This window comes from Lygodium microphyllum, chromosome 20 (genome assembly GCF_053477565.2).
Source record: "Lygodium microphyllum isolate KBCC chromosome 20, Lygodium_microphyllum_v1.1.10, whole genome shotgun sequence".
NCBI classification, from domain to species: domain Eukaryota; kingdom Viridiplantae; phylum Streptophyta; class Polypodiopsida; order Schizaeales; family Lygodiaceae; genus Lygodium; species Lygodium microphyllum.
The window spans coordinates 36,533,943-36,606,031 of NC_141154.1; positions in this window are offsets into that span (position 1 = coordinate 36,533,943).

Genomic DNA, 72,089 nt, shown 5'->3' on the forward strand with positions numbered 1-72,089 from the left:
ATTGGTTAGTAAGCGATCATGGAATTCATTAGAAGGATAGTTAGCATGGGAAATCTTGGATGTTGGTACGAATTCATTGATCAAACTTCTTGGGAGTTGTTCTACCAAGTTATCGAAATATGCTGCTTTCATCCTCATTCGTATCTCTCTATTTACCATGAAGGAATTTGTGATTGTGTAAAGATGGCTATTAATCTTTTGTTGAAAAATGCTTCATGGAAAAAGAAAATGCTTACAGCAATTGCTACTTGGTGCATTGACCTCAAGGATCGTGTTCCGCCTACTCTACTACATGTGATTCTTTCTTTTGAATACTTTGATGTTGCTTTTACATCTGCAGAAGTAAATCATGGACAACAAGTACACTTTGTACAAAGCCAGCATGAAGAGCATTATTCCATAGATCTTGGACAGCAAATCAATGGGAATCAACCAATTGCAGTGTTGAACTCTTTGTCTCCTCAAGGTCAACCATATGAAGAAGACCAAGCTGATCAACAAGTTGATGTTGTAGTTGAAGCCAATGTATATGAAGATCACTTGCTAAGTAATCAGCCTTTTGGACCATCTAAGGAGGAATATGCGCCTGCTGAAAATGAAGACTTTACAGTTCTTGATCATGCTTATGATGGATTAGTTGAGGATATGCATCAGTTCACACTCAATCAAGAACTACCTCAACTAGAAGAGGAGTTAGATGCATATGACCATGGTTATGACAACTTGGATAATGATTTTGATGATTGGTATGCTGATAACGAGGATGTACATGAGATTCATGATGGTTATAATATGACAGATGATGAATATGCTTATGGTGATGATTATGGGGATATTTCTTCCTACCCATTTGACCTGGGTGGTCAAGATTATGAGTTTGATGACAAATATTCTCATCTTGATCATTATTATGATGGTATACCTTTTGATCCAGGAGGTTCTGAGTAGGATTTTGCACCTTCATTAGGCCAACATCCATATTGGGATTTAAAATCTTCATCTTTCAAAGGTTTATTTGGCTGAAAATTAGTCCATTTATCTCTTGTTCTATTATCGACAGTTTCTGGACAGCTTATTGTTTTGGCTTAGCTTCAATTCTGATCTGATTACAAAAGAAGGATACCTATATGGGCTACAAGTATGTCTGAGGAGTTTTCTTTTGACTCATAGCACACTTGATTTGGATATGCCCATCACAAGATATCTCTACTTTACTACAGCAGGTTCTGTAGTAGACAGCAAGCTATCTATTGCTTGCAGGTGTCTTTTCTTGGAGTTATGATGGTTTAGCTTTCAGTTTTATCATTTCAAAATGGATGTTCATATGGCCTATTCACTTTTCCACTTTTGATCCTATCCATTACTTAGTACAAATTAGTGCTTTTCCTATTTTTGTAGCCCTTGTATCAAAGTAGTACTCTATTTCATCTCCTTTTCCAGCCTTTATAATTTGTTTTTTAGGGCAAAAACCTTTGGGATGGGATGGATTGTAAGAAGCTGGGAGGAGTAGGGATTTAGTGTGTATTGCCATGTCACACTGACATTGGTATAAAAGGAGAGGACATGTAATTTTTCCAATTATCTTTTTGACACATTAATACAATTCCTGTCCTTCTCTCCTATCTTGCTCACAGCTTCCATGGCTTTTCTCTCTTTCCTGTCTTTCTCTCTCCAAATCTAGTCTTTCTCTCTCCTCGTCACTCTTCTTCTCTCTCTTCCTGCAATATTTTTCTCTCTCTTCTGCAGTCTTCTCTCTCCTCTTTTTCTCTCTCTAGTTCACTCTCTGACAAAGGATTCCTTTAGTTGGCATTAGAATTTGTTCATTATCAAGGATATGGCTAGGATTGGGAACATAAGATCTTAATAGGCTTACATGAAATATATATGAATATTTAGATGAGGAGGTAGTGCTAACTTGTAAGATTATGTCCCAATGCATTTTATAACTTTGTACTCCTGCAATATCTATGATTAAGCTTTTTGAATTTTCCAAGAGATAATGAACTCTTCTTGGACCAAAACCTTATGAAAACCATATCTTCTTCATTGAAGATTTGGTTTGTCCTCTTAGCATTCGTATAGGCCTTTTATCGATCATGTCCTAAAAGATTGCCTTGACCTATTCTTGCATGTCATCTAGTATCCATTGGAGGCTTCAACCTTCACAGTAGGGTTGAAAAATTTGAATAGTGGTAAGAACTCTTGTCCATATAATTCTTAGAATGGTGTCATCCTGATGCTTTACTAGTATGAAGGATTATAGTCATATTCCACCAATGGAAGATATTCAATCTACCTTCTTGGCTCTCTGCTATAGTAGGCTCTTAAAATATCCTCCAAGACTTGATTGACTCTTTCTGTTTGCCCATCAATTTGTGGATGATATAGTGTGTTGAAACATAGTTATATTCTAATGGCTTAGGAGAGACTAGTCTAAATTTTGGAGGTGAAAAGCACGTTATGATCACTAATGATTCTTTTTGGAAGTCTACCTAATCAAAATATATCCTTGATGAATATCTTGGTGACATCTGAAGCCTTATGAGTTATTTTGATAGGGACAACATGAACTACTTTACTCCTACTTTGGTTAGCTTACCCGCAATCGCTAGGATGGAATCATACCCTCCTTGCACAATGGCTAGTCCCACTATAAAATCCATGCTGATATATTCTCATTTCATTTGGGAAATATCAAGAGGTGTAAGTTTCTAGGTATTTTTACCCTTTTAGCCTTGATCATTTGGCAACTCAAGCATTTGGTCGTATATCTAAGTATGCCAGCTTTCACTCCTAACCAAAAGAAACTAGGCTTACTGCATTCATAGTCTTTGCATAGTTGGAATGTTTGGCCACCGACCTATCATGTGCTTTCCATATTATCTTTTTTAACTCTCCATTTTTATGTACATAGATCCTTTTTTGATAGTACAAAAATTTATTCGGAAGGAGATAATTCTTGAACTTGATTTCATCCCTTAGGGTCTTCTTTTCTAGTTGGATGAGCTTCTTAATCTCAAGTACTCTAAATCATTAGGAGCTTCAATGGCCATCATATCAAAAATGGGATTGGTGGGCATGGAAATAAGGTTTGCAAGGATTATTTGCCTTGAAGGATCTTTGAATATTGGAGCATTTAGAAAGGCTTTGTGACTGAGAGTATTGGCACACATTTTCCTTGATAGGGTAGTACTTGATCTTAGAATCAAATTCTTGCAAGAATTTGATCCACCTTATTTGTCTCATTGTGAGATTTGGCCGAGTGAAAATCCACTTGAGGGTCCTATGATCATTGATGACAGTAAACCTTCGACCACAACTAGATCATGGCACTAGAGTTTGAGATCGTGAATGACTGATAGTAGCTTCAAATCATGTGTATCATAGTTCTTCTCGTATGGTTTGAGTTTCTAAGAAGAGTAGGGTATAGATCAACTCTCTTGTGAAAGTACACATCCCAATGCTACTATGTTAGCATCCATGAATGACTTCAAATTCTTGGGAGAAGTCAGGGAGCTTTAGTACTAGAGTTGTGGTGATACATATATTTGCTTATTAAAGTTCTCTTACTCCTTAGAAGTCCACAGTACCATCTTGTGAGTCGTACAAATCCCTTGATTTCTTGGACACTTCATGGTGGTTTTGGCCAGTCTTGAACATCCTTCACCTTGGTTGGGTCTAAAAATATACCTTCAATTGAGATAATGAAGCCTAGGTACTTGATCTTCTTCTTGAAGGATGCACATTTACTCCTTTCTGCATAGAGCTTGTTCATCGTTAAGATTTCAAGGACAATTTGGAGGTGGTCAAGATGTTCTTTTTCTTATTTGGAGTAAGCTAGAAGCCATCCAATAATATAGGAATAAATTTATTGAGATAAGGCATGAAAATTCCCTAAACTAACTTGTTAAAAGTAGTTGGGGCATTATTTAGACCAAAGGACATTAGCATGAAATCAAAATGGCTGTACCTAGTATTGAAGGTAGTTTCTGGGATTGTTTCATCTTTTATATAAATTTGATAGTATCTCGAGAAACTTATCAATTTGCAAGATGGGACACTTATTCTTGATGGTTAGCTAATTCAACCTGTGATAGTCACACAATACAAAGCTTTAGAGTTATATCTTTCTTATTCTAAAGGAGTACATGGATACCCCAAGATGAGTTACTGGATTTGATTAACCCTTGATCCATTAGCTACTTCAGTTGTTCTTTTAATTCAATGGCTTCAAGAATGGAAATCTTGTAGGGTCTTTTTGCAACGAGTTTTGCATCTTATGAACCGCCTCAGAGCTAGGGGGTAACTTGGTTAGGTCCTCCAAGAAAACATCAATATATTCACTAAGCCGTTAAGATTCCACTGGGTTCGCATGTGGTTCCATTTTATTTAGCTTGATTAGATATATGGGTAGTCCTTCCTTAGCCCCTTGATTAAAGGGTTCACCTAAGTTGATTGTATTCTAGGCTTTCTCATTTTTTAATGGGCTTTGACTAAGGTTCCTTCAAGGTTATTAAAATTAATCTTCCCTTCCTTGCAATAAATGCTTGCTTGATTAGGATCTAGCCAATCCATACCTAGGAGGTGATCATGTTGAGATATCGAGCTCCACTCATGATATGCCAGGATGACCGTTGTGCATTTATGTCACCGACTTGTCAGTTGCAGATGCGGTTGGTACACCACCCATGAATAATAGCTAGATGACAGCTATCCTTATCTACTCTAGTTCGTTGCTCAGTTAGTATGCCACCTTAGTTAGTTGAGTTTGGTTTTGAGACCCATATATAGGGTTCTTCTATTTCTATGTACTTGAGTTCTTTTTGGCTTACACAACTAAGAAGAGGAAAACTGTTTTCAGCCTCCACCTGTGTGTGTATTCCCCCATTGTGCCAGCAAGAAAGCTACAAGTGAGACTCCTTCCTTCTCTCCCACAATCTTGACATGGTATCAGAGCCTTGTTTGCAGTAAGGAGCTCGCGGTGTTCTGGTAAGAGGACCAGTGTTGCTTTCATTTTTCTGTTTTGGGAGCAAGTCTCTGCAGGTAGCACAGTTGGAAAGTGCAAGAGTGCATTGTCTCAGGTTGAGACACCCTTCGCCGTGAAGCAAGAGGGTAGTATATGCTGCGGGAGGGGCTTTAGCCCTTGGTGACCCTGTTTTTTTAATTTGAGGCCATTTCGGGGCCTGTTTTGGAGGCGGAAGTTTTCTGCACGCACTCAGGAAAAGGCCCAGTTTTATGCTGTGCGACCACTGTTCTACAGGTTGGTGAAAAGTTACTGTAAAAATTGCATTGTATGCCTGTGCGCAGAGACATTGGGAGTTACAGGAATCATCTTTGTTGCCTGTTGATGCAAAATCGTCACTAGGAAGTGACTGTGTGGTCAAATACCACTTTTGTTAGTTTTGTAGATTTGCCCTTCTGAGGCTGAAGCTGTGTTCTTTGCAGTGACAGAATTTTTTGCAGTGTTCTGTAATGGCGTCTGATTCTCTTTCACAAATTGTCACTGAAAAGCTTGATAAGAACAACTTCCAAGCATGGAAGTTTAGAATGACAAATTTCCTTATGGGAAAAGGATATTGGGAATTCGTTGCAGGAAATGAAGAAGAACCAGTTCTTCCTGATGTTCCCAATCAGCAACAAATGCAGGCATTTAAAGCATGGCATGAGAGAGCCAGGAAAGTTATGTACTGGCTGTCTATCAGCATTTCAGACTCTATGATTGTGCATATTCAAGATGCAAGTACGCCAAAGGAGGCATGGGATGCTTTGTCGAAAATATATAGCACAAATACGCAAGCCAGGAAAATGCAGCTCAAGCAAGAGTTGCATAATGTGCAAAGAGAAAATATGAGCATCAATGACTACCACATGAAGGTGAAGAAGATTGCAGATGCACTTGCTTCCATTGGGTCGCCAATGGAAGATGATGATTTAGTTTCTGTGACCTTGAATGGTCTAGGAAAGGATTATGCACAGTTCCGAACATCCATTTCCGTCCGTGAAAGATTTCCTGATTTTGAGGAGTTGATTTCTCTTCTAATTTCTGAGGAGCAGAGAAATGGTGGTGCATCTTCTTCAGGAGGAACTTCAAAAGAAGCTGTCTTCTACTCAAATACTGGAAGAGGTAGAGGCAGAGGTAGAGGAGGCCGATCTGGAGGCCGTGGTAGAAATCAGAATATGCAACAAACTCAAGAAAACCAGTCCTATGGAGGAGGACATGGTAACTCTAGAAGCAGGGGGAGCCAAAGAGGTCGTGGTGGATGGCAAAGAGGCCAAAATGCAAACAGTAATGTTGAATGCTACTACTGTGGTAAAATGGGTCATATGGCTAAAGACTGCTATAAAAAGCAGAATGACATCATGAATGGAAAATTACAACAAGGGAATTATGCATCTTCTAGTAGACAGGGTGATGACAGAAATGAGCATTTGTTTATGGTACAGCACATGAACAATTCTGTGACAAGTGCAGAAGAAAGCAACGATGTATGGTATGTTGACTCAGGTGCATCAAACCACATGACAGGTCATGCAGAATGGATGGAGGATGCAAGGAAAATGGAAAAACCAGGATTTGTGGAGACTGGTGATGATACTGCACATCCTATTATGCGGATTGGAAAAATTCCTTTGTCTATGCAGGATGGGAAAAAGAAATATCTGTCCGATGTATTTCATGTCCCAAATATCACCAAGAATTTGGTTTCTGTTGGTCAAATGGTTGAGCAGGGCTTGCAGGTCAGATTTAATCCTCATGGATGCTTTGTTGAGGATATGAAAAATAAAGGTCGCTTGATAGCAAAAGGAAAGAAGAAGGGCAGAATGTTTACGTTGGATACAGACATGCCTGAATTGAGTGTAGCAATGTTTGCACATGGGTGTAGTTGTTGCAGATATTGATATCTGGCATAAACGCATTGGTCATGTTAATGTACAACAACTTAAATCAATGCAGGCCCAAAATATTGTTGCAAGATTGCCTAAATTCAAGGTTGCAGAAATGCATAAGGTATGTGAAGCCTGTCAATTTGGAAAACACGCAAGGAAACCATTTCCTAGACATGTTCAAGAGAGTAAGAAGCCATTGGAATTAATCCACTCTGATGTGTGGACTACTAAAGCTGCATCTCTTGGAGGCTGTCATTATTTTATCACTTTTATTGATGACTATAGCAGAAAAGTTTGGGTATACTTTATGAAAAAGAAAAGTGAAGTTTTTGGGCATTTCAAAACTTTTAAATCTATGGTTGAAAAAGAAACAGGCCTGCAAATAAAATGCCTAAGGTCAGATGGAGGGGGAGAGTACCTCTCAAATGAGTTTGCAAGGTTCATGCAGGAGCATGGCATAAAGCAGCAATATTCATGCAGTCATATCCCACAACAAAATGGAATTGCAGAAAGGAAAAATAGGCATATTGGAGAGGTATCTCGTGCCATGCTCAACGAAAAAGACTTGCCAGATTTTTACTGGACTGAAGCAGTTGCTACAGCAGTCTACATAATGAATAGGACACCCACTACAGCAATACATGGGATGACTCCAGAGGAGAGGTATACTAGTAGGAAACCAGATATTTCTCATTTGAAGATTTTTGGTTGCATTGCCTATGTTCATGTGCCAGATGAGTTGAGATCCAAGTTGGATCCAAAAGCTGAGAAGTGCATCTTTATTGGTTACTCTCTGCAACAGAAAGGGTATAGATGCTATAACCCTTCTACTCGTAAGTTTACAGTGAGCAGAGATGTTGTTTTTGATGAGATGAGTAGCTGGTATAAATCAGTAAATGTGATTGATAATGTAGATGCACAAAATGGTAATGCTACACAGAATTCATAGCAGCAGTCACAAGATATTAGTGGACCCGAAGCATCCTCTAGCAGTGGTTCACATTCTTCGCCATGGACAGGTAGATTGAGATCAGGAGAATCTTCTCAAAGCAATGCAGATAGTGGTATGCAAGTATCACGAAAAGGAAAAGAGAAGGTAGATCAGCCCATGTTTGATGTGAATGCAGGTCGCTCTTATGTGGATGGTGAATCCAGTGGCTCAGAACAGAGCATTGATGATGAGTTGGGTATTCCTTCTATTGTTACACCTGGAGTAAGGAAGACCAGGGATGTTTTGAGAGCACCTGGGAGTGAACCTACTTTGCGCAGGTCTACCAGAGCTAGGTATCCTGTGGATAGGCTGAAATATGATGGATTTACAGTCATTCACTATGCATATATGGTCAAAGTGATACAGGAACCAGAACCCACTTCTTTTAAGAAAGCCATGGGAAAAGAAAAATGGGAGAAAGCCATGGATGAAGAAATGGAGGCCTTGGAAGCAAATGCTACATGGGATTTGGTACCTTTGCCTAAAGATAAGAATGCAATTGGTTGTAAGTGGGTTTATAAGGTGAAACACAATGCAGATGGTTCTATGAATAGATACAAGGCAAGATTAGTAGTCAAGGGGTATGCACAAAAATATGGCATTGATTATGAAGAAACATTCAGTCCGGTTGCAAGGATGGCAACCATAAGAGCAGTCATTGCTATGGCTGCATCAAAGGGATGGTCTTTACATCAGATGGATGTAAAGAATGCCTTCTTGCATGGTGATTTGCAAGAAGAGGTCTATATGGAGCAGCCACCAGGTTATGTGCATGCTGTTCATCCTGAGTTTGTTTGCAGGTTGAAGAAAGCCTTGTATGGCTTGAAGCAAGCACCTAGAGCATGGTCTGACAAGATAGGACAGTATCTTGTCACTATTGGCTTTCAGATTTCCAATGCAGATTTCTCACTTTATGTGAGAAAAACAGAGAAATGTATTATGCTACTTGTCATTTATGTTGATGATTTGATTATGACAGGTGACAGTGATGAAGATATCCTTCATGTGAAAATACTATTGAAGCAGAAGTTTGAGATGAAGGATTTGGGAGAGCTGCGTTATTTCTTGGGCATTGAGGTGATTAGATCACCAAGCGGGATACGGCTCTTGCAGAGGTAGTATGGATTGGACATGCTGTCCAAATATGGGATGACAGGCTGTAAGCCTATTTCAGTTCCTTTGGAGCAGAATGTGAAGCTGAGCGCAGATGCAGGTGAGCTTCTGGAAGACCCTACTATGTAGAGACGCATAGTAGGAAGTTTGATTTATATGACTATTACCAGGCCAAATTTGAGCTATGCTGTTGGATTGGTAAGTCAGTTTATGCAGGCTCCAAGGAAACTGCATTTGGATGCGGCTAGACGCATACTCAGATATGTGAAGTCCACATTGCAGTATGGACTATTTTATGAGATTGGGGTTCAGATACAATTGCATGGATACACTGATGCTGATTGGGCTGGTATTATTTCTGATAGACGATCTACCAGTGGATATGTGTTCTCTTTTGGGAGTGCTGCAGTCACTTGGAGCAGCAAGAAACAGCCTACAGTTGCCTTGTCGAGTACAGAGGCTGAGTACAGGGGTGCAACAATGGCTGCATGTGAGGTAGCTTGGTTGCATAAGCTACTTTATGATATGCATCAACCTACAGATGGGCCAATTGTCATTTATTGTGACAACATGAGTAGTATACACTTGGCAAATAACCTAGTCTATCATGCTAGAACAAAGCACATTGAGGTGCATTATCACTGTGTGTGGGAGAGGGTTTTACTAGGTCTTATTGATCTAGTTTATGTCAGCACAGAGGATCAGGTAGCTGACATATTCACGAAGGCATTGGGCACAGAGAAGCTGCGCAAGTTCAGAGACCTTCTTGGTGTGCAGGAATCGGGATTGAGCTCGAGGGGGAGTGTTGAGATATCGAGCTCCACTCGTGATATGCTAGGGTGACCGTTGTGCATTTATGTCACCGACTTGTCAGTTTGCAAATGCGGTTGGTACACCGCCCATGAATAATAGCTAGATGAGCTATCCTTATCTACTCTAGTTCGTGGCTCAGTTAGTATGCCACCTTAGTTAGTTGAGTTTGGTTTGAGACCCATATATAGGGTTCTTCTATTTCTTTGTACAAGATTTCTTTTTGGCTTACACAACTAAGAGAGAAAAACTATTTTCAGCCTCCATCTTTGTGTGTATTCCCCCATTGTGCAAGCAAGAAAGCTACAAGTGAGACTCCTTCCTTCTCTCCCACAATCTTGACACAAAGTATGTAAACAAAAATGCAAAAGCCAATTTATAGTATGTTAATCTTTGAGGATTTTGAAGATGGCTTATGCATTTGTACCTATGGCTGAAAATGAAGATCTTGAGAAAGAAGTTAGACAAGAATATTTTTATGATCCTTTCAACTCTTTTCCTTTTGATCCAGGTGGGAGTGTTCCTTTCAACCCATGAGGGATTTATGTATGATGAGCCACTTGCTGCCACTAGTTGTTCCATTTGTATGGATGCTTGGACAGGTTCTAAGATCCCTAATACACTTCGTATAAAGGGTATTATTCATGGGAAGGGCGTGTTCATCCTGATAGATAGTGGTAGTACACATATTTTTATGAATAAGTCCATTATGGACAAGTTGAACAACAATCCATAAGAGTTCAGGTGGCCAATGGTGAAGAAGAAATCAGCACTCAAATATGCCCACATGTTTCTTTATAGCTAGCTGAAAATCATGAAGCAAAAGTAGACCTGATAACCTTGGAAATGGGGCCCATAAATATTGTACTCGATTGTTATTGGTTGATGACATTAGGCAAAATCACTATGGATTTCTCACAGTTGTATATGGAGTTTATCTTTGATGGACAGCTCATCCATTTATAGGGAATTTCTAGTAAATCAAATTTCAGCTTATCACCATCTAAGAACTCAAAAGGGAGTACAAGAGGTGCTCACAGGTATTTGTCTTGCACTTGAATAAAGAGGTTGAAGATCAATCCACAAATTTGGCAAGTCACCCAGCCTTGAAAGCTCTTCTTGAGGAGGAGTACATGGATTTGTTTGAAGTGTCTACATCGCCTTCCAAGAGAGCGGTAGATCACCCCATTGATTTGGAGCCCAACTCAAAGCCAATGAATAAGCCACCCTACAAATTGTCCAAGTGTGAGTGGAAAGAAGTAGCCAAGAAAATCAAGGAGCTTCTTGAAATGGGATTCATTGAACCTAGTTTTTCACCTTATGCATCTCCGGTCTTGTTAGTTAAAAAGAAGATGGATCTTTCAGGATGTGTATTGACTATATAGATCTTAACAGATCACAAAGTGAAGAACAAGTACCCAATACCCAAGATTGATGATTTACCTAATGAGCTCAAGGGGGCTAGATTCTTTACGAAGATTTATTTGAGGTCACGGTATCATCAAATCTGTATATGAGAGGGTGATAAAAACAAGGCTGCTTTTAGGACTATCAAGGGCTCTACCATTTTCCAATGATGCCATTTGGTCTTACAAATGCTCCAATTACCTTCCAGAGTCTAATGAACAAGATTTTGGAGCCTTTCCCCTTTTAGTTTGTCTTGGTCTTCTTTAATGACATTTTTATTTACAATAGGACCCTTCATGACCATCTATCACACATAATGAAGGTTTTTGATATATTGAGATATCACAGACACTTTGCTAAGGAGAATAATTGCTCTTTCATACAAAGACCAAAGTGAAATACTTGGGACATATTTTCAATGAAAAAGGAATTTAGGCTAACTCCAAGAAGGTGCAGTGCATTAAAGATTGGCCAACACCTACTACCACTACTTCACTTAGAGGATTTCTTGGTCTATCTTCATTTTATCACCGATTCATCAAGCATTATGAGGCTATTACAACTCCTTTGACTAATAGGTTGAAGAAGGAAGTTTTCTTTTGGGATGCTCTTGCAGATAATAGCTTCAACCAATTAATGGAACTCCTTACTTTTGCTCCTATGTAGTATGCCCGGATTTTTTGAAGGAGTTCACCATACAATGTTATGCTAGTGACCGAGGCATTGGGGATGTTTTGTTACAGAAGCATGGAGTGATTTCCATTGAAAGTCGTGAGCTTACAAATAGGAAAATAGCTATGAATATTTATGACCAAGAGATGTTGGTTATTTTGCATTCAATAAAGAAATGGCACCATTATTTGTTTGGCAACCATTTCAGAGTTCAGAATGATCACAAGGTCCTTAAGTATATTCTCACTTAGTCCAATCTTACTCCTAAGTAGCATAGGTGGGGAGCTACACTACAAAATTATGATTTTGACATCACTTATACAAGGGGCAAAGATAATGTAATGGCTGATTCTCTTTCTCGTATGTGGCCTTGCAAAGTTTCAGCAATGACTAAGCTATATATTGACTAGATTGAAGAATTACATGAGGCTTATTTTTTGGATTAAGAGCTTAGTCATATTTTTCAGAAATTACAGCAACGTCTCATAGAAGATAACTCGCATTATCAGCTTCAAAATGTCCTAATCTGGTTAAATGGCAAGATTCTCATTCCCTCTACTTATTTTACACTAAAAATTATGGAGGAGTTGCTTTCTTCACCTTTAACTAGACACCTTGGAGTTTTGAAAACCTATGATAGGATTGGCAAAAGCTTCTCTTGGAAAGGACTATGCAAAGATGTTAAAGATTTCATCATGAAATGCATGGCTTGTCAATAGAATAAGGACGGCACCCATAAGCCAGGTGGTTTGTTGTAGCCATTAGCCATTCCTACAGGCAAATGGGCGCACATTACCATGGACTTTATTATTGGCTTGCCTACTACCGAAAGGGATGGAATAGTATATATGTGGTGGTGGATAGACTTGCCAAGGTAGCCCATTTTATTCCAACCAAGACCCAATTTACTACTTCTCAGGTGGCCAGTTAGTTTATGGAGTAGATTTTTAGATTACATGGATTACCACAGGTAATTGTTCATGACAGAGATTCAAAGTTCATGAGTAACTTTTAGTAGGCGGTATTCACATCCATGGGCACTAAATTAGCTCCCTATATGGTCTATCATCCACAAACAAATGGATAGGCAGAAAGGGTAAATAAGTTGTTGGAGACTTATCTTCACCATTTCTGTAATGATATCTGGAATTCATGGGATTCTTGGTTACACTTGGCTGAGTTTGCCTACAATAACTTCACTCATGCTAGTATTGGAGTTTCACCCTTTGAGGCTATGCATGGTTATAAGGTGCCCTTGCCCACATTCATCTTTAATGAAAGAATCAATCCTCGTGAGAAAGAAGAATTGGAAAGAATGCAGACTCTTCTTCAACAGTGTAAGATGAATCTTAGGAAAGCCCAAGACCAAATGAAGATGTATGCAGATGAGAAGACGTGACCTTTAGAGTTCCAAGAAGGAGAACTATTTTTATTGAAGGTGCCCAAGTCTTAGTATTCTAATTTGAAAGATGGATCCAGTAACAAGCATGCTCATAGATTTTATGGCCCCTACCGGATCCTGAAGCGCATTGGAGACTTGGCATTTAGACTGGAGCTAGCCTCTTCCACTAAGATTCATAATATATTCCATATTAGTTATCTCAAGCATTTTTGTGGTGATTCTGTTGATACAATTGATGAGCTACCACCTATTGATGAAGAAGATCTTATTCAGTACATCCCAAAGGTTGTCATAGGTTAAGCTTTAATACAATATTAGTGAGTTTGGGAATCTCCCAATTCCCATTTTTTTAATACTAAAAAGGTGGCACCCGGATAACATGCCCATAAGTTTCTCAAAACCATATGATGTGACCTATCATTAGAAACTGCTTGAAAAATGGAATCTATTGAGTTATAGAGTGCTCAAATTGGAGTTATAGTGTTCAAGTTATGACAAATCCAAAGATTTGACCATGTGTCCCAAACTTATGGAAAATTCCCATATTCCCCAATATGGTGTTCTTTGATCTTGTTCTATCACTGAATATTTGATCAAATCGAGAGTTTTACCACCTGAGGAAGCTTCTTGGAGGCCTAATTCTATATTAGATAAGTTTCCTTATCTATGGGACACATTGCTTTGGCTGAAGCTTACTAACTATGGAGCCAGCTATGGTGCAGACAGGGATCTCACAACAGACTATTTTAGAAATAGTTTTTATTATGCCTAATTTTTAGAATTGTGCCACCTACATAGGATCGAAATACTCTTCAAGAGCTATGTTTTGACATGTGGCACACTTCGTTTGGATACTTCTACTAGAAGTTATGGTAGATTTGGTTCAGGAGGGTCTGTTTATACAGTAAGCTATCTACTTCATTTTGAGCTCATCAATTGAAGACTTTAAGGCTCCAAGTACTTTTGAAGCACTCTTAATCATGTATACAATTGAGGCATACTTCCATTCCTTCATTTCAATCCATATGTCTTTGATCTTTCATTTATTTTTCCATTTGTAAAGCTGAAAACAGAGTAGTACTCTATTCTATCCATGATTTTCCAATCTTTGTACGTTTGTTTTTTAGAGCAAAAACCCTTGGGATGGGATGGATTGTAAGAAGCTGGGTAGAATAATGATTTAGTGTGTAAATAATAGTGATACAATGTCACACTTACATAGGTAAAAAAGGAGAGGACATGTAATTTTTCTCATCTTTTGATACATTAATACATTACTATCCTTCTCCTCATTACCTTGCTCTCAGCTTCAATGGCTTCTTATTTTTTTTGTCTTTCTCTCTCCTATTCTCGTCTTTCACTCTTATTGTCACTCTTTCTCTCACTTCTACTCTCCTTCATCTCTCTCTTTTCTGCAGTCTTCTCTCTCCTCTTTCTCTCTCCAATTCACTTCTTAACACATGCTCTCTCTCTCTCTCTCTCTCTCTCTCTCTCTCTCTCTCTCTCTCTCTCTCTCTCTCTCTCTCTCTCTCTCTCTCTCTCTCTCTCTCTCTCTCTCTCTCTCTCTCTCTCTCTCTCTCTCTCTCTCTCTCTCTCTCTCTCTCTCTCTTTAAAGCCAATACTTCCCCTAGACATCTTTTTTTCCACTTCCTCTAAATGTCACTTTTTTATGTCCCCTCCCCTCTTTAAGACTAATAATCTTTGGTATTTTTTTCATTTTCTTTCTCTTTTTTGTTTTTCTTATCCTTTATTTTTCTTGTTTTTAAAATTAGAAAAAATCACATTAAAATTTTGGAAGAAAATTTAAGCTAAAGTTTAAATTGACTTTGAAAATTAATAAAATCATTATAATATATTCTTAAAATTTTAATGATAATTTAAAATAAATATACAAACTCAATAATAAAATTACATGTAAATGTAAAAAATAATTAATAATTGATATAGATGAAAATATTCATAAAATTTTGAAATATTTTTAGTGAGATTATTATAATTAAGATAATTTGAAATAAAATCAAGATAATAAAGATCAAGATAAATTAATAAGTTAATATTAAATTTAAATAATTTTACATAAATATACATTAAATAAATCAAAATTTGAGAAAATTGAATTGGATGATGAGTGTATGTCTATATTTCTTCATATGAGCATATATATGTGAGAAATTTTAGTAGTTCACATGTGATAAGGAAAAAGTTAGCATGGTCATGCATGTTTATTAGGAAAATTTAAGTATGTTACATTACCTTCCCTTTAAAGAAATTGAGATGTCCTAATCTCGAGAGAAACTTGAGATGATTCCTTTGGAGAATGAATTCCTCTATTCAAGTCGCATCTTGTTTTGGAAAACCCTTTCACTTGATTAGATATTCCCGTAAAGTGGTGATTCCTTAAAGGCTTTTCTCTCTGACTTCTAAAATTCTTTCAAGTTGGACATCAAGATTGTAAGAAGCTGGGAGGAATAGGAATTTAGTGTGTATTGCCATGTCAACTGACATTGTTATAAAAGGAGAGGACATGTAATTTTTCCAATTATCTTTTTGACACATTAATACAATTATTGTCCTTCTCTCCCATCTTGCTCACAGCTTCCATGGCTTCTCTCTCTTTCCTATCTTTCTCTCTCCAAATCTAGTCCTTCTCTCTCCTCGTCACTCTTCTTCTCTCTCTTCCTCCAGTCTTTCTCTCTCATGTAGTCTTCTCTCTCCTCTTTCTCGCTCTCTACTTCACTCTCTAACAAGTGGTATCAGAGCATATGTCTTTGATCCTTGTGCAACATCATTTTCATGATTTAAGATCTTGCTGGGGAGGTCACAATCATGAAAATTTTGGTTACAATATGTTTGGCTTGGTTTGGAACCATGTTTGTTTGTGCCTAGTTAGATGGGGTAACTAGCACAAAAAAAATCATGGTTAGAACTATGGTGACTGCATCAAACCGTGCTATAGATGGTGGATCATGAGAGTATCCAGTGGAGAATGGCGGGTTCCTACCAAAATTTGACAGCTCGTGACCCATTGTGGTCCCAAAAATGAAGGGAGATGGGATAAATGCAGGTAATTGTGGTTTGGGAATGAGTTTGGTTGGGGTTACTTTTGGGAGGTAGGGTTTGCTTTTGTTAAGCGGACTTTCTCTCTCTTGCCCAAGCTTCTTTCAACCTCCATAGCCAAAATCTCCATTCTCTCTTTCTCCCATGAGTTCTACTACCAAAATGGACCTGAGAGCTTGAGTCTTCATGCTCCAAGCTTTCTTTAGAGTACTCTTATGGCTCATAGGCCACTATTTCATCATATACGACTTCAGTATAAACTATGGCATTCTGCACTTGTAGTTCATGCTGAAGTATAATGAGGATTTCAAGAGCTCCTTGAGCTCTCAGGGCAGCCATGAGAGGCCACAAAGGATAACCTTGAGGAGCTTATCCCTAAGTACTCGAGCTTCGAAAAGGCATGCAACAAAATTTTCCATTTTTAGATTCCAGAGCATTCGTACTCAAAGCGGAGCTATCGATTCCTTCCTCTTCAGTAGCCTGGTTTGGATCACATATATGTAGATTTTTGTGGGCCACATACAAGCTGATTTTTGTGAGACTTCATCCAGAGACTTGTAGTTTCAAATGCCAAGGGTACAGTAGATCGTGGATAAGTTCAAAGCATTCTTCATATGGTTGGCGTTCTTCCTTAGAAGACAATCCTATCCTTGTCAAGCCGTCACACATTGCAGGAAGGCTAGAGTGACTTTTTAGAGGGTAATGGAACCTTAGAAGACAATTCTGTCCCTGCCAAGCCAAGCAATTTGATTGATGCGCACAATACCGGGCAGTTGACTGTACTTCCAACAGCGAACGCGGAGGAGGAAACATCTGACTGCTTCTTGCAAAGCTTGGAGTAGATTGTACTTCACTGTACTTCCAGCAACGACGACGAACACGGAGGAGGAAACGTATCACATCCAGCTACTTCTTGCGAAGCTGGGAACAGATTGTACTCCCAGCAACGAACGTGGAGGAGGAAAAGCATCACATCTGACTGCTTCTTGTTTGTGAAGCTTGGCACATATCATTTCACTGAGAGAATGTGTTTTGCATGGGGTATACATTAAAAACTCAATAACAGATAGTGTTGCTAAAGCCAGTGATGCTACTTCATTGCAAGATTTGAGGGTCGAGTAAGAAATCCCTCCCACCAGCTCCAGTGCTTTGTTCTAGTTGTCCATTTTCTCAACCACTGCAACTGCAGCTGTGCGCATACAGGCAGCATTGATTCTGTCAAGCATAAGAATTGCTTGAAATGGTGCTTGGTTACAAGTTGAACAAAAAGGTTTATGCCATAATGTTGTATGCTATAGATCGAAGCTTTTGCTTTAGATCAAGAATCCATCCAGATGTAGATCTGCAGATCTGGCCAAAGAAGCAGTAGGTGGCATATACAGAAATCATTGCTAATGTTATTCATGAGAAAGGTCACACTGCATTCTTCAATGTGGCCTAATAGGGCTTTGCCAGTAGCAGTATTTATGATGAAGGAACAAGTTACTACCAAGCATAACTAAAAGGCTGCATCACTTGGAAAAGGGTGCAACAACGAACAACTCCGTCTAGCAGCTTGGTGTGCTACCTAATGACAAGACTCTATCGTGTTGCACCCTTGCTGATAGGCTTGTCTGAGAGTGGTATTGTTTCAGGCACCTAAGCTCAGGAGGATGCTGATTCACAACATGGTAGTTTGATCCTCTAGCCTTGGGGAGTTTGATGCTTGCCCCTATATCACTGACTCAATGCTAATATATGTCAATGGAGTAGCTGATGTGATTGTTCTTTAGAAAGGTTTCAATGGTTGAATTGTGATCATGCTCAAGCAGATGCCAATGTACTGAGATTGCAGATGTACTCAAACTGATATGGAAATGGTTCATATGAAGGCATTTACTTCAGTCTAAGCAGAAGAAAATCTGTGTCTGCTGACCCTATAAATTCAGATCAAAAGCGAAGGGTAGTACATCTATGGCCAAGGATATCACTCTCCAGTTTGCCGAAAGTATCTTGATGATCGTGGTCACACGGTTGCCAATTTCAAAAGATCTAGCATACCATTGGATGTATTGGTATGCAATGCTACAGATGGTTAAATGGCATTCTTACATTGCTCAAGCAAGGTCACAAAGCCACCAACATTACTGTGAATATATGCAACAGGATTCTAGACTGCAGAGGTGTTGATGTGGGCTTATGAGGTATCAAGATATTGACTGAGAAATGCTGTTGCTCAGCCTTAACTAGAATTTTGCAGTTAGCAGTGATGAATGCTGAGTCTCCATAGTGACAAATGTTGCCTCCTTGTGAGTCCAAATATGGCTGTTTGAAATTGTCGCATCAATACATAGCAACTGGAAGATTGGCTTATCATTGACTTCTTTGCTGTGCTTATGTTGGCCAACCATATCATCATAGCCTGAAGCAATCCATGCATCAGTTATAGACACATCAGTTATAGTAGCAGTCCTGCATAACTCGGCATCATCAAAAACCTCAGAGGTTTGGTGCTGAACCAGTTCAGCCAGAGAACTATGGGCTAGAAGAAGGGGGTTCTAAACACAGTCAGAGAAGCAGTAGTTTTTGATGCATATGTATATAGCAATAGGCAAGTGAATGCAGGTTACGATTGTAGTTGAGGTCCTATACGAGAAAGGATGTAAAGAAATGTTGATAATAGTGAATTATTTGCTTGCAACATCAGACAGTGTGTTTTGAGGTAGACACAAAGCTTGATGATTCCAAGATATGGATGCTTAATAAATGGTTATGTCTCTTTAGCACACACATAGTAGTGGCGTCTTATTACACAAGTTCAAGAGTCAATAATTGAACTTCCATGATATGATGATGTTCACATACTCATTGCAAATGGCCATGTCGATATTAGTTGATTCATCTTGGCAGTGATCCAATTCATACAGTGATTTCAGGACATTACTCCTTCATTGCAGTCGCTAAAATGGATGGTATGGGACTTTATTTACATTTTATTGATCATGAATTGATGTCTTGGTACCCTACAGAGTGCTCTCAGTTCTATTTGTGAGTATTCAAGGTTCAACAAGGTCAAAGTTGGATCTATAGACCTCTTACAGACTCATTCAAAACAAGATAGGTTGTAGACAGTTTCTATTAGCCAACTTTGGGCTATCATAATTATTTCTGACCTACTCTGAAATTCACTGTTAAGTGCTCTCTTCGAAGAGGAAAGTGTTAACTTTTAGTTTTAATCAGAAAGTAAAGTTTGTCAATCGGAGCTTTCAATTAAAAGTTATGGCTGATTTAGTACCTATAGGTACTACAAGACTGCAATTTCCACAAACAGGGAAACAGAGTATTATGGATCTAATTAGAAATGTTGCTTCTAAGAGGTTGGATATTCCTTTGATAGACATTATGAGTACTTTGGCACATGCTTTTATGGCTTATGATGACTCTCAATTAGCATTGGAAGAGATAGATGTGAGTCTGGTTGAGCAAGTACTTATCCATCAGTTGCAACCACATACCTCTCAGTTGGTTTAGCAAGGTGTACTGCAGGCTCTTATCAATCTCTATGATAACAATATCTTACAAGAATGTATATGCAATGTTGAAGCTAAACGCATGTTGTTGGGACTACTAACCATGGAGAACGTGGAGCCTCATGTGGGTATCAATGAAGTATTTTTGCAGCAATGGAACTACTCTTTTGTAGTCTTTTCAAGGCAAGGATGTATTACATTGGTTGATATCATTGCTTAATCAATCATCTCATCAACAGTTAGAATATGCATTGGTATTTCTTTCTACTCTCTTTGTTGAGATTGATGGCAATGAGGGGGTTATGATAGTTCATACACCTCCATTGGTTAGTAAGCGATCATGGAATTCATTAGAAGGATAGTTAGCATGGGAAATCTTGGATGTTGGTACGAATTCATTGATCAAACTTCTTGGGAGTTGTTCTACCAAGTTATCGAAATATGCTGCTTTCATCCTCATTCGTATCTCTCTATTTACCATGAAGGAATTTGTGATTGTGTAAAGATGGCTATTAATCTTTTGTTGAAAAATGCTTCATGGAAAAAGAAAATGCTTACAGCAATTGCTACTTGGTGCATTGACCTCAAGGATCGTGTTCCGCCTACTCTACTACATGTGATTCTTTCTTTTGAATACTTTGATGTTGCTTTTACATCTGCAGAAGTAAATCATGGACAACAAGTACACTTTGTACAAAGCCAGCATGAAGAGCATTATTCCATAGATCTTGGACAGCAAATCAATGGGAATCAACCAATTGCAGTGTTGAACTCTTTGTCTCCTCAAGGTCAACCATATGAAGAAGACCAAGCTGATCAACAAGTTGATGTTGTAGTTGAAGCCAATGTATATGAAGATCACTTGCTAAGTAATCAGCCTTTTGGACCATCTAAGGAGGAATATGCGCCTGCTGAAAATGAAGACTTTACAGTTCTTGATCATGCTTATGATGGATTAGTTGAGGATATGCATCAGTTCACACTCAATCAAGAACTACCTCAACTAGAAGAGGAGTTAGATGCATATGACCATGGTTATGACAACTTGGATAATGATTTTGATGATTGGTATGCTGATAACGAGGATGTACATGAGATTCATGATGGTTATAATATGACAGATGATGAATATGCTTATGGTGATGATTATGGGGATATTTCTTCCTACCCATTTGACCTGGGTGGTCAAGATTATGAGTTTGATGACAAATATTCTCATCTTGATCATTATTATGATGGTATACCTTTTGATCCAGGAGGTTCTGAGTAGGATTTTGCACCTTCATTAGGCCAACATCCATATTGGGATTTAAAATCTTCATCTTTCAAAGGTTTATTTGGCTGAAAATTAGTCCATTTATCTCTTGTTCTATTATCGACAGTTTCTGGACAGCTTATTGTTTTGGCTTAGCTTCAATTCTGATCTGATTACAAAAGAAGGATACCTATATGGGCTACAAGTATGTCTGAGGAGTTTTCTTTTGACTCATAGCACACTTGATTTGGATATGCCCATCACAAGATATCTCTACTTTACTACAGCAGGTTCTGTAGTAGACAGCAAGCTATCTATTGCTTGCAGGTGTCTTTTCTTGGAGTTATGATGGTTTAGCTTTCAGTTTTATCATTTCAAAATGGATGTTCATATGGCCTATTCACTTTTCCACTTTTGATCCTATCCATTACTTAGTACAAATTAGTGCTTTTCCTATTTTTGTAGCCCTTGTATCAAAGTAGTACTCTATTTCATCTCCTTTTCCAGCCTTTATAATTTGTTTTTTAGGGCAAAAACCTTTGGGATGGGATGGATTGTAAGAAGCTGGGAGGAGTAGGGATTTAGTGTGTATTGCCATGTCACACTGACATTGGTATAAAAGGAGAGGACATGTAATTTTTCCAATTATCTTTTTGACACATTAATACAATTCCTGTCCTTCTCTCCTATCTTGCTCACAGCTTCCATGGCTTTTCTCTCTTTCCTGTCTTTCTCTCTCCAAATCTAGTCTTTCTCTCTCCTCGTCACTCTTCTTCTCTCTCTTCCTGCAATATTTTTCTCTCTCTTCTGCAGTCTTCTCTCTCCTCTTTTTCTCTCTCTAGTTCACTCTCTGACAAAGGATTCCTTTAGTTGGCATTAGAATTTGTTCATTATCAAGGATATGGCTAGGATTGGGAACATAAGATCTTAATAGGCTTACATGAAATATATATGAATATTTAGATGAGGAGGTAGTGCTAACTTGTAAGATTATGTCCCAATGCATTTTATAACTTTGTACTCCTGCAATATCTATGATTAAGCTTTTTGAATTTTCCAAGAGATAATGAACTCTTCTTGGACCAAAACCTTATGAAAACCATATCTTCTTCATTGAAGATTTGGTTTGTCCTCTTAGCATTCGTATAGGCCTTTTATCGATCATGTCCTAAAAGATTGCCTTGACCTATTCTTGCATGTCATCTAGTATCCATTGGAGGCTTCAACCTTCACAGTAGGGTTGAAAAATTTGAATAGTGGTAAGAACTCTTGTCCATATAATTCTTAGAATGGTGTCATCCTGATGCTTTACTAGTATGAAGGATTATAGTCATATTCCACCAATGGAAGATATTCAATCTACCTTCTTGGCTCTCTGCTATAGTAGGCTCTTAAAATATCCTCCAAGACTTGATTGACTCTTTCTGTTTGCCCATCAATTTGTGGATGATATAGTGTGTTGAAACATAGTTATATTCTAATGGCTTAGGAGAGACTAGTCTAAATTTTGGAGGTGAAAAGCACGTTATGATCACTAATGATTCTTTTTGGAAGTCTACCTAATCAAAATATATCCTTGATGAATATCTTGGTGACATCTGAAGCCTTATGAGTTATTTTGATAGGGACAACATGAACTACTTTACTCCTACTTTGGTTAGCTTACCCGCAATCGCTAGGATGGAATCATACCCTCCTTGCACAATGGCTAGTCCCACTATAAAATCCATGCTGATATATTCTCATTTCATTTGGGAAATATCAAGAGGTGTAAGTTTCTAGGTATTTTTACCCTTTTAGCCTTGATCATTTGGCAACTCAAGCATTTGGTCGTATATCTAAGTATGCCAGCTTTCACTCCTAACCAAAAGAAACTAGGCTTACTGCATTCATAGTCTTTGCATAGTTGGAATGTTTGGCCACCGACCTATCATGTGCTTTCCATATTATCTTTTTTAACTCTCCATTTTTATGTACATAGATCCTTTTTTGATAGTACAAAAATTTATTCGGAAGGAGATAATTCTTGAACTTGATTTCATCCCTTAGGGTCTTCTTTTCTAGTTGGATGAGCTTCTTAATCTCAAGTACTCTAAATCATTAGGAGCTTCAATGGCCATCATATCAAAAATGGGATTGGTGGGCATGGAAATAAGGTTTGCAAGGATTATTTGCCTTGAAGGATCTTTGAATATTGGAGCATTTAGAAAGGCTTTGTGACTGAGAGTATTGGCACACATTTTCCTTGATAGGGTAGTACTTGATCTTAGAATCAAATTCTTGCAAGAATTTGATCCACCTTATTTGTCTCATTGTGAGATTTGGCCGAGTGAAAATCCACTTGAGGGTCCTATGATCATTGATGACAGTAAACCTTCGACCACAACTAGATCATGGCACTAGAGTTTGAGATCGTGAATGACTGATAGTAGCTTCAAATCATGTGTAGCATAGTTCTTCTCGTATGGTTTGAGTTTCTAAGAAGAGTAGGGTATAGATCAACTCTCTTGTGAAAGTACACATCCCAATGCTACTATGTTAGCATCCATGAATGACTTCAAATTCTTGGGAGAAGTCAGGGAGCTTTAGTACTAGAGTTGTGGTGATACATATATTTGCTTATTAAAGTTCTCTTACTCCTTAGAAGTCCACAGTACCATCTTGTGAGTCGTACAAATCCCTTGATTTCTTGGACACTTCATGGTGGTTTTGGCCAGTCTTGAACATCCTTCACCTTGGTTGGGTCTAAAAATATACCTTCAATTGAGATAATGAAGCCTAGGTACTTGATCTTCTTCTTGAAGGATGCACATTTACTCCTTTCTGCATAGAGCTTGTTCATCGTTAAGATTTCAAGGACAATTTGGAGGTGGTCAAGATGTTCTTTTTCTTATTTGGAGTAAGCTAGAAGCCATCCAATAATATAGGAATAAATTTATTGAGATAAGGCATGAAAATTCCCTAAACTAACTTGTTAAAAGTAGTTGGGGCATTATTTAGACCAAAGGACATTAGCATGAAATCAAAATGGCTGTACCTAGTATTGAAGGTAGTTTCTGGGATTGTTTCATCTTTTATATAAATTTGATAGTATCTCGAGAAACTTATCAATTTGCAAGATGGGACACTTATTCTTGATGGTTAGCTAATTCAACCTGTGATAGTCACACAATACAAAGCTTTAGAGTTATATCTTTCTTATTCTAAAGGAGTACATGGATACCCCAAGATGAGTTACTGGATTTGATTAACCCTTGATCCATTAGCTACTTCAGTTGTTCTTTTAATTCAATGGCTTCAAGAATGGAAATCTTGTAGGGTCTTTTTGCAACGAGTTTTGCATCTTATGAACCGCCTCAGAGCTAGGGGGTAACTTGGTTAGGTCCTCCAAGAAAACATCAATATATTCACTAAGCCGTTAAGATTCCACTGGGTTCGCATGTGGTTCCATTTTATTTAGCTTGATTAGATATATGGGTAGTCCTTCCTTAGCCCCTTGATTAAAGGGTTCACCTAAGTTGATTGTATTCTAGGCTTTCTCATTTTTTAATGGGCTTTGACTAAGGTTCCTTCAAGGTTATTAAAATTAATCTTCCCTTCCTTGCAATAAATGCTTGCTTGATTAGGATCTAGCCAATCCATACCTAGGAGGTGATCATGTTGAGATATCGAGCTCCACTCATGATATGCCAGGATGACCGTTGTGCATTTATGTCACCGACTTGTCAGTTGCAGATGCGGTTGGTACACCACCCATGAATAATAGCTAGATGACAGCTATCCTTATCTACTCTAGTTCGTTGCTCAGTTAGTATGCCACCTTAGTTAGTTGAGTTTGGTTTTGAGACCCATATATAGGGTTCTTCTATTTCTATGTACTTGAGTTCTTTTTGGCTTACACAACTAAGAAGAGGAAAACTGTTTTCAGCCTCCACCTGTGTGTGTATTCCCCCATTGTGCCAGCAAGAAAGCTACAAGTGAGACTCCTTCCTTCTCTCCCACAATCTTGACATGGTATCAGAGCCTTGTTTGCAGTAAGGAGCTCGCGGTGTTCTGGTAAGAGGACCAGTGTTGCTTTCATTTTTCTGTTTTGGGAGCAAGTCTCTGCAGGTAGCACAGTTGGAAAGTGCAAGAGTGCATTGTCTCAGGTTGAGACACCCTTCGCCGTGAAGCAAGAGGGTAGTATATGCTGCGGGAGGGGCTTTAGCCCTTGGTGACCCTGTTTTTTTAATTTGAGGCCATTTCGGGGCCTGTTTTGGAGGCGGAAGTTTTCTGCACGCACTCAGGAAAAGGCCCAGTTTTATGCTGTGCGACCACTGTTCTACAGGTTGGTGAAAAGTTACTGTAAAAATTGCATTGTATGCCTGTGCGCAGAGACATTGGGAGTTACAGGAATCATCTTTGTTGCCTGTTGATGCAAAATCGTCACTAGGAAGTGACTGTGTGGTCAAATACCACTTTTGTTAGTTTTGTAGATTTGCCCTTCTGAGGCTGAAGCTGTGTTCTTTGCAGTGACAGAATTTTTTGCAGTGTTCTGTAATGGCGTCTGATTCTCTTTCACAAATTGTCACTGAAAAGCTTGATAAGAACAACTTCCAAGCATGGAAGTTTAGAATGACAAATTTCCTTATGGGAAAAGGATATTGGGAATTCGTTGCAGGAAATGAAGAAGAACCAGTTCTTCCTGATGTTCCCAATCAGCAACAAATGCAGGCATTTAAAGCATGGCATGAGAGAGCCAGGAAAGTTATGTACTGGCTGTCTATCAGCATTTCAGACTCTATGATTGTGCATATTCAAGATGCAAGTACGCCAAAGGAGGCATGGGATGCTTTGTCGAAAATATATAGCACAAATACGCAAGCCAGGAAAATGCAGCTCAAGCAAGAGTTGCATAATGTGCAAAGAGAAAATATGAGCATCAATGACTACCACATGAAGGTGAAGAAGATTGCAGATGCACTTGCTTCCATTGGGTCGCCAATGGAAGATGATGATTTAGTTTCTGTGACCTTGAATGGTCTAGGAAAGGATTATGCACAGTTTCGAACATCCATTTCCGTCCGTGAAAGATTTCCTGATTTTGAGGAGTTGATTTCTCTTCTAATTTCTGAGGAGCAGAGAAATGGTGGTGCATCTTCTTCAGGAGGAACTTCAAAAGAAGCTGTCTTCTACTCAAATACTGGAAGAGGTAGAGGCAGAGGTAGAGGAGGCCGATCTGGAGGCCGTGGTAGAAATCAGAATATGCAACAAACTCAAGAAAACCAGTCCTATGGAGGAGGACATGGTAACTCTAGAAGCAGGGGGAGCCAAAGAGGTCGTGGTGGATGGCAAAGAGGCCAAAATGCAAACAGTAATGTTGAATGCTACTACTGTGGTAAAATGGGTCATATGGCTAAAGACTGCTATAAAAAGCAGAATGACATCATGAATGGAAAATTACAACAAGGGAATTATGCATCTTCTAGTAGACAGGGTGATGACAGAAATGAGCATTTGTTTATGGTACAGCACATGAACAATTCTGTGACAAGTGCAGAAGAAAGCAACGATGTATGGTATGTTGACTCAGGTGCATCAAACCACATGACAGGTCATGCAGAATGGATGGAGGATGCAAGGAAAATGGAAAAACCAGGATTTGTGGAGACTGGTGATGATACTGCACATCCTATTATGCGGATTGGAAAATTTCCTTTGTCTATGCAGGATGGGAAAAAGAAATATCTGTCCGATGTATTTCATGTCCCGAATATCACCAAGAATTTGGTTTCTGTTGGTCAAATGGTTGAGCAGGGCTTGCAGGTCAGATTTAATCCTCATGGATGCTTTGTTGAGGATATGAAAAATAAAGGTCGCTTGATAGCAAAAGGAAAGAAGAAGGGCAGAATGTTTACGTTGGATACAGACATGCCTGAATTGAGTGTAGCAATGTTTGCACATGGGTGTAGTTGTTGCAGATATTGATATCTGGCATAAACGCATTGGTCATGTTAATGTACAACAACTTAAATCAATGCAGGCCCAAAATATTGTTGCAAGATTGCCTAAATTCAAGGTTGCAGAAATGCATAAGGTATGTGAAGCCTGTCAATTTGGAAAACACGCAAGGAAACCATTTCCTAGACATGTTCAAGAGAGTAAGAAGCCATTGGAATTAATCCACTCTGATGTGTGGACTACTAAAGCTGCATCTCTTGGAGGCTGTCATTATTTTATCACTTTTATTGATGACTATAGCAGAAAAGTTTGGGTATACTTTATGAAAAAGAAAAGTGAAGTTTTTGGGCATTTCAAAACTTTTAAATCTATGGTTGAAAAAGAAACAGGCCTGCAAATAAAATGCCTAAGGTCAGATGGAGGGGGAGAGTACCTCTCAAATGAGTTTGCAAGGTTCATGCAGGAGCATGGCATAAAGCAGCAATATTCATGCAGTCATATCCCACAACAAAATGGAATTGCAGAAAGGAAAAATAGGCATATTGGAGAGGTATCTCGTGCCATGCTCAACGAAAAAGACTTGCCAGATTTTTACTGGACTGAAGCAGTTGCTACAGCAGTCTACATAATGAATAGGACACCCACTACAGCAATACATGGGATGACTCCAGAGGAGAGGTATACTAGTAGGAAACCAGATATTTCTCATTTGAAGATTTTTGGTTGCATTGCCTATGTTCATGTGCCAGATGAGTTGAGATCCAAGTTGGATACAAAAGCTAAGAAGTGCATCTTTATTGGTTACTCTTTGCAGCAGCATAAAGGGTATAGATGCTATAACCCTTCTACTCGTAAGTTTACAATGAGCAGAGATGTTGTTTTTGATGAGATGAGTAGCTAGTATAAACCAGTAAATGTGATTGATAATGTAGATGCACAAAATGGTAATGTTGCATAGAATTCACAGCAGCAGTCACAAGATATTAGTGGATCTGGAGCGTCCTATAGCAGTGATTCGCATTCTTCGCCATGGACAGGCAGATTGAGATCAGGAGAATCTTCTCAAAGCAATGTAGATAGTGGTATGCAGGTATCACGAAAAGGAAAAGAGAAGGGAATGCAGGTCACTCTTATGTGGATGGTGAATCCAGTGGCTCAGAACAGAGCATTGATGATGAGTTGGGTATTCCTTCTATTGTTACACCTGGAGTAAGGAAGACCAAGGATGTTTTGAGAGCACCTGGGAGTGAACCTACTTTGCATAGGTCTACCAGAGCTAGGTATCCTGTGGATAGGCTGAAATATGATGGATTTATAGCCATTCACTATGCCTATATGGTCAAAGTGATACAGGAACCTGAACCCACTTCTTTTGAGCAAGCCATGGGAAAAGAAAAATGGGAGAAAGCCAGAAGAAATGGATGCCTTGGAAGCAAATGCTACATGGGAATTGGTACCTTTGCCTAAAGGTAAGAATGCAATTGGCTATAAGTGGGTTTATAAGGTGAAGCACAATGCAGATGGTTCTATGAATAGATACAAGGCAAGATTAGTAGTCAAGGGGTATGCACAAACATATGGCATTGATTATGAAGAAACATTCAATCCGGTTGCAAGGATTGCAATCGTAAGAGTAGTCATTGCTATGGCTGCATCAAAGGGATGGTCTTTACATCAGATGGATGTAAAGAATGCCTTCTTGCATGGTGATAGGCAAGAAGAGGTATATATGGAGGAGCCACCAGGTTATGTGCATGCTGTTCATCCTGAGTTTGTTTGCAGGTTGAAGAAAGCCTTGTATGGCTTGCAGCAAGCACCTAGAGCATGGTCTGACAAGATAGGATTGTATCTTGTTACTATTGGCTTTCAGATTTCCAAGGCAGATTTCTCACTTTATGTGAGAAAAATAGAGAAATGTATTATGCTACTTGTCATTTATGTTGATGATTTGATTATGACAGGTGATAGTGATGAAGATATTCTTCATGTGAAAATGCTATTGAAGCAGAAATTTGAGATGAAGGATTTGGGAGAGCTGCGTTATTTCTTGGGCATTGAGGTGATTAGATCACCAAGTGGGATACGGCTCTTGTAGAGACAGTATGGATTGGACATGCTGTCCAAATATGGGATGATAGGCTGTAAGCCTATTTCAGTTTCTTTGGAGCAGAATGTGAAGCTGAGTGCAGATGCAGGTGAGCTTCTGGAAGACCCTACTATGTAGAGACGCATAGTAGGAAGTTTGATTTATATGACTATTACCAGGCCAGATTTGAGCTATGTTGTTGGATTGGTAAGTCAGTTTATGCAGGCTCCAAGGAAACCGCATTTGGATGCGGCTAGACGCATACTCAGGTATGTGAAGTCCACATTGCAGTATGGACTACTTTATGAGACTGGGGTTCAGATACAGTTGCATGGATACACTGATGCTGATTGGGCTGGTAGTATTTCTGATAGACGATCTACCAGTGGATATGTATTCTCTTTTGGGAGTGCTGCAGTCACTTGGAGCAACAAGAAACAGCCTACAGTTGCCTTGTCGAGCACAGAGGCCGAGTACAGGGGTGCAGCAATGGCTGCATGTGAGGTAGCTTGGTTGCATAAGCAATTTTATGATATGCATAGCCTACAGATGGGCCAGTTGTCATTTATTGTGACAACATGAGTAGTATACACTTGGCAAATAACCCAATCTATCATGCTAGAACAAAGCACATTGAGGTGTATTATCACTATGTGCAGGAGAGGGTTTTACTAGGTCTTATTGATCTAGTTTATGTCAGCATAGAGGATCAGGTAGCTGACATATTCACGAAGGCATTGGGTGCAGAGAAGTTGCGCAAGTTCAGAGACCTGCTTGGTGTGTAGGAATTGGGATTGAGCTCGAGGGGGAGTGTTGAGATATCGAGCTCCACTCATGATATGCCAGGGTGACCGTTGTGCATTTATGTCACCGACTTGTCAGTTGTTGCAGATGCGGTTGGTACACCGCCCATGAATAATAGCTAGATGACAGCTATCCTTATCTACTCTAGTTCATGGCTCAGTTAGTATGCCACCTTAGTTAGTTGAGTTTGGTCTTGAGACCCATATGTAGGGTTCTTCTATTTCTATGTACTTGAGTTCGTTTTGGCTTACACAACTAAGAAGAGTAAAACTGTTTTCAGCCTCCACCTGTGTGTGTATTCCCCCATTGTGCAAGCAAGAAAGCTACAAGTGAGACTCCTTCCTTCTCTCCCACAATCTTGACAGATCATAGGTTCCTAAGGATATAACTCAAAAAATTTACCTTTGTGTGTCAATTTTCCAATCAGAGCTTTATATTTTTTATTATTTGTCTTGAAAGAACTTCCTTCCCATTTGCTAGTTCAACTATCAGTTTCTTGGCAAGTTTAAGTTCCAATTGTAGTTTCTTTACATACCTAGGAGAGATAAAAGAATGAGCACCACCACAATCAATGAGGATTTGAAATCATTTACCATGGTAGTTTATGGAACATTTAGGATGGAATATTGTCATCTAGACTCATGATTATTTATACTTTTGTGGATGGTACTTTTATCTCCTTCTTTTTGTATGGTAGGGTCTTCTTCTTCTTCCCCAAATAGGAAGTAAGCATAGCACCTGCATCAGGTCCTACTCCTTGTCCCCAACCACGAGTTTTGAAGTTTCCCCTTCTTGGTGGGTTATGAGGAGATTGGCACTAGCATTTTTTGCCCTCGTGGGGTATTAAGCTCGAAAATGGCATGGTTGGTTGCATCAAAAACATGCAATTGGGCTCTTTGGTTAGTATTGGTATTAAGGGTGTTAGGGTTGTTATTGTTGTTGGGTGGGAAATTCTAGAAATTATTAGCAAGATTAAGATATCCCCAATATTGATGGCATGTTTCAATATTGATGTAGCCTCTCTTGGGGTAGGAAAATCCCCGATTTGGTTGTTGTGGAAAGACCTGATAGTTCTATCTAGGAAGTATCTCGATTAAGGGTTGGGCTCTCAATAAAGCAACTTTGAGATCAAAAGGCTTCATGTCCTTCAGGTGACCATTGAGAGGTGGATTAAGTCCTTGATAGAAATGGGCAACTTGTTGGGTCATGGTCATCTTGGGGACATACTTTAGGTGTGTCCTAAAGAAAGAATAATAGCCCTCCATAGTTAGACCTTGTTGTTTCAAGTTGAAAATTTTTTCTATCTTGAAAATTTGGTATGGTGGGGACAAATATCTCAATTTAATATGTTCCTAGGATTGGAAAGTCTCAATAACCACCTCATCACAACACCATTCTTTCCATCACAAGCAACCAAGTGAGAGTTGTGCAATCATGGCTTGATAGTAGTCATGTTACTTTTAAAAACCCTTGACTAATCAATCATTTCATTTGTATCTACCCAAATGGGCTATTCTATCAAGGGGTAGGATTTTGATTTCACATTCATAGATATACTAATCTTGGTAGATATTACAATCATTTATATTGATTATTGAGTTTACTCTTGGCTCAAAAAGAAACAACTTCACAAGCTTGATCTCTTCTAGCCATTTGATCTAGGTTTGTTTCTAGATAGGCTAGCCTTTGGGTATCAATGAAGAAATGTACGGCATATCGACTCCATCACCTTTTCACATGGTTTTAGGGGGGCAATAGAGGCTTTCAAGATTTTTTGTGAAATCATCTCACCAAAAGGAGTCCAAGAAGTCGGGCATGGAATGGTACATTGTTCAAAAAACAAGGTAATTATGTCATGTCATCTTGGATGTGAGTGTCAATCTCTCAAAAGAAGTCAACATAACTTGTAAATCTTTTTTTGACAGATTTACAAAAGAAAATCCAACTTTATTATTATATTTTTCATTATTTATATACAAAGGCCTTACTTGTAATATCTTGTACAACATCAGCCATGGTTTCATTTGGAGAAATAGAGTAATACATACGTAATTTGCTCATGACATCTATGACTAAATACTTTGTAGGAAGATTTGGAAATCGCTTCATCTGATATCTAGAAGCTCTGGATCGATGGGAAAATACAACATGGTTGGGTTGAAAACCCCTCCTATAGATCTACTAAACCCCTATCATAGTCTCACCCTCATGGGACTCAATAGGGCTATGGGTGCTTGGATAAAAGAACATAAGATGGATGAAGTTGAGCCTCTTAGCCCAATGAAATCTCCATAAGTCATATTCAGACTAGTGACCCGATTGGTGTAGATGCAATAGGGGAGGTGTCACAAACCATTCCATATATTGAGTCCACTTGTGGGTCCTGCAAAATTGATAGCAAGGTGGCACAAAGATTAACTCCATAAATTGGTAGGGATGCTCACGTAGGGGAAATTTGCTCTAAGATCCTACTTGATAAACAAGGGAGAAGATCTTACAGAATTCATCTTATGCAAGGTTTTTGGAGAGTGTAAGAGAATGTTTAGGTTTGTAAACCTACTTTGTTAATAATAATGACCCATAAAATATTTACCATCTCTTTAATCCCCAAAGCTACATAGACGATTATAAATTTGTAGTTTATTTTGTATTCATTGAAAAACTTTAAAGAACTCAAATCTTTGACATCACTTAGTGAAAGATCTTATTTCAAGTAAATTAATTTACCTATCATGCTAATTTTTCCATTATGATCTTAATTCCAATATTTTAATTAGAGGATTTCAAGATTTTTTGTAAAATCATCTCACCAAAGGGAGTCCAAGGAGTCGATCGTGGAATGGTACATGGTTCAAAAAAGAAGGTAATCGTGCCATCTGTCATCTTGGATGTGAGTGTCAATTTGTCAAAAGAAGTCAACATAACTTGTAAACCTTTTTGGATAAATTTACAAAGGAAAAGTAAAATTTATTCTTATATTTTTCATTATTTATATACAAAGGCTTTACTTGTAATATCTTGTGCAACATCAGCCATGGTTTCATCCGGAGAAGTAGAGTAATACATACGTGATTCGCTCATGACATCTATGGCTAAATACTTTCTAGGAAGATTTGGAAATTCGTTCGTCTGATAGCTAGAAGCTTGGGATCGATGGGTAAATACAACATAGTTGGGTTGAATAACTCTCCTATAGATCTACTAAACCCCTGTCATAGTCTCACCCTCATGGGACTCAATAGGGCTACATGTGCTTGGATAAAAGAAAATAAGATAGATGAGGTTAAGCCTCTTAAATCTCCACAATTCATATTCAAACTGGCAACCCAATTAGCGTAGATGCAATAGGGGAGGTGTCACAAACCATCCCATATATTGAGTCCACTTGTGGGTCTTACAAAATTGATAGCAAGGTGGCACAAAGATTAACTCCATAAACTGGAAGGGATGCTCATGTAGGGGAAATTTGCTCTAAGATTCTACTTGATAAACAAAGAAAAAGATCTTACGGAATTCATCCTATGCAAGGTTTTTGGAAGAGTGTAAGAGAATGTTTAGGTTTGTAAACCTACTTTGTCAATAATAATGGCCCATAAAAGATTTACCATCTCTTTAATCCCCAGAGCTACATAGACAATTATAAAATTTGTAGTTTATTTCTGTATTCATTGAAAAACTTTAAAGAACTCAAATCTTTGACATCACTTAGTCAAAGATATTATTTCAAGTTAAGTAATCTACCTATCATGTTGATTCATCAATTATGATTCTAATTCCAATATTTTTAGTTCATGGTTCATAGCAGTGAATAATGCCTAGCCATAAGGGGCACGGTAGTAGGGGAGGTGGTAGTAGTTTCTAAATCTTGTGAGAAGCCACCCAGTTAACCAAGTCCACCCAGTTATAGGACGGTTCCATCGAAGAGATCATCCATTTAATTCCTTTAATCAAACAAGGCGTATTTTTGTTTTTCTAACATTTATGATACTCACACTATATGTGATAGTTAAAGATACTTCCTTGATTGTCTTGGAACTGGGTTCTTAAGCACATTTTCTTATACACTTGCATAAAACCTTTCATTCTCAAATGGAATATTTATATTATTGCAATAATTGCATCATATCTACTCTAACAAATCAAAAAAAAATGCCAAAACCCAAGTTGGTACCCTACCCGACTCATCCTAAGCCTTTCAATGCTTAGCCACATTGAGCTTGCATAGGTTTCCTTCCCTATCAAAGGACCGTGTCTGAGGTTATATAACTTTTTTAAAAAAAATAAAAATAAAATAAGGAAAAATAAGAAAAACAAATCAGAGAAGAAAAGAAGAAAAAATAAAGAAACAAATGAAAAAAACAAATGACTCCTTAAAGGGGGAAGGGGACCCCCCTTACAAGCAGGTGTGCTTTGAAAATTCCTTTGCCTCCCCAAGGGGGAAAGAAAAATTTCAAGTTTAAATTTACATTACCTTTAAAAAGTGATAAAACTAATAAATAATTGAACTAAATTTAAGAACATTAGTTTTAAAAGTAAAATAAATTAAAAATTTTACTACATAAAAGATTAAAAGCTTTTAACTAAAGTAAGCCATTTCATAAGAAAATTAAGATAATATAAGAAAATTAATTTTAAATTAAATTTTTATTATAAATAAGATATAGTAGAAAATTATTGATAATTTGGGACAAATCTAGGTTTCTAATAATTGAAAAATTAAGAAAACTAATAAACACTTAAGATAAATTAAGAAAATTGAAAAGATTTTGAGGTATTTTTAAAGATTATTTATAGTTAAAATCAATCAAAATAATGGAGAATATTTAGAATCAAATCAAGATACATAAGAAAAAGTTAAATTAACTAGGAAAAAAATAAAAATATAATCAAATTAATTTAATTTAAATCCAATAAATCAAGAATGGAGGAAAATGAATTGGATTATAAGTGCATATGCGTGCTTCTTTATATGAGCATACATATGTGAGAAATAATTTAGTAGTTCATATGTGAGAAGGGAAAATTTGGCATAATCGTGCACGTTGAAACTTTGAGTATGTTACAATTACTAAGTTAAAACATAAGCTAGATGGAAACATTGATTACCATAAGGCAATACTTATGGTAAATGGTTATGTAAAGTAGAAGGGTATTGCCTTTGATGAAACCTTTTCTCCAAAACAAAAAAAAAGCATTACATGTTCTGAAGCAAGCACCTTGGGGCAGTATGAGAAGATACATGCATACTTTACTACACATGGATCGTCCCCAATAGAGAGAATCTTATTTGTCAAATGTGAGGCTCACATACCTTTAATCAATGTGGTTTATGCTAATGGCATATTGCTCTTCATTAGTCCTAATAATAAGATATATATTGTTGGTTTTAAGGCCGAGTTAAATTTGTCTTCTGACATATTTGATTTGAGCCTATTGCATCATTATTTGGGCATTCATTTCAAGTAATGTGTTGGAGATATTTCTTTCTCCCCCAAAGAAAGTGCATTGAGGTATTAGTACAAAGATTTGATCTTGAACATTGTAAGTCAATTGCTACTCTTATGGAGATGGGTTTGAAGTTGAGACTTCATGATGCCACAGAGTGCTTTGATGCCTTTCTCTATTAGTCATTGGATGCTTGATTTATGTATGTATTATGATGTCTGATATTCAATTTAAAGTATCATAAATGAGTAGGTCTATATATAGCCTTGCCACCAAGCATTAGTAGAGGTAGTGAAGCATATCTTTCGATATTTGAGTGTGATACTTGGCACCCTGGGTTGTTTTATCCTAAGGTGGGATCATTATCACTAGATTTACATGCTTTTTGGGATTTTGAGGGTCAATTGTTATGAGATTCCTATATACACAAGTCATTTTTGCCTCATGCTTGGCAACGATTGCATATAATGGTTGAGTAAGAATCGACCCACTATGGACACTTTTGGTTGTGAGGTTGGATGTAGGGTTGTTTTCATAGCTACGATTGAGTGTGTTTAGCTCAGACACCTTTTGGTTGATTTGGGCGATTGACATGCTTATCCTAAGCACATTGAGGTGCCTTGTCATTATATCAAAGAGAGACTCTTAGCAAGAGAGATCAATATGGAAAATGTGCCAGCATAATACAATCTTGTAGATTTTTTTACAAAGGCTTTGCCTCATGAGAAGTTCAAACCTTTTCACAAAGCTTTGGGCTTACTCCCCTTTGTGAATTGATCATAGTCCATTGGGCCTGGCACTTCCCTATATATGCATGCTAGCTCTTATTCACTGCATCACTCCCAGGAGGGATTGCATGGCTTATACCAAGTCTTCTAGGCCTAGTGGATACCTAGAGCCCCTTAGAGCTTTGGTACTATGTTAGTAAGCATTGATTGTTCTAAGTCTAGTTTACCACATCAAGCTAAGCCTAGCTTACCCATATCATGCTATTCTTAGTTTACAAACATCATGATAACCTTAGTTTATGCATAAGCTTAAAAATATCTCAAATGGGAAGCTTTTGGACAATGAACTTTACAATGACATATGAAAGATATATCAAATACATCATGGAGACAATGCAATCCTACATGTGTGAACCAAAATATATTTAAAATTATCTATTAGAGATATCTTCAAGCTACTCTTCCTTTTTCATCAATCATCTTACATGTTTTTTCCTTACTCTATTATTTAACATCAATCCCACTCATCTCTCATGAACTCTGCTAAAAAATTCTACACCCACCACAACCATGATTGTTTCTCATCCGTCTCCTTGGGTACCATAGTTATTGGGTAGAACCTATATTTGTCTCCCATTTCCTTTGGGAACAACAGTTATATACTCATTCTATATCCTAATGCTCTGGCCTTTTGTTTTGTCTTTGACCCATTGATCACATCCATTTGAAAACATAGAGTTATAATTATAATGTCAACCTCTATTCTAATGATTTATAAATTAACCATGCATAGCACATGAACTAAATAAAATGATACTATTTTAGTTGTGATTAATGGCTACATGATGTATCCAAATCCAAATGATCGTTCCTCCTTTTTCAAGATATCTATAAGAAAGAGAACTACATTGGTCAAAGGAAGGATGAATATCACCTAGCTTAAACCTATAGTCCACATTTGGTGACAATGCTCAAAAGTACTAAGAAAGAAATGATCTCTATGCACACAAGAAATCATAGAGCTCATATGGGACAAGAAATTTTAAGTGTTATAGCATACTATTCGGAGTATGCTAGATAAAGCATAATAGACAAAGTAAAAAAGAGACCTTTCTTAGCAAAAAAAAAATCTTCCATTGCAAATGTTGCCTCCCTAGAATAAGTGACATTATGCCTTAGTTGAGAAGCTCCTAATGTGTGTTCACTTGTATGCTATTCATGAGCTTCTTCTCCACAATGTGAGAATGGAGCATCTATCTTGACAATTCTTATGATACCATTGTCTTTTTTTTCCATACAAGCCATCATAGAAGAATATGTCTTTAAATCATGTATTTGATTTTCATAGGATTTACTTCTAACACTTGTACTTTTGGCTAAATGTGATGGAGTCCATATTCTCATGGACACCATAACATTCTACTCAAGGTACTAGAGTCCATGTCTTTAGTGCATTCCTTGTTCTTCCTTTACATGCAAAATGTGTACTTTTTCTTTTCATGGTTGCATTTATGCATGAATGAGAAATACAAGAATCAAAGAAAGAAGAATGTTCTAAGCTTCATTTTAGTGAAGCACCGTCTTATGTTTTTGAAGCCTTGTCTTTGTGGGGAAATCATATCTATAACCTTTATTTGAAGGAGGGTTATTTGAAGCCTTGTCTTTGTGGGGAAATCATATCTATAACCTTTATTTGAAGGAGTGTTATTGTTTCAAAAACATCTTATTGTTGCCATTAATAATAGTATATAGATGCAACATAATGAGCGTGGCTCAATGTTATAGGTGTCAAAGAAGAATTCCGTAACACTAGTGCTAGGAGAACCAACCCACTTTTAGCTTTTACTTGACCAATTTTGATAAAATTATGTTTCTTATTCATTGCGAAGAATAAGTTCCATTCTCAACTTTTACTTGAGAAATGTTGTTTATTATTAGCTACCATTTGGCATATTGATATAAATGTTGCCAAAAGGACCTATAAATATTGATCCAAATATTGATATAAATATTGATATAAATAACAATAGATCCAAATATTGACAATCATGGGTAAAGCATCTTCATGCATGAGTATTTCAAGCATAAAAAAGAAAGATTGAGTTGAGTCCCTATGGGAGTCTAGTCTACATGGCTCAACATCACACGGAAAGGAATTCCTAAGGAATTACAATTATGTAATGTTATCACAATAAATGAGGATGTGTATCCCAATAAGGTCACCATCATTCAATTTCTTGACCATAAGGTGAGCATGCTTAATCATACATTTGGCTTCATGAGACTTGTTCTTGAAAGCTCCTTTCCCTACAAAGACACTTTTGACTATGAGAATGTCTACATAGTAATGGAGAGTTGCAAGTGTTTGTTTGAGTGGTCTCTCATGGATACACTTGTTTTTTATTACTTTGAATAAATTCCTAAATCAATAGCCCCATTGGACCTTGTTTGATACTTAGTAAAATACTTTAGACCCATATTTCTACTTTGAAAAGAGTAAGGTGTAGCACACCGCAAGCATCCCAAGCTTATAATCATTGTTTGTAATGATCATGTTGTGTAGGTGAGCGAGGTATGCACGTCAATCTAGGTACTATACATAAGACATGTTTGTTAAACATGACACACATGTAAATTTTAGAATAAGGATGTGCAAAAATAACATTATCAAAGTGACATCTCATTTTATTTCTATAAACTCAATCAAATATGACACGCCATGGGAACCATGATCCTTGAAGTGACAAATGTGTTGTGTCCACTTCCTAAAATGATGTGTGAAGCAATGACCTTCTCAAACTTGGATATTGTCATGTGAAGTCTTCATATCTCTACCTTCTTGTGGATTTGTATGCTAGTCATTTTCAAATTACATAGGCCATGCCTTCCTTGCGCCTTCCAAAGGACTATTGTTATAACAACCTTACAATTTGTAAGTTTAGATCTAAAGGCCTATTATTATAACAAGCTTACATTTTGCAACTTTTCAAAGGTTTCTAAAAGTTTTTGTGAGCATACAATATCACATGATATAGAGCTAAAATGCATACATAGAGACAAATATAAAATAATAAAAAGGTTACAATTCTATATATTATCGTGATACATTGGATAATATTAAAATCTGCATTTGTATATCTCATATGCGATCTTTTAAATGCTTATCTTATGGAAAGACAAATCTAGGACATAAATAAATCAGCTTCATGGCCTTCAACATTCTTATCATCATCTTCTCCTTTAAATCTTAGTGACAACTTCAAAGTCAAAAGTTTATAACCTTCTTGTATTTAATCATTTTCAATATTCAAAATATATTCCAACATAGTGTCATTTTGCTTACATTAGTCAAACAACATGAGCACACAAATTTTGTGTATTTGTGCCATTTTTCTTACATTAGTCAAACAAAAAGCACACTCAATTTTACTAAAACTCTAGTAGCTTTTGTTTGCAATTAGTGTAAAAATAATAACGTACTAAAACATGCAATAGTGGATGATATTATCTTTGAAGCACACCATTGTCTATACATAGGGCTACATAGTTGAGACCTCTAACATGTACCATTAATATTTTCATTTTTAGGGAACATAATGCACTAGTAGCTTATTCAATGCTTTAGAGATCATAATACATTAGTTGTTGTACCTAGGGTCTATCTTATTTGTGATCTCCCATGGTATTGTAGCACACAACTAGAGGTTGGAGTGGTGCATAAAAAGCAAACCAAAAGTGCACAGATTAAGTAAATGATGCTTGGGGGATGTTCTAAGATTTAACTAATGATTATGGAAACTTGGAACTTTCTATTGAAACCATTGCCTAAAATTGTACATTAATCTATCGCATCCTTTAGACAATGCAATTGATCAAGAGAGGTGAGAAAGGTTTGCAACCATAGGTCTAGTTTTCACATAGAAAATGATGAAAGTCAAGTGTAACAAATTTTTTTTGTCTAAGAGTGACACAAATAGTTACACTTAACATTGTAGATTCTACAAATTGTGAAGAGTTGATGGGACTCTATTGTTTAGCTAAATAAATCTCAAGACCCATATGCCTGGTATGATAGGTTTGAGAAACTAAAGTCTCAAATGTGCAAATGCAAGATATGAACTACACAATGTGGCAATGCATATAGCATCTACCAATAGTTCTTTAGGCTTGGATCATGGAGCCTATGAGGATCATCATCCTTCAATCTATCCTCTAAGAAAAGAATAAAATTGTGGAATACCTCGATCTTGATGGGAGTGTATGTTCTCACCTTCTTCTAAATCCATCTCTTAAGAGTACATTAAATGATGGCATATCTCATGCACTTAAACAAAAAAGATATTTTCTTATGAGAATATATATTTTTTTTTTCTTTTTGGGACCTACAAATGGGGATCATTGAGACATCCCTATGTTGATTTACAATTGTATGACACAACCAAATGAATATTTATTCGTGATTTTCATGCCAAGTGTTATATGCACTTTCATCCTTACAAGGGCTATGGTTTAATAGTGCAACTTCTTTGAGCTCGCTATAGAAAATAAACATTTTTCACCATTAGCTTTCTAAGTACAAAGTGTCATTCATTTTTTAATCAAATAAGATTCACCTAATATAAATTGTTAATCGAGAGGCCAACGATTTATGCTTAACATAATGCTAAATACATAGAGTGAATGGTAGAGATGACATTTATTTCCTAGATAAAACTTAGACAAGTCAATGATATGACAAGTTGAGAGATTCAATGCCATCCCCTCATACAACATAAAATTGGAGCACATGCTTTGAAGATACTCTTGAATTTAATGTTAGAATCCCTTTCATGCTTAGAACATGGACCACCCTAATGTTGATTAATTTTTCCATGACTTGATATTGTTGATCAATCAATTGGTCATTACCCGAATGCCTAAATAAATTATTGTTATCCTTATGAAAAGACATAGTTGAGAATGAGATTATGATGTGAGAAATACTCTTCGACAATAAAGTTAGACTATAAAGTCATTAGTTTGTAAGAGATAAATGGGGATCATGGACTATGCATTTAGTCTTATGTGAGAGTCCTAACATAGAATACTAAAATTTGTGTCAATGAACAGCAAAATATGAAAAAAAGACTCCAAATATAATGTAAATCTACAAAATTTAAGGATCATGTTGTGAACTTCAAGTGAAATGAACATTGAGCCAAGCAACAAGGGAGATCATTTCACTTGAGCCAAGTGACAAGAAGCAATTACAAAACACAATAAGACTAGAAATAACTAGACCTCAATGTTTAACTTCTCTTACATTATACTACAGCATTGAGCTAGGACTATGTCATAGGAGGCACCATTAAAAGGATAACAAAAACCCTTATCCTTGATTGTTATTGTAGAGAGAAAATCAAATCTACAACCAAACATTAGAGCTAAATGTTGATTTTTTTGTACTATAGTTGTGCATTTGAAACAACCTCTTGTTTGAATCATGTTGAAAGCACATCATGTTATGTGAGTCCACAATTGAGTTGTCTATGGATGTACATTGACATATGAACAACACAAAAGATGAAAATCTCTCCATAGCTTGTAGTTGTGATGTAAGAGAGTGTCGATATGGTTTGTGACTTTATCACTAGGCTAGCTTTAGCTTGGAAACTAGGCCACAACACCCAAAAAAAACCACAAGAGGGTTCAAAGGAAATTGATGAGAAACACTCAACAAAATCAATCTTCTCAAACACTCAACAATGGTCCTCAATCAAAGTCACACAACCTCTTTGTCTCTAATTTAGCAATGGTAAAGCTCCAATTCACTTTAGGTTGATATGTAAACCATTTTGAGCAACTATAATACAAAGCCTCGAATATGTGCTCTCAATCGCACCTCAAGAAATCAATCACAAACCTGCAAGAAATCAATCACAAACCTGCAAGAAATATGGATCACAAACCTGCAAGAAATATGGATTGCCCTCTCAATTTCTTAATTGTAGATTCCAATGCCTAATTTTAAACCCTCAAAGGGTATCTCTTCTTTCTCTCTTGATAAAGAAGGTATGCACATACCAAAAGAACCACAATAACTCAAAAATTTAATCTCCCAAATTTTCAATCTTACATAATAGAGAACATGCACAAACCCTTATGTCAATGTCTAAGTGTTTCTTCATCAAACAAAAAACAAAGAGCATACTACTTGAATGTTGGAATTCACCTTAAGAAGGGTGATAGTCTAGTTTGAAAACGTCTCAAAATTATCAGATGGATTAGAGTATAGCCATGGTTTATTCTTAAATAATAGGGTGTTTCTCCCCTCCCATAGTCTAATGATGATAGTCCTTATTGTTACAGCCTCTAATTTATGCATAAGCCCCATGTGGCTCATGTATAGATATGGTACAATATCCATCTCATGAAAATTTTCAAGAATAGGCTCCCTAATCTTGACTTGTTGGTTTATGTCTAAAACCACTTCATCAATATCACATTTTGATGCATCAAAACCATGCATACTAGCAACTTTTCCAAAATTGCTACCAGTTTGCAAATGAGAAAGAACCATAACCATTTTATCACATTCCTTTAGCAACATATCCATCCTTTCCTTCAAAGATTCCTTATCTTGTATAAGGGATTCCAAATTTTCAAAATTGATGATTTGCTACAACAAATCGTAAGGTCTAGAAATCATTTGTGGCATCCTAATTATCGTAGCATATGAAGAGAACAATGTGATAGGTACTGGTGAAAATGACTTTATGACAGTAGGGAATGAGTATATAGCTACTACTATTACTGCAAGTACAACTATTATAATAGGGATTTCAGTAGTAAGAAAAAAACTTACAGACATGAAGAAGAGAAGGGCAGTAGAGAGAAAGCATCATCAGTGTTATGCTTTAGTGAGAACACAACTTTTGGAAGAGTTGAATGAGGATGATTGGCTGAAAATAGACCAATATCTCAACCTCATGACAAAGAAGGCTGAGTGGTCTAAAGCTGAATACAAAAGGATTAAAAGAAAAGCTTACGGGTTTTTCTTGAAAGACAGATATTTATGGAAGCATGCAAAGAAAAAGAGAGGAGCTCCAGTACATGTATTGGGAGATAGAGCTTCTCAACAAGTGATGCAGGAGTTTCATGAAAGCTTATGGGTTGGACATAGAGGAGTTTGGGGCACATTTGCCAATATCAAAGAGAAGTATTGGTGGCAAAACATGTATAAAAATGTGGAGCATTATGTGGATGCAAGAGAGAAAAAGACACAAGATGTGGGAACTCCAACAATCGCAATGTGTGACTATTCTTCCCTTTATTCAAATGTTACTGAAAGAATAAAGAATGAAGTGACTGTGATGGGCACCCACCACACCTACAATGTACATGTGTGTGAGTATGCAAGTATTGTCAATGTAACTAATACATGAGCAACTAGGCACAAGCACCTTTACCTCCAGCACATCTTGTGAAGTTTTCATCAAGGTTGACTTATAGCTTCCTCGTTTTCTTCTTCATTCATCTCTTCCAAAAATCTTCTGTTTCCAATCTTGTGGGCATAACATGACAATTTTTTCTACAAGGAACACCAAAAACTCTTACCTCCATATTTTGCACCACGCCAAGACAACATATTTTCACATGATTTGCAAGTTGGATCTTGAAACTTGAAATTCTTACTATTTCAAGTCCTAAATTCTTGACACATGCTTGCATTTTTACACAAACTTGGGTCTCATAATCTATGTAAGCTTCACCCATACTATCAAAATGATGACATGCATCCATGATGACATAACAAATGTTTGGAAGTTCCTCAATATTGTGCACCCGTACCTCACCTATTTCATGTTTTGATCTAGCAAGGCTTACCAACCTTTCCGTGCAATGTGAAGTTTGGGACATCACTCCATTAATTGCCCATGTCTCATATCCACAACTTTCTTGTTCAATAGATCCTACTTCACTAACTTGCCCTTCTCTTAAGGGTAGATCCTAAGCCTTGAATTTCCTTCTTAGTTTCTATCTTCTTTTCCTTAGTTTCCTGACCTCTTTTAAGCCTTCAACTACATTCTACTTCTTCTTTCCTTGCTCTCTCGACATGAACTAAGATAGCTTCTTCTACCCCTATTAAATTGACTGGGGCCTTCCCTTTTTCATTCAATTTGGTCTCACAAGGATCACCAACCTTGTCCTTGATTTCTGTAGCATATTTTTTTCTCTTCGTTGGATGTTTGCATGGCTTCTTGGTGGATAGAGACAATTTGGATTGTAGGGGTCTTTGTCTTTACAATTATGATAACTTCTTGGTTCTTGGGATCTTTCTCCTTGATATCATGATCTCCATCCACTTGCTAGCCTCTTAGCACCTTCCATTATATGCAAAGTAAGGTTTTTGACTTGATCAGCCATAGCTTCTTTTGAAGAATCCCTCCTCTTGAAGGATTCTTTATTGAGGATTTTGGACTCAAAGCTGGTGCTTCCACCATAGTACAAGATGTTGAAGATTCTTTCGCTTATACTTGTTTCAACAAGTTCAGATTCCACTCTTTCTCTCCAACTATTCCAATTGTCTCTTCATATATTGATCAAGCTTAGGTTTAAGGGGAGCCTTCATGTTGGTTAGGAAATGGTCCTTCTATAACATAAATGGGGGTCTTTTATCCCCTAATGCTTTCACCCACCAATTCCATAGAAACTCAAATTCTTGAACAAAACATTCAACCTTTTAGTTTTCCTTCTATATACATGAGAGCAATTCTTCCCAAACAATTTTAACATCCTCTACTTTAGAAAATTCTTGAACCAATATTGTGTTACCTTCTCATAGAGTTAAAAATATTTGAGGATTTTTAGTAAACTCCTAAGCTTTGTAGTCATGCAATCATTCTCTTACTGCCCCTCTTATTTTTCTATAGAAGAGAATCAACTATCCCCCTTCCTTTAGCTCTATGGTGACACATGTTGGAAATCAATGCTACACCCCTCATGTAACTATGTAAGTAATTTGCTAAATCTATGTTCATGAGCCGCCATATGAGGAGAAGGCATTTAGGAGTAGTACATTCATGTAATATGCTTCCATTTTAACATTTCATAGTGATCAAGTGTGGCCAAAAATCTAGACACAAACCATTGAGGGAGTTGGCATGTTGATAGCTCAGCCATATACATGTGTAGAGTTATTACTACACTAGGTTCTTATTTGGAGGTGTTACTGTGGGGTGACTTTTTTCCATCAACCTTCTTTAGGGGAATTGTGCAAGGGGGTAGTCCCTCTTTGTGGGAATCCAAGGGGCCCTCATATCCACCAGCCGCCAAGGGGCCATTATGCTAAATATTTTGCATACTTCATGGACCTATCAAATATACATTCAATGGGGTCACATGCTTAGAAAATCGTGTATGCAATGCTCTATTTAGTATATCAATTTGTTACTCATTATTTGTAGCTAAAGCTATGCCTTTTTATATACACAATCTTTGCTCTTATCTATTTCCTATGTGGTATTGAAGCTTCCTAACAAAAGCACACTATAGGAAAGCATCAACTATCCATTGTGCTCATCTACAATAATCAAAGACTTTGATTCTCCAATTTTTAGTTCACTAGCTTACAAATTTCTTGTACTTTGTATATGTTGTTTTCTTACATGGTATCAAAGCATAGGCTATGAGTAACTAGACTTCTAAGATATTTGTAAGATTTGGAGAGATGGTACAATTTCATCCTACTGTGAACCTACCTTCTCATGTTTAACTTCCTACATGGGGGAGCAACAAGAAACTTGACGATAGAAACTACACACTATGGAGATTAAAGAGGAAGGCCATCTTAAAGCGTATGAAGCTATGGGATACTACAAAAGATTGGGATGTGAAGACCATTCCACACCTAGATCCCAATGATCCACAATTGATAATTCAATGCAACTCGAATAATATGATGGCTTGGAGAAAAAGGAATACAGAGGCCTTGTGCCAAATTGTGATCAACTTCAAATATTCAAACTTAACATTGATACAACATGTTGATATTACAATACAAGCATGGGTAATTCTCAAAGCCTAACATGAAACAACAAATGACGCAAGGAAGCAAAACTTTGAAATTTTGCTAGCTCTTGAGAGGATGTTTGAGATTGAATCTTCTGAAAAGTTCATCACACTAAGTCAAGGAATTTAGAGATCACATTGAGGCTATTGGAATACATGTTCCAACTAAAGAACTTGCATGAATGTATCCTTGCAAGGTACCTCCAAAATTTTATATTTTGTTTGCTTCTCTCAGTACACAGGTTAGAGTTCCTCCAGCCAACTTTGAGGACTTTTGTTCAATCCTAAAAAAGATGAGGTAGTAGTAGTTTGCAAGGAGAGCATGCGGCTTTCTCTACTGTAATACTTCCACGCACTTAAAAATTAGTTGGTTAGTTCAAAAGTAAGTTAGTCAATTAATAAGTTAGTAAGGTTACTAACTAAAGAATAACTAAAGTAAAAAGTAACTAACATTACTAACTAATAAGTTTTATTTAATTCAAAATATAAAAAAATCTAGAGTCATAATCCGACACTTTTTCCAAATTGACAAGGATTGTAGCCACCCTTCACGGAAGTTACAACATGAACGAGAGTTGACTTTTCCAATATTCCCTCCACAATGAGCTCTTCTTCTCAGCCACAACCCTTCTTCTCTTATTTAGCTATAAATATGAGGCATGGGGAGCAATTAAAGAAGCACAAGGAGACCCCAAGAGGCCACAAGAGAGAGGTAGAGAGAGGGAGGTAGAAGGATATTCCCCCAAGAGATTGCGAGAAGGAGCTTGAGAGAGAGAGATAGAGATATAGAGGAGTTACCCCGAGAGGCTACGAGGGAGAGAGTTAGCTCAATTCCCCCTATCTCGATCTTCGACTAAGCCATCTTCTCTTATGCTCTCCCATCTTAAATCCATTCCTCCTTATTTATCTCTTAAATCCACTTGTAGAGCATGGTCCCCCAAGCGAAAGATCTCTCCAAATGCCGAAACTCCCACCACAACCAACGAGACTGCGAACCAAGGGACCACAACTACGGGAAATGCATCTCTTATGAATCAGGTGTACCCCCGTTGTATTAGGGAAAATAAATTGAGAGAAAAGAACATTTACATTAATTATCACAACTTAATTGAGCATGTTTCGAGATAATGAATGTATTAGGAAAATTTTATTTATCATATTCATCTTAGGTGATCAATTAAAATTGCACCTAGAAGCCATTAAATTACACATAAATTGCATGAAAATTTCATGCTAATATGTGTGTGTGTGTGTGTGTGTGTGTGTGTGTGTGTGTGAAAAGTTTCAAGAATGCGCATTAAACTACAACTAAGCTAGATAGATTTTATGCATCCACATCTATTTGCTTGGTTCAAATAACAGGAAATCTATTACATCTCACAAAACATAGATAGAATATGTTTTGTCAAGGCCCATCTTGCTTAAAGTTGAAAGGAATTCAAAGTCCTTAAGTAACTATATGAATTACGTGACAAACCCTAGTTCAAATGAATATGTAGGGTTTTGTTATAGGGAAGCCAATGTCCCAAATTGCAATCAACATTGCAAGGATACTCATTCATTCAAAAGAATGAGAAAATTAAATAAGGTTATCTCTAGAAATCTCAGACGATAATGGGGATGAAGCAGAGACTAGATGCTATCACATCAAATCGAAATCCTTTGGCATAGAGAACAAAGAATTGTCTAGTACATAGTGTGCACTTCTACTTGTGTTTGTACTTAGGAACACCTATTTGGAAAAGGAGTCATCTAACAAAGGAATTGATAAGAAGAAAATCTTTCAAATTGGATTCAGGTTGAAACACTTGGGAAAGGTGTGTTGAGCACCCCCAGCTAGCCACCAACCCTATCCAATAGGGTTTTTGATAGCCACATTGGGAATATGGACCGAACTCATCATGAGAGGTCTCTTCGTAGAAACGTCTATTCATAGGAGGATGCTCGGGTGCTAGGGGGCTCTGGCTATAAATCCCTTGTCTTCGGGTCCTACTCATATGGTCTACGTGACTCGGGAAGGAATCTCGAGGCCATGTTACTAGTGCAAGGGCAAAAACTTGGAGGAAAATAAGATGCATCCTTACAGATTGCGGGAATCGTCCCATGGACGAGATTTGTATCTCTGTTGAAATTTTAATATAAAGTTTACTTTCAAGAAATTTATCTGATCTGTTTTCGTGTGAGTGCATAAAATTACATAAAGAAACATGTGACTAATGGATTAATTAAGGAAGCTGCTTGTATGTGTTATCACTAATGTGCCCTTAGGTAAGTGGGAAACTAAAGCTATCAAGGGAAATGGGTGGGTGGAACCCCTAACGGGTTCATCCTATGTGGCAAGGTGGTCCCAGAGAACTGGAGGCTTCTCAACATTCAAATTGCGATGACGTATTGACTTTAGATAACGTAGGGTGGAACCCTGGCTCATATCATTTTAGGGGACCAGAATGGGACTTTACCCTACAGGTACAGAGGTCGAGCGACGCATCCCTCTTATTTCCCATTCTCTTTGAACCAAGTATGATATGAGTCTACGTCGGTTTCGATGCTCTACACAAAGTAGAAGGCTGTAGAATGACTTGACCATTAGAAACCCAGGAAGATTCATTTTGATCCTATTAGGGTTGGTTGATCAATGTTTTGTTATGGAGTAGACTCAAGAGTCACTAATCGACAAACCTTGTGACATTCCATAGGAGTGTCAAGCGGCATCTTTTAGATCATGGACTACTAAAACGTGTCGTGACCTAGGCACATTACATCTACGAATACAATGAAAGGCTAAGAAGAGGACTTTGGTAACCCCTTTCTATCTATTTTGGAAGATAAGAAGAAGAAAAAGATGAAGTGTTTCTATTGTAAGATGAGCAAACACATTTAAAAGTACATGTAGAAAGAAAGATGAAGATGAGACGAATGACATGTGAAGGCAACTAGACCATCCTAAAAAGAGGCCAGCAACAATGCTCAAGCAGAGCTTGAATTGTGGATTTCTAGTGAACAGATTTGTGCAAAAGCAATTCACTCTTCAAATCATTAGATTATTAGATCATTAACAGTGATAGGATTCAACACTAATCATTAACAGCAATTCACTCTTCAAATCATTAGATCATTAACAGTGATAGGATTCAACACTAATCATAAATGTTGTATTCCTCACTATGACAAGTAGGAGATGACATCATGGTCATCATGGATATTGATGCAAAATATCTAGCAAAAGGCTCGAGTATATTTCCTTTCTATCAAGTGATGGAGTTACTAAAAAGGTACTAGATATACTATATGTACCAAATATAAATAGGAACTTACTTCCTATTGTAGTAATCATTGATTGTGACATGAAGGCCCACTTTGATAAGAATGGTGCAAGAATAACAAATGTTGATGGCATAGTTGTTTAAAGAGAAACTCAAAGTAACAACTTGTATCAATTCACAACTTACATTGGAAAAGCTAGAATTAACACGAGAAAGCTTTGGCATAAGAGGCTTGGTTATCTAATTATTCTTGTTCTAAAATAAATGTTTGTATCGATTGGTTGCAAATTTACCTCCAATGATATAATTTCCAGATATATGTGATGCTTGCATGATGGGCAAGCAACGGTGCAATAGCCATTTCCACAAAAAGCAAGTAGAGCACAAGCTCCTCTAGAGCCTCTGCACAAATATTTGTGGGGCAAAGATGAAGACGATAGCTTTGAATAGTTCCTCTTACTTCATGAAACTAATGGTATCTACAATAGGAGGACATGGGTATATTTCTTGAAGACAAAAGATGAAGCCTTTGTAGAATTCAAACAATGGCATGCTTTAGCTGAAAAAGAATCTGGCAACACATTGAAGAAATTCAATTCAGATAGATGGGGTGAATTCACAAAATATTGTAAGGTTCATGGGATTAAATATTACAATCCTCTAAACATGTAGAGTATCAAACTCAATGTATTAAGGTGACCCCTTATACAGCTCTTACAACTTTCAAAGAAAAGTCACTTCCTTTACTTCATGAGTAAGACGCATAGGATAGACCATACCATCCAACACAATATACACAAACACTGCTTCCTTTTCAAATTCCTTCTTTGAAAGGACAACTGGCTTTCAAACAATTAAAAGGAGCATTTTCAAAGCCAATTCCTAAACATAGTAGGGTCTTCTATCTCATCCCCAACATCAGCACTCAACTTTACATTATGCTCCAACGGGACTGAAAGTGGTTTGCATGTTGTCATACCATACTTGGACAACATATCCAAGCCATACTGTCTTTGGGACAGACATATACCATCATCACATGTGATCACCTCAATGCTAAGGAAGTACCTTAGCTCACCTAAATCCTTCATCTCAAACTTGTTCTTCAAAAAGTCCTTGACTTCAGCAATCCCATTATCACTATCACCTGTAATAATCAAGTCATCCACATAGATGACTATGATGACCAAACCTACATCTCCCTTTCTCACATAAAGTGAGTGATCAGCATCAGAAACATAAAAGCCAATATTGACAAGATACTCTCTGATCTTGTCAGACCATGCTCTAGGTGCTTGCTTGAGCCCATAGAGTGCCTTCTTCAACCTGTACACATACGTGGGATGCTCTAAATCTTCATAACCTGCTGGCTAATCCATATACACTTCTTCCTACAAATCACCATGCAAGAAGGCATTCTTCACATCCATTTGCTGCAACCTCCAACCTTTGGCTACTGCCAAAGCAATCACACATCTAACAGTTGCCATCCTAGCAACTGGACTAAATATTTCTTCATAATCTATGCCATATGTCTGGGCATAGCCTTTTGCAACCAGCCTAGCTTTGTACCTACTAATAGAACCATCTACATTGTGCTTAATCTTATAAACCCACTTACATCCAATAGCTTTCTTGCCCTTCAGCAATGATACTAGATCCCAAGTCTTATTGGCCTCTAATGCAGCCATCTCCTCATCCATTGTTGCATCCCAATGAGTATGACCAATAGCATCCTCAAAAAAAGTGGACTCAACATTCTCAACTAGTTTCACCATATAAGCATAATGGTGAGTTGCATAACCTTCAAAACCAAATCTTTTAACAGAGTATCTGACCCTGCTAGATCTGCATACCACTGGATCACTCAATGGAGCCTTTACATTACTATGAGCTCTCTGTACACCTGGTGTCCTGACAGAAGGGATACCAAGTTCATCATCCAAGCTCTCTGAGCCACTAGAGTCTCCATCAAGGACTGCATCAATGCCATCTGACACTTTATTCTTTCCTTTGTCTTTACCTGTAGTGCTACTAGATGCACCTGAAGATGTAGAGCTACTCCTTAGTCTCCCAGACCAAGGACTACCAGATGATGTCTCTGGTCCACTAAGAGTCCGTGATTCTTGCTTTTCAGCTTGCACATGAGTGTCAGGATCATCATCATCATCCAATGCATCACCACTAGATGCATACCAACTGCTCATTTCATCAAAGATGACATCCCTACTCACTCTGAACTTACATGTGACAGGGTTATAACAGCGATACCCTTTCTGCTCTAAAGAGTATCCAATAAAGACACATTTTTCTACCTTTGGATCAAGCTTCTTCCGAGCTCATCTGGCACATGAACATATGCAACACAGCCAAACACTTTCAAGTGTGAGACATCAGGCTTCTTACCTATAAAACATTCTTCAGGGGTCATACCATGAACTGCAGCTGTGGGAGTTCTGTTCATAATGTAAACAGCAGTATGGACAGCCTCAGACGAAAAATGTTTGGGCATATTCTTTTCAGCCATTAATGCCCGTACAACTTCTGCAATATGCCTGTTTTTTCTTTCTGCAACACCATTTTGCTGTGGGGTATACCTGCATGTGAACTGTCTCTTTATCCCATGAGACCTCAAAAAATCACTGAACTCATTCGAGAGGTACTCTCCCCCTCCATCTGACCTCAAGCACTTTACTTTCAAGCATGTTTCTCTTTCAACTGCAGCCTTGAAAGTTCTAAAGTGCTCAAATGCTTCACTCTTTTCCTTCATAAAATATACCCACAGCTTTCTAGAACAATCATCAATGAATGTGACAAAGTATGAACTGCCTCCAAGAGATACATTTTGTGTAGGCCCCGAAATATCTATATGCACAACATCAAGGATATTTCTGCTTACATCTCTGTCATGTGAAAAGGGTTGTCTTGCCTGCTTACCAAACTGACATGCTTCACATACCTTATGAAATTCTACAATTCTAAATGTAGGCAAAACCCTTTGGACTGCATTAATTTCAGCCTTTGTATATTTGCATGTCCAATGCGTTTGTGCCAAATTTCAATATCTGCAACACCACCTTTTCCTTTAGCATACATAGCAGCATTCATAGGAGGAATTCCAGTATCCAAAGTAAACATACGTCCAACTCTACTTCCCTTTGCAACCAACCTACACTTGTCATTGAAGTCTTCTACAAAGCAGCCCTTTGCATTAAATTTGACTTGCAGCCCTTGCTCTACCATCTGACCAACTGACACCAAGTTCTTTGTAATAGGTGGCATATGTAATACATCTGAAAGACTCTTTATCTTACCATCATGCAAGGACAATGAAACTTTTCCAATGTGTGAAATTGAGTGGCATGAATCCTCACCCGTCTGCATATAACCTGTATTTTGCAAATCCTGCATCTCTCCAAACCATTCTGCATGGCTAGTCATATGATTAGATGCACCTGAATCAACATACCAAACATCATCATGTGTTCCCTTTCCTGTAACAGCATTCAGCATATGCTGCATAACAAACAGACGTTCATTTTTGTCTTCATTCTGTCGTGAAGACGATGCATAGTTTCCTTACTGCAACTTACCACTGCGAATATCATCTTTCTTAGCATAACATTGGGCTGCAATATGACCTGTTTTGCCACAGTAGTGACACACAATACCAGAGTTGTTAGAACCTCTATTCTGCCATCCACCTCTTCCTCTAAAGCTCCCCCTGCCTCTAAAGTTTCCTCTGCCTCCAGAAACCTACATTTCACCAAACTGTTGATTGAACCTATTTTGCTGGTTATCTCCAGCACATCCCATACCACGGCCTCTCGAAGAGGATCTTTCACATCCCCTTCCTGAACTCGAGTAAAATGCTTGGACCTGTTCACCATTTCTTTCAGACAAATCACCCTGCATATTAATCTCTTCAGTAATCATGAGAGAGATTAGCTCATCAAAATCTGGAAATGGCTTCCGTACATATACTGAAGTAACAAATGATTTCCATGCCTTCTCATTGTTAAGGCCACTCGGAGTGGATGAAACCAAATCATCATCATCTGACATTGCATCAATCATTGCTAAGGCATCTGCAATGCTCCTCACCTTCAAAACGTACTCATTAACAGACATTTTTCCTTTCTTCAAGGCATTCAACTCTTGCTTGAGTTGAATCTTTCGTGCCTTTGTATTTACTGAAAACATATGCTCTCAAAAATTGTCCAAGCTGCATGTGAAGTTTATGCATTCTTGATATGTTCCAACATAGTAGTATCAATTACTGCAGATAGCCAGTATATTACATTTTTGTCTTTCACATTCCACTCTTTCCGGAGGGATACCCAGCTCTGGCTCCTTTTCTTCACCTGAAACAAATTCATAAAGGCCCTTTCCAATAAGGAAGTTCATCACACGGAACTTCCATGAAGGGTAGTTGTTCTTGTCGAGCTTCTCAATAATGGGATTTCCACTGTTCTCTACCATTATCACAAAACTAATACCAAACAGCAAGTAAATCTTCTGCAACCCTCGACCTGTAGTGCACAGCAATACACCCAACAGTCTTTTTCATTGTCTGCTCAACAATACATGCAATCTGCACAACCAGTTTGTAGATAAATCTTGTGTTTATTCGCCGGTAAACACCTTTGAACTTACAGATCTGAAATCTGTAACCTGTGCACCTGTATATGGCAGGCATAGCTGAAATTGCAGGATACCTTGAACTACTGTCTGCAACCTTGCGAGTCTAAAACGGGACCTGAAATGACCTCGGATGGCCAAAATAGCAGCGGGCAAGCCTTAAAGGGCTTATCTACAGAATACACATCGCTCTTCGTGCACACCAAATCTCACTGCAATCTGAGATTTCTGCTCTGCCCTACTTCCGGTGCCTCCATAGGCACTATCCAAGAGAGAGAGTGAAAGAATGGGAGAGCTTCTTACCCGTTGCTTGCTTGCTCGAACCTTGCTTCTTCTCCTTCACTTCAGCCTTCGAAATCAGCCTCTCTCAGTGGCGTGGCTCTGATACCATGTCAAGAATTGCGTGGTGGGGGGATTTGCTCAAGATGCTGCACCGAACACACACAGAATGCACAAGGAGAAGCTCACTCAAGAGACAAAAAGAGAGATGGAAGCCAAAAACGTTTTCTTGCTAGTTTCTTCTTCTTCTTCCACACACTTTACAATGTACACAAAGTATAGATAAGATACAACATAAATGAAAGTGGCCTACTAAGTCAAACAATGCATAACCGACTACACTAGTCAACTAGCAATATAACTATGCCAACTGTAAATAGGTGTAACAACCTGAATATAATAAGTAATGAGTCAGTGGCCATGTGAGAGTCATAATGACCACCGATGTGCTAAGTGTAAATGTGTGGACCCATCTAACCAGGCGGTCCATCATCAATGTCCGCATGTGTTGAGCTTGTCATCTCAACAGTGTAGAGATGCAGGTTAAGAGAGAGAAGAGACAGAGACACAAGATTTGTGGTATTGAAGAGTGTACCTCAATAATGATTTTAGATAGGTATATGTACTATGTACAACCTGGCCCTTACGGGCGGACACGGGCATTGCCCTTTATCCCAACAACCTCCCCCCTAAAGGCAATGTGCCCAAAAGGTAGAGGAAAATAATCAGCTAAGTCTAAATATGTACAAAGCTGAAGAGACTATACCTATCCAATACCCATCATCTGTCGACAATGGGCAAACCTCTCTACTAGAAGACCCTTCATGAGAAGGTCTGTAGGGTTATCATCAATGTGTACCTTGACCAGCTCAATGCTCTTGTTGTCAAGTACCTCTTTGATGAAATGATACTTCACCTATGTGCGTTTTGTCTTTGCATGAAAGACAGGGTTCCGTGCTAACATGATAGCACTCTCACTATCACAGTGGAGAACATGAACCTCAGTAATCTTAAGCTCAGCAACCAAACGTGACAACCATAAGGCTTCTTTGCATGCCTCAGTGTGGCAGCCACATACTCTGCCTCTATAGTAGATATTGCAACACACTTTGGTAACCTGTTAATCAAATGAATGCCTGTCATAACAGCCTCTGCCCAAAAGCCATGGGGTAATGCAACATGAGGCAGTATCATATGGACCTTATCATGTATGGTCTGATTCATGCACTCTACAACTCCATGTTGGGGTGGATTATGAGGGGCAGTGAGCTCCCTCTTTATCCCCTTGTTGTCACAAAATGCATGAAAGGCTTTGGACACATACTCCCTACCGTTGTCAGAGTGAAGACACTTAAGTGTCTTATCAGTCTGGTTCTCAACCAATGCCATGATATTTTGAAATTTGTTAAGTACTTTGTCCTTGCTATGAATAGGGTAAACCCATACATTCCAAGTACCATCATCAACAAATGTGACAAAGTATTTCTTTCTTCCTAGAGATAACCCTAGCATCTGACATACATCAGAATGTACTAACTCTAGAGGCAAAGATTTCAGTGAAAGACACTTTTAATGAGATGTTTGTGCATGCTTACCATAAACACAATTCATACCGTCAAGCTTAATAATGTTGAAGATAGCACTATCAGTGGAAGAAGATGCCATATTGCAAGCTAAAACAATGCAAATAGTTCAAAACTACTTGCTGTAAACTGTAGAAAATGACCAAAAACCACCAAAACCAAGGCAAAATGGCAAGAAACAAGTATATAGTGATGTTGCCCACCAAGTATCATCAAAATTACATCAAACAAGAATGATTCAGTATGAAAAATACATCACAATCTGAAGATATATGTTTGCTGTAATTTATGACAGTAAATGTACAATGAGAGGTGACAGTAGGCAAAACCCAATATTCAAAGTCAATCACCGACTGTCAATGCAAAACCATCATCAAAAATTCATAAACAAGCATGTAACAATCAAACTGACATGAGCCAACACCCAAGCATGCCAGACAAATCCATCAGTAAAGTCGGTACACCCCCCAATCAACAAGGCAAAATGCACATACCACTGCCAAGACTTGACACAAGTCGGTGTCTACTTGGTGAATACAAAGCCAAATCAGCCCAAGCACATCTACACGGATCAAGGTATATCAACCATACATCATCCACGAAGAGATCCCGGTCTCAAAGATCCAAAAGTTCAATATGCATAACCCACTGTTCAATGTCTGATAAGTGTACAAAGATGCTCCCACTAGCACAAAAGCCGTAAGTTTCAAGAAAATAAGCTCAAACAAAGCATATAAGAGTACCAATGATGAAGTATTCAAGATCATACATCAGTAAGACATCCAGAGCATATGAACGGTCAAGTATCCAATGATAGCATCCAATCTCATGAAGACAATCCCAATCAATCTCTAACGAGCCAAAGCAAGACCAAAATAAGCTCCAGAATATCGAAAGTCAAGCCCAAACAAAGCTCCAGTAGCATTCAAGTTCAAACAATGTAGCTAGCATGTGTAGGTAACATAAGCATCAAGCATGTACCAACGGGTCATACATAGACCATAGGTATAACCTCTATCACAAACCATGCCAGTGTAGACCAATGTCAAGTAAATGCCAACCAATACGGAGCTCAAAAAAGGCTCAAAATACATTCTAGAACCATCCAAAGTATTCTCTAACCTTCATTTACATCATAATAGTCATATGAAACACTCGGGAAGTACCCACGACCAATAGGCAAAGCATAAAGTGACTAAATAAGCTTCAGTCCTGGAGTGTACAGTAGTGATTTACTATGTAAAACTAAGTATTTTAGGCCACTAAATCAGCTCCAAATTATGTCCAATCAATAGGCAATCAGCTCCAAATGATGGCCAATCAATAGGCATGCATTCCCCTAACATTTGAGGACCTTTCGGGACCAACCAAGCATCATTTGAGGACCTTTCGGGACCAACCAAGCATCAAATGTCAATGTATCCAACATAAACCTAAAGTGCTAATGTAACACTATTTGAGGATACCTGTGGACTATGGAAAATAGTCTTGGACTTAGGTAAATCAGACCACAAATCAATACCAATGATAAACCACCAATGTCGAGCATCAAGAGGGTGTTCCCAAGTGCCAAATGAAGTGTTTTCAAGCTGCCAATGAGTGCCAAGGGAGGGCTAAAGTAAAAAACGATTTTTTTTTTTTGCAGCCCCTTCCTACTATACCTTGCAAATTGAAATCAACACTCAAAATAATGCTTCAATACCTTTGAAGGAATGCCTTGAGGGTGCCCAAATGGGCTAGGTAGGTGCTCGGGAAGAGCTCAAAGGAGTCAAATATGGCTGCCAAGAGTGAGAACCAATGGTGTAGGGATTCGAATGAATCCTGAAGGAGTCATGGACCAAGCTCAAACGCTCAAGAAACCATGCTCTGATATTAGTTGAAAGGTGAGAAGGATTGAAGCTTGCACGGTAGAGCTGTGGCAGGAGAGTAGAGTAAGAGAGAGAGAGAGACTCACAATGTGGGAACTCCAACAGTCACAATGTGTGACCGGCCTTCCCTTTATTCATATGTCACTAAAAGAATAAAGAATAAAGTAATGGTGATGAGTGCCATCACTTGCAATATATAGGCGCGGGTACTGTTAGTATAGTAATACACGGGCGGCTAGGCGAAGGCGCCTTTACCCCCAACACCAAGATCAGCAACCAAACATGATAGCCATAAGGCCACATACTCTACCTCTGTAGTAGACAGTGCAACACACTTTGGTGACCTATTAATCAGATGAATGCCTAACAGCCTCTGCCCAAAAGCCATGGGATAATGCAACATGAAACAGCATCATACGGACCTTATCCTGTATGGTCTGATTCATGCGCTCTACAACTCCATTTTGGGGTGGATTATGAGGGGCACTGAGCTCCCTCTTTATCCCCTTGCTATCACAAAATGCGTGAAAGACTTTGGACACATACTCCCCACTATTGTCAGAGCAAAGACACTTAAGTGTCTTATCAGTCTGGTTCTCAACCAATGCCAAGAATTTCTGAAACTTGTTAAGCACTTCGTCCTTGCTATGAATAGGGTAAACCCATACCTTCTGAGTACCATCATCAACAAATGTGGCAAAGTATTTATTTTCTCCTAGAGATAACCCTAGCATTTGACATACATCGGAATGTACTAACTCTAGAGACAAATATTCCGGTGAAAGAGACTTTTAATGATATGTCTATGCATGCTTACCATAAACACAATGATCATAGTGCTCAAAATGAGCATAATGAAGGCAAGACAAGTAACCCAAACAAGAAAGTACTTTCATTCATGTTTGACTTATGTGTCCCAACCGGCTGTATCATAAGAAAACACTTGGCTACTCTGTCACATCAACAACATAGTCACGCATACTAGATATATGGAGAGGATACAAAGTATCGCTCTTTGAGCCTTTGGCAATAACCCTAGATCCTCTGCAAATCTTCCATTTCCCATTGCCAAAGATGGTATGAAATCCATCGTCTTCTAGCTATCCAATACTAATCAAGCTCTTCTTGAGCTGAGGTACATGCTTTACATTTTGAAGAGTGAATACATATCCATGTTGAAACCGCAATTGCACACTGCCAATGCCTACAATGTCACAAGCATAATTGTCCCCAAGATGGACAATACCATGTCGACCTCCTATATAGTCTGTAAACCACTCATGATGAGGGGTGACATGAAAAGAGGTACCTGAATCCAAAATCCAAGTGTGCATGTCATCATTCATAATCGGCTATCAAAGCATGTGCATTGAAACATGAAGAGACAAAGAGTACATCATTCCCACTGTCACTCTCATGGCTAAATACATTCACCTCTTTGATCTTTACACTACTCTTCTTAGTAGGCTGACTCTCTTTCTTCTCTTCCTTGTTGTCATTCGTCTTCTTGGCCTTCCCTTTCTTTTTCTTCCATTTATAGCAATCACATTTGAAGTGACCCTTCTTGCCACAATGATGGCATTCAACATCCTTGCCATGTGATTTACTTTGTCCCTTGCTATCAGATTTGCCTTTCTACTGTGATCTGCCTCTAGTATGCAAAGCACTTGAAGACTTACTGGATGCATTGTTTTGTTGATTCATTTCTTCCATGAGTAGAGCACTCTCTACATCAACATACAAAAGCATAGCATTAGAATTGCTCATAGCAGTCCTAAAGGTATCCCAGCTCTCTATTAGAGTGCAAAGCAAGAAGTAGCTTTGAACTCATCATCAATATTGAAATTCAAAGTGTCAAGCTGGCTGAAAATGGAGTTAAACTCACTAAGGTGAGTAGACATTGCAGTACCCTCTTTCATACGCAAATCCATGAGTTTCTTCAGCCAACAGACTTTGCTTGCAGCACTCTTCTAAGCATACAATTCTTCTAGTCGCTTCCAAATGTCATAAGCAGAATCCAACCCTTCAATTTTAAACATCAAGGCATAAGAAATTGATAGCTCAATGGTTGAGCGTGCAAGCTCATTCAACTCATCCCAGTCGTCCTGCTCTACATCAACTGGTTTTGTTCCCTTTACTTTAATCGGCTTTGCTTCCTTCTTCTACAACAAGATATTATAGCACTACTTTTGCCAAACTGCAAAGTTATGTGCTCCTTCAAGTTTCTTGATATGCATAAGGCGATTGTCGCTGCTATTAGTCATGATTCTCAGCCAAATAACTATATGACAGTAAATGACAGCTAATGCCAAGCAATGGAAGCTCAAAAATCCACTCAGTAGTATGTTAGGAATATCTCCAAGTATGTAGCACCAAGAACATACATCAGTTCATTGCCCAAAATGCCTCAAAAGCATTCAATGAAGTAAGCATACCAATTTCCTGACAAAAATAGAGTGCAATCCTAAAATTCTTGATAATACAAGTGGACGTCCTGCAATTCAGGAGTGCAGTCCTCTTGAAATTCTTGACAATACAGGTGGTTATCCTGCAATTCAGGAGTACAGTCCTAACATTCAAGAAAAATCTATCCTAAAAATTCAGAACTGAAATAACCTCTTAGACTAACTAAGATTGAGCTCTAAAGATCATGCAAAGCTGCTCAAAACATCTCCATAATGTTCTTGCATAGAAACATATCAAATTTCCTGATAGTGAGGTATGATGTCCTGAATATGCAGAAAATTGTCCTAAATGTATAGCAATAGACTTGTAAGTAAAGATCCAAAAATGAGCTTTAATCACTGCTCAAATGCATTCTGGAATCAAATCCAAGCATGTAACATCAACCATAAGCATGAATACTTGGTTTAGAATGCTTGAGATCAAGTCTAAAAGCAAGCCATAATGCAATTTAATCAAAATGTCATTCAGCCCTATTATTCTGACAACCAAATCTCTATCAAAACCAAGCAGAATGATGACTCCAATCACCTCAAAATGATCTCTAATCATGGGCATAACATCTTCAAGTCATGTAGCACCGAATGGGCATCAGATAGTCATCACATAAGTGAATCATAAGCATTATTCACTCAAGAAATAGTTGCTACCATGTTTATTACAAATTTGAATACTCTGTATTTCATACCTGAAGCTGAATCCCAAGTGTAATACTACACTTCAATGCTCAATGCTCAATGCTAAGCATTAGATGTAAAGTCTGGAGCACAACCATGATGCCAAATGAAGAGGAGCACTAGTGTAGTCCTGAGCATGCTGAAAACTAGATCTGCATACCCACAATGATGACACCTTTAGCCTTGAAGAGATTGGAATGCTGGTCCAAGTATTGGAGATGATGGGGAGGGTCCCCAAGTGGCCAATGATGGCTACCAACAAGCTCAAATGAAGAGGGAAGCTTTAAGCTTCAAGAAGAAGCTTCAAACCTTGCTGCCCTGCCTGCAGACTCTTCACAGTGAACTCTTCTTCAACTTCAAGCTCCTGCACTTGAAGAAATGCCAAGCTCCTGATTGCCTAAACCAAGCTTTGATACCACTTTGTTGAGTTAGCTACAATCGAGCTTCTGTGTAGAGATGCAAGTTAAGAGAGAGAAGAGACAAAGACACAAGATTTGTGGTATTAAAGAGTGTACCTCAATAATGATTTTGGATAGGTATATGTACTATGTACAACCTAGCCCTTACGGCGGGTGGGGACACGGGCATTGCTCTTTATCCCAATAGCTAGTTGGCCCCAATCCTTCACCTCTTCCTCTCAATTTTGGTCATCCTTTTTACATGCCCTTGGCTTTTTAGTTTAGATTATCATACTTGCCTATATAGTCACATATTTTTGTGGGTGTTACAATATGCACAAATAGTACAATATGTCACTCTAAGAGATATTACAATATATCCCAAGTGAGTATGACTCTCACTTGTAATAGAACATACTATAGTGGGATAAAATGAGATCTAACTATCATTTTAAATAATTTACTTACAAAATTTTGATGGTTGTACCTTTCCAATCTTTTCTAAAAGGTATATGATCTCTAACACCCTTTTTTGCTATAATAAGATTTAGCTTCTTCCTCCTATCTATTATTTGTTTATTTTGTTTAATTATTTATTTATTCAATTTAAAATATTTTAATATTATTTAATATTTATTTTTCATAATTAACTTGAAAATATTACGCTTTATTCTAATTTATTTGAAGTTTATCCCAATTATAATGATTGGTGTTACTTTCTCTTTATCTATTTTAAATATTTATTATTTTCTTAATTTATCTTGATTTTTTACTACTTTTTTAATTTATCAAATTTATTATTAATTCTCTCAACTTATTCTCATTTTTATTGGTTTTTAAAATAATATTTAATTATTATTAATTTTTAAATTACCTTAATTTTCTTGTAAATTAACTTATTATAATGAGAATCTTACAAATTATTTTAGGCAAAAAAATTCCTAATTCATCTCAAATTTTGGCTTAATTTATTTCAATTTTAGTTGAATTTCTTATATTTTTGCAAATTCTAAGCTAAAAAGTTTCGAGAATTTTAATACAATTTTTACTTTCTTTCTTTTAAATAATAAAGAAATAGAAAAAGAAAATAATAAAGAAAAAATAACAAAAAAGAGAAGAAAATGGATTTTATTTTTTTTAACATGCGGCACCCCCACTTCACAAATCAACACATTGTGGTGAGAGAAGGCTCTAGCCTTAAGGAAGGAAGAGGGGAGAGAGAGAGAGAGAGAGAGAGAGAGAGAGAGAGAGAGAGAGAGAGAGAGAGAGAGAGAGAGAGAGAGAGAGAGAGAGAGAGAGAGAACGTGGAGAAAGGATAACATACGTTCGTGTGACACCTGCCAATCTAGCATTCTCCTTCAACTACCATGGGTCCATGAAACTACATCAAAGTTGTGGACGAGGCTCCTCTACCCCTAATGTCGAAAATACAATCAAGGACATGACTCAAGTTTAGTACTTTTATTTCAAAGAAGTAAAAATTTTAATTAAATAAATAAATTTACTTTTTAAAAGAATTGTAAATTATAAAGACGTAAATTAGATTCAACTTTCTTAATTAGTATAAAATGATAAATAATAAAATAAAATTAAAAAATCTTAAATAAATAAAATAAGTTTCAAGTAAATTAGATTCATGGTTAAATGCAAATTTCCCTTAAGTTTGCCGAATTACTAAAGGGACCTTGAGAAAAAAAGAAAACATAGATTTTAATTTTGTAAATTTATTGAAAACCTTTCAAAATATTATCTTTAGGATCATTAGGCTCTTAGGAGGATTTTCTAATTAAACTTCCATTAAAAATAGCTAAATAATAGTAGTGTTTTTAATTATAGCCTAAAATTTATTTAGACATTGATTCCTTTACAAATAATGGGTGTTTGATTCATTTTATCCATGACTTAGCTCAAAATGGTAAGTAAATGGCTCAACTTTCTTTTCTTACTTCCTAGTAATTAAAAGTAATCTAATCTCCTTTGTATTTAATAATTGTGTCAATCACTCAGCTTTTTTTTCTTACTTCCTAGTAATTAAAAGTAATCGAATCTCCTTTATATTTAATAATTATGTGTATACACACGTAGATAGAACTCAAGCCTTATCCATAACTTAGTCGAAAATGGTAAGTAAATCACTAAGCTTTCTTTTATTACTTCCTAGTAATTAAATCATAAAATTGAGTGATTCTTTATGCAAGTCTTTTGAGAGCTTCCTTTTCTTACTTCCGAATAGTAACCCACGCATGTAGAACGAGAGTTACATGTCTACATACCATAAAGACAATGATCACATGAATCAAAACATGAGTAATCAAGAGGCAGAAGATACTATAAACGAGTAAGTGCTTTCATTCCTTTCAACAACATATGCTCAAGACGTTGATGCTATAGAGATACATGAGGAAGATCCAAGACATGATAAACAAATCTAAGTACAAGTAAAGGGAATAGTCTACCAACCTTGGCACCTCTAGCAAAAAAAAGACTGCCATGAGTGATTTTCCAAGTAGAATCACCAAAAGATACATGGTACCTATCATACTCCAACTATCCAATTGAGATAAGGCTTTCACTCAAAGTCAGCACATGAGATACATCATGAAGCATAAAAGGAGCACTAGTACCAAATTGCATTCTAACACCGCCTATGCCAATGAAATCCAATGCAGTGTCATCTCCTAGTCTAACAAAACTTGTAACAATACAATAGCTATTGTTGGAGGTAAAGGCACATGTGCCTACACTGCCCTGTATTTACTTCACACACCATGATCACACTCCTATACATTGCAAGTGGAGGGTGCCCATCACTATCACTTTATTCTTTATTCTTTCAAAATAACTCTGGAATAAGGAAAGGCTAGTCACACACTGTGATTGTTGGAGTTCCCACATCTTCTCTCTCTCTCTCTCTCTCTCTCTCTCTCTCTCTCTCTCTCTCTCTCTCTCTCTCTCTCTCTCTAACTCACATCTCTCTTGCTTCCACTTGCTCATGATTCCACTTGAACTTCTCTCTTCAAGTGGTATAAGAGCCAACCATTCAAGGAGCTTCTCCATCATTCACTTCAGCTTGTGACAAAGCTTTAGCTTGAAGATTCCATGGTAGTTCAACCCTCTTCTTCCCGAGGTGTGAATCTTATCCCTGCTTGTTTCCACCCATTGATATTTTTTTTACCATTTCTCAAGGCTCAATACTGAGCAACAATACCAGTAGACAACATCAACAAATCAGCGTGATTTGTACTACTTTTTCAACTATTGTCCCTAGCACTACTACAAGCATTGGTAGCCCTTATAACTTATGTAGCACTTGACAAAGATTTGGCAACTCTCCTACCATTTTTTGGGACCTATTTGAGCATTCTTTGCAAGTGCATACTTCAACCATTAATTGTATACACAATATAGTTTGTTGTAATACGAGTGTAATACAAATAGGAACATCCATGACTTCACTATTTGAGCTCCATTGATACCCATAGTAATCCTTGTAGTTGCTGGGTAGCTCTTTACTTTGGTATTCCCTCCTTCTTTTCCCTTGTTTTGGCTAAGTTTTATGGGCTAATTTGCAGTCATTTATAACATCCTATTCTCTTGGATTTTACATTGGTATACTACCATTACGATTGGTTCTTTGGATGACTATCCTATTTTTAATATTGAAAAGCTTGATGACACAAATTTCACCTAGTGGAAGGTGCAAATATTGTAGGTACTGCTTCAAAACAAGCAAGTTAGACCTTTGAAAATCAAGAGTGTAAAGCCCAATGACATTAATCATGATATTTGGGATGAGTTATGTGAATTCATTCTTATATTCTCATTGTCAAACCATGTCTATTTCAATGTTGTGGCACTTCAAGAAAATATTTGGCAGTTATGAGAAAATATATGCAATATTTATGACAAGCAAAGTCTTGATTCACAAATGTATTGGTTAAAACAACTCATGGACCTTTGCATGAAGGAAGGGACTAGTGTATCCATGCATTTGAATGAATTTCATTCTATTTTCAACCAGTTGACTTCACAAGTCATTGAGTTCAAGGATAATCTCTCTCCTTTGTTCTTGCTTGTGATACTTCCTGAGTCATGGGACACTTTCCGTACTTTCATATGTGCTAATATACCTTAGAATGGTTTGAAACTCTAGGATGTTGAGGGTGCCTTACTCATAGAGAAGATAAATAAAAAGAAAGTGGATGCAGCATGTACTTCTCATGCATTGACTGTTAGGGGCAAACATGATGGTAAGAGCAGTAATGACTACCCTGGTAGAGACTTGTAGACCTCTCAATCTCACAAAGAGTCTCGTAGTAAGCCCGATGGTCGTAAGGCCTCCCTTACATGTCGTCACTATGGGAAGTAGGGTCATATTAGGCCATAATGCCATAAAATGTGTGATGATAAGTGCAAGAAGAAAGATAAGGGTAAAGTACATGATAAGTCTGATAGTCATAGCATTGTTCCTAGTAAGTTTAGCATGAAATTCGAGAAGATAAATTACTTGGAGTGTGAGTCTGATAATGATTACATTTTGGTAGCTTCTAAATGTTAGTCAATTGGCTAATGCCTCATCCACTTTTTCTCAGTGTTAGTTGCTTGATTCAAGGCTTCTTTACATGTTACTTCCCATAGGGATTGGCTTCATTTGTATCGCAAAACATGATAGGTTTTGTGAGACTAGGAAATGGCTTGGTGTTGGATATTATAGGTATTGGTGATATTAGACTGTAGTTTGCTTCATGCAGTACTTTTGTTTTGCATTATATATACCACACTTTGCCTTTGACCAAAGGCCTACTGCTCTTTGCTCGACAATTGGATGATGTAGGACATCATGTAACTTTTTGTGATTCTGCATGGTAGATTACCCATGGGAATCTTGTCTTTGCTCGAGGTGCCAAGGTGGCAACCTCTATCCCTTGCTTGCATCTAGGCCTATTGACCATGTTTTGGCTATGATGACTGACATGCCACATGTATCTTATGGCATCATCCCCTTGGTCGCATACCCTTAAAAGGAATGAAGATGTTTTCTCATTTGCAATATCTTCTATCCCTTTACTGCAAATGTTTTAAATCATGTGATCATTGTCTTTATGGTAGGTAGAGGCATAGTTCTCATAAGAAAACTAATGTTACACACATGGGTGAGCCTTTGGCTCTTGTTCATTCTAATGTATGTGGCCCCATGTGCTCTCAATCACTAGATGGCACAATGTACTTTGTGACTTTCATTGATGATTGTTCACATAAGGTTTGGGAATATCCCATAAAGCAAAAATTGAATGTATTGGCTACCTTTTAGCATTGGCTTGCTCTTATTTTGAGAATCAGTCTAGGTTCAGGCTAAATTGCCTAAGTTCTAATAATGGGGGTGAATATGTCTCTAAAGCATTTAGGTAGTTTTGCAATGAGAGCAGGGTATTGAGCATTAGTTGACTGCCCCTTATACCCCACCCGAGAATGGTGTTGTAGAGTGTATAAATAGGACACTTCAAAAGAGAGTCCATAGTATTCTTAGCCAAGCAATCTTACCCAACATTTTTGGGAGAGAGTCCATAGTATGCTTAGCTAGGAGAGAGTCCATAATATGCTTAGCTAGGCAGGCTTGCTACAACATTTTTGGGCTAAGCTAATTACTATTATCGCACACTTAATAAACAAATCCCTAAGCACTGCTATTGATTGTCACATTGCAAATATGGTCTGGAAAATCTTTGTCATATGCTTATTTGCATGTCTTTAGGTGTGAGGCTTTTTGCAATATTTTCAAGGACAAACACAATAATCTAGATCCTAAATTAGTGAAATGCATATTTCTTGGTTATAGGGATGTAGGTGAGATAGACTATCAACTATGGGATCCATAGGCTAGGAAAGTTACCTATAGCCATGATGTTGTTTTCCCCATGAGAAGAAGATACACAAGCAGCTTGAGAAGGTAGTTGAAATTTGTAGGATGATATTTCAGGAGCAGCCTCCTATTACTGTACAGCTAGGTAAATATCACCCTAATATAGCATTTGTAGTGGGAGTTGTGGCACGCTATATGGCTACACCTAGCCTAGAGACATTGGGACACCATGAAGGGTATCATGATGTACCTGAAAGGCATTGTAGATATGAGCATTTGCTGTGGTGATTAGGATACTACAATCGTGGGTTATACTAACTCCGACTATGCAAGACATGTAGATAGGAGAAAGTCGTTTCTTGATGTCCTATAGCCAATGTGTAGAAATGCACGACCTTATCTACCATTGAGGTAAAGTATATAACAACCACTGAGGCATGCAAAGAGGCCCTATGGTTAGAGCATCTGGTAGTAGACCTTGGTATTACTATTACTTCTATGCTACATTCGAATTCTATGAGTGCTATTTAGTTGGCCAAGAATCCCATCTTCCATATGAAGACAAAGCACATTGAAATGCACTGTCACTTCATTATGGAGGTGGTAGAGGACAATCTATTGAGCCTGTCAAGATCTTGACTTATGAGAATACTTTAGATCTACTCACTAAAAGTCTCTCAACGAAATATTTTGCCTTCCTTAGGAAGATAATGCCCACACTACATTGTATTTACTTCACACACTGTGACCTCATACTTGTACACTACAAGTGATGAGCACCCATCACTATCACTTAATCCTTTATTCTTTCAATGACTATCGAATAAGGGAAGGCTGATCACACATTGTGACTATTGGAGTTCCCCCCCACACACACACTCACTCTCTCTCTTGCTCTCTTTCTCCATATGTCATAGCTCTTACTTTATTCTTGCTTTTGTTTATATGCTTCCACTCGGGCTCTATCTTTTATGGTGTTGGAACCCTAAATACATGTGCTAATCCATTTGGACCTACTATCAATATGATTTAACCAACCTGCCCCATCTAAATTGACTTGTATCCTAAAGCATATTATAGGAAATAGTTTTTATATATCATTGAAGTGGGGGCTCTTGACCATGGAGCCCTTGGGATCCCAAGATCATGGATAACACCATAGACCCACCATCTTATGCAATGTGTCTCAAATGTCTACATCCACAAATTTCTTAACAATAAGTATATCGCCCACATACAAGATTAATATCATTAGACTACCATCCATACCTTTCCTCATGTAGAGGCAACAATGAGTTTCACTCCATGTTGTACACCCTTAATGCCTCATTGAAGCATCAAACTCATTGTACCACTCTGTTGGAATCAATTCCAATCCATAAAGACTTGTATGAAGCTTATACAACAACTATTTCTTGTCATGTATAGCAAACCCCTTTGGCTATTGCATGTGCAAATCATCAAGCAAGTTCCCATGCAAGAAATTATTATCACTTTCATCTAAAGAAACTCCATATCCTCCTTGGAAATCAATGCATGCACTATATGAAGAGTGGTCATCTTAACTATCTTGAGAAGATCTCATCAATGCCTATCCCCCTCTCTTTCTTAAAGCCCTTGGCCATGAATCTTGCCTTATACTTATGCTATGCATCTACTGGCAACAATTTTTAACTTATAAACCCATTTTCATGGTAATACATGCTTGCCCTTAGGCAATGGAACCACCTCCCATGTATAATACAATGGCTCTTTGCAATCTGTCACATGACACAATCAAGAGATGGAGTGTATCTTTGTGGAGGTCTAGAAACTCTCATAGATCATCTCAATACATACTCAACTTGAGCATTTTGCTATCCCAGCTATCTATGTGAGGCTACACACATGGTTGTGGCACTCCCACCTCAACAATTCTTAGTTATTGTAGCCCTACATCATGTGGCATAGGCTCTGCATATGGCTCATACGGTGGCTCAATGCCTACTCAATTTGAGCATTTTGCTATCCCAACTATCTATTCTACTAAATGTGAGGCTGCATACTTGGCTATGGCACAACCATCTCAATATCTCTTGGCTATCCTAGCTCTACATCATGTGGGATAGGCTGTGTATGTGGCTCGTATAGTGCTTGTCCATCCTCTTGAAATACCACCTTGTGTTTATGCATCTTCTCTTCATTGAATATTATATCATGGTTGTGCACTATTCTTTTGGCCTTTGGATCCCACAATCAATATCCCATCTCTCATGAATCTCCATATCTAAGAAAAATGAATTCCCATGACTTAGGATCAAGATTGTTCCTCTTGTCCTTGGAAATATGCATATAGACATCATAGCCAAACACATGTAAGTGCTCATAAGTGGGTTTCTTTCTAGAATACACCTCTTCATGAATCTTTTCATCAAATAGCATGCTAGGTGATTTATTGATTAAGCTAACTATTATTTTCATAACTTCAGTCCCAAAACCATATGTAAGAAATAAATTAGATAGTATACTCCGAATTCTTTCTTTTATGGTCCTATTCATCTTTCTAAAACCCCATTCTGAGCTCAATTTTCAATGTTAGATATGCTCAATACCCCACCCTTTAAGATGCCACCAAGGATCGATGGTTCTCAAAGTTATAAAGCTCCCCATTATGAGGAGAAACCATGTGTGAGTTTGGATATTGGTTGGGTCTTGACTTGTATGTCAAATGAGGTTCATGTGACTGGATAACAAAAAGGTGAGCTTTGTGAATCTAGCATTTAGGTTAGATAGAGTACTTATGCTAGTAGCAACTTGAGGCACATTACATCGAGTTGCGGGGTGTGGGAGTTATTAGCGACTCCTATTTTGGTGTCCGAAGGCCACAGAAGCATCCCTTGACTAAGGGGTCTAAGGGGGGTTGTTGGTCTCCCTGACGAGGGTCTTGGGACAATGCCCCCCACCCAACAATAAAGGGAATATTTCCAGCTGACTAGGAAAGGTTCATAATATGGTTGAACAAGTTAACCAGACTACCTTCCTGAGCTATAAAAAGAAGGCCCCTCCCAAGCCATTATCACTTTATCCATCACCCTATCAGAGTTCTTCTAGCCAGAGCCTTAAGCTTTTTGCCTATCATTTGTCTAAATTGCCATCTAAGCTTCACAGTGGAAGCAAACACATAGATAGAGCTAACTTTGTATCAATTTTTTTGGAATTAAAGAAGTTTATATTCTTCTCATACTTGTTGTGTATTCTCTACGCCTTGCTCAAATTTTGTCTACTACACTGTGTAATTTCTACATTCAAGAGTAGTCAACTCCCTCTTTATACCTTAGATTTCATAAAAGCTTCGAAAGAAATGAGAAGTATGCTCCCCACTATGATTAGTATGCAAGTAACTGAGTTTCTTGCCTATGACTAATTCTCTATGTCAGCTAAGAAATTTTGAAACGCTTCAAATGTATCACTCTTTTGCAAATCAAATACACCCATTCTTTTCATGTATCATCAATAATATATGTAGCAAAATATGATGCTTCTCCCAATGACATTCTAGGAATAGACCCACACACATCAATGTGACTAGTTCTAGTGGTTCAAATGCTTGGTATCTTCAAGAAACTTCTAGAACATTCAAGAAAGTTCTAAAGGATTCCGAGAAGATATAAGATGCTTTGGAAGGTTCTAAAAGAGTGCTTGCATCAACACTTACATTAGCATTGCTTTTGTGATCACTATGCCTATGATACAAATATATCATCATCTAGAAGCTTCCTCTTAACCTCCTCAACTGTACTATATGGGCTACAAGCCCTTCAATCTTATCAACACCAATTGTGAGGCTCCTAAAATTATTGCACATCTCAAAGTTTGAAAAGTTAAAAGAAGGAAGATACTAGAAATGAAAAAGAATATTAATTCATGTCATAGACATATCACCCAAACAATGATGGCAAAGACACACAAATGGCTGGTCAATCACAACTACAATATAATCCTTTATACTATGCATGTGTAAAGAGTATAAAATGCTACACTTTGACCCTTATGCATTAATAAGTGACCCTTTTCCAATCTTCCATGAGTGACTAATAAGAATAACATGATATCCATAGTCATCTAACTATCTAGTGTTGGTCATGCTCCTTCTTAGATCCATTACATGTTATACATTCTCAAGCACAAATGAAGAGCCATTAGCAAGAGATAGATGCATATCTCCAGGCTACAATTTGAAGGAATTAAGGCTTATAAACAAGCCATACAACTCAAGCAATCCCCTACTTCACTAGCAAGCCATGCGGTTATCCAACAAGCTATCCCTATGCTTATTCAAGTAGCTTCAATTCTACCTCTTCATGAACAAGCTACCCCTATGCTTAAGCACCCCTCGTGCTTCCATACATCAACACATGAGCCAATTTAGAAATCCAAAAAAACCCAAATAACCGCCTTTGTTTCAAGCCTCATATGGCTATACGAATACTCTGAATTTGGACTATGACAGCCCACAAATTGAGCTACAATGGTTTTCTTAATCAAAACACGTGTTTTACTTGAATTAAAGAGCTTAGTGAGATAAGATTTGTACCCCTTCCACATTTATACAATAAGCATTGGTCTTATGTAAACATTGACTCCTCCTAACACTCCTTGCTTCAACCATGAGCTCCCACATATGATGCTCTTATATATCGATTGACTTCTCACACTCCCTGCTTCAACCATGAGCTCTCACAAATTATGCTCAGATATCAATTGAGAGAAAGTGATAGGATAAAGAGTCACGAGAGCCAATTCTACTACTTTTCTTTGTTTCCTTGGATCATAGATGCAATCTTATCGATGGTCCACAATGTTTTAGGTGCCAATTTCTCCATTCATCAAAAGCAGCAAATAAAAGATATGTATTGACTAA